Source organism: Macrobrachium rosenbergii, chromosome 57, assembly GCF_040412425.1.
Source record: "Macrobrachium rosenbergii isolate ZJJX-2024 chromosome 57, ASM4041242v1, whole genome shotgun sequence".
NCBI lineage: Eukaryota > Metazoa > Arthropoda > Malacostraca > Decapoda > Palaemonidae > Macrobrachium > Macrobrachium rosenbergii.
Window position 1 is genome coordinate 10,345,395 of NC_089797.1, and position 72,089 is coordinate 10,417,483.

Genomic DNA, 72,089 nt, shown 5'->3' on the forward strand with positions numbered 1-72,089 from the left:
CTTGTACCTTGGGACTTGGTTACTTTCAGGCTTTGTTTATTATTACATCCTGAAATATTTATGTATTTGAATTGCAGAATAGGAGATATTTTAGAATTTGTCTTATTACTTTTTATTTCAGTTTTAATAGCAAAGGGAGAATTTGCCATAAATGGCTTAATGATAGTAAATTTGTACGAAGCTTACCATGAAAAATAATGCATCTTGTTTACCATTAAACATAAGTTAAAAGTTAACACATTAAGGTACTGTTGCATACTTGATCAAGATCATTATTATCATGGTTTTTCTGCATATTTCAAGACACTGCTGGCATGTAAAAGTTCCAAATTGGATGTGTTATTTTAGGAATAACTTTGTATAATTGATTATAACATTATAGTTAAGTGCTCTATGTAAATCAGATTCAGAGGATTTTTCAATGGAGTTTGGCATTACTGACCATGGTATTCTAACTAAATAATTAGTTATTACTCAAACTGAATGCATTACAGTCGACCCCCACCTATTCGTGGTTCTGGACTCGTGGCTTCACCTATTTATGGATTTTTTGTGGAACGTATATCCACATTCACGGAATATTTGCCTATTCGCGGAATTTTTCATAGAGAAATATTCACTAATTACTGTATTTTCATATTTTCATGACTAAATACATTTTTCATGATAAAACTATTAAAATAGGCAGGTATAAGCATTTTTAGTGGGGGTCTTTGGTGTGTGAACTATCAAAATAGGCAGCTATAAGCATTTTTAGAGGGGTGTCAAGTATTTGTGGATTTTAGCTATTCGCGGGGCGTTTTGGTCCCCATCCCCTGCGAATCCTGGGGGTCGAGTGTACTTTGAGGATAATTTGGTTTTTGGAAAATAATCTTTTAGGTAAATTAATTGATAAGTAAAATCAAATTTAAAGTGTTAGGTGTTGTTAGGAGTTGGTATCTTAGCAAACTCCATTATGAGAAGGGTTTGTTCATCCTAATGCCACATTGCTTAGTGGACTTTCTCGAAGGATTCAGATCATCACGAGAACTACTACTCAGTTTTTTCGCTAGAGAGCACCAGACATTTTCTAGACCTCCGTTTAAAGGGAGTTTCTTGTTAGACTTCATACCAATTAAGACAGTGACTATTTAATGCTATTGTTAAGCAAGGTATCGCTTTCCTTGTAAGGTTTTCACGGAGGGATTAATTTTTCATTAATGATGCAAATTGGGATGAGTTTGGGGTGAAGAAGTTGAACAGCAACATGGGAAGAGATAAAGGGAATGAATTTAAAGTAAAGGAAAGATATTTGATATTCTGGAGGTGTTTGCTGGAGGTATAATTGTCCTAAAAAATGACCGAATGAAGCTATATGAGAAGCCATGTAAAGTGTAGCTCATTTCAGGGTGTCAGCGCAATTTCAAAAGTAAGACTGTATTGAAAGTGTTTTGCCTTTACGCAGTAACAAAGTTTTTGAAGTCAGTGCTTGTAGTTATATTATGTTAAGGACATTATCTAGATGCTTTTGGGTGTAAAAATGTAAATGACGTGATAAACAGATTCACTTTTGTTCTCAAATTTGTTTCATAAATTTTAGAATTCCCACTGCTACAGTGTCTTGACATATGGAGCTTTTACTGGTTAAGGTATAAATCTTACCTTTTTGAGTATTAACATATTTCTTACAATTCCCATTGAATTCCAATAATATAATGAAGTCAAAATTCAGTTAATTGTAGTTGTGAAAAATTTAACTTTAAAATTCAAAAAATGGGAAGAATATTGTACAGTGATACCAAATTTTGTATTGATTATACTATTGTAAAAGGACTTCTGTATTCCAGCTGTTTGCTCATTTCTCACAAAGTCTCTTGACTTAAGTTAGCTTTGAAGTGAACCAGGGGCATTCTTGGTAGGCTCAGGGTAGAACAGAGCAAGAGTAACTTTAATTTCAACTCCAATGGCACCAATAATAATTCCATAGAATTGTAACTTTAGTCACTCCCTGCTTTTGCCACATAACTAATGTAATGTAGGTTTGACAAGCATCCAACCTGAGCACATTGTGCTATACAGATTGTCTCCTTTCGTCAAAGTCTTCAATAATCTAAAGTAATGATAGTTCTTTGCAGCATTGTTTAGCCATAGTAACAAGAGTTGAGAGATTTTTCTTAATTAACCTCAATAGTCTAGAAATTGTTTCTTTAGAACTCCCTCACCCTTCCGTTCTTGCTGGATTTCCTGTCTCTGTGAATCTTAAGACACACTACTTATTTGGTGGCATTTCCTCAGTTACATGTATAAGCTTTAGCTCATAAACACTTAGTATATCTGTATCACAACTTGGAAGATGCAGAGTTGCACATTTTATGCACTGTAGGAGCAGATTCTTACACAACGCAATGTGAAGCATTCTTCATCACATTACAGAAGCATCCCTGAGCTTTGCCGAAGTCGTATGTGCACCTATGAAGCTGTATTTCACACTCCAGACACTGCTAAACCCTTCCTATAAACTGTACATACATGTTTAGAGGCATAAGTACATACCTTACATGGCACACTTTGCTAGAGTACCTACTTTGCTAACCTTCCCACTTTCCCCCATCCACACCACACACTAAGTGCTTTTGTTGTTTGATCCCCAAGTAGGGACTGACTACTTCCTCTCAACATTTTCGCTCTTGATCTTCATATATGTCCAGTTGGTCCATGATCACAGATACTTGATTTTTAATTTGGGGGGATACAAAGTTGTAGAAGTGTAAAGTTATGTGTTTGTACCAAAAATTGAAGTAAATTCCAAAGTTCTTGTCATAAATTTGGAACAGTTAATATTTTTGTGCCATGACTGAAGTTGTGAATTTCATTTTATCTCAGTTTTTGAGAAGGGAGGTTTTTTTTAAAGTACTGAGGACAAAGTGAGAACTTGAGCAGTCTTTAGACATTAAATTTATGAACCTGGGAAGTTTAAAGAAAACTGTAGTAGGTATTGCTCATTATGAAGGGATGTAAGTTGAAGTACAGAAGTCCATTTATACCTTGTGTAGATAGAAAATAGAAAATATTGTAAATAGAAAACCTGGAAAGACACAAAATAAAAGACTCCTTGGAGCCAACATTGCAGTGTCCTGAGGAGGGAGTGTTCACACACAGTAGGAGGTATAACCAGTCAGTTATCAGGTTCAAAGCCGACTCAGAGAGTTGTTTTCTAAGCTTATAGCTGATTGCCAAGATGGGAAAAGATTATATACTTCCCTTGTGCTTTCCCAGATGTATTCCAGTTTACTCTGTAACTGCTTAAGAAAGTAAGAACTTTCATATGTAAAAGGAGACTTATGTACAGGTAGTCCAAGAAGAGTGTGGTAAGCTTACCAGTTGAGATAAGCCTGAGCTTGTGGTTGCTGTTATGACTGCATTAGTACATAAGCAAATTCTTGCTTGACATATAGCATCTTAGGATGTGGTGTAATGACCCCTGTAGATTTTTACAGCCAGAATTTTATACCAAATAGAAGTGTAATGGCCATGAAAAATTTAGTTCACTTTTGTTTGTATAACATGTACAAAAATCTGTGATTGTCACATATTTTGCCATTGTTTTGGTTTTTTGAGATTTCATGCTGGATTTCCTCCCCATCTTGTTACAGAACTTGAGTCTTTTATTCATTCACAGAGAAAATGACAAACATTAGGCAAAAGGTAATTGTTTATGATGTATATATTGTCAAAAGTGTTAGTCTTTGTATAATTTGATTTGTAACTGATGAACATCGTACCTTGGAGCTCTTTCGATAAATTTACTTGTAAATATTTATGGACAGGGTTATTTGATTTGTCACCGGAGATTTTCATATTGAAGACTTGCTTATTTGGATGTAGGAATATTGATGTGAATGGCTTCAATATCTTTGATTATTCATTAAGAAAATTGATCATCTCTGGAAAATTTTTTATTATGAATTGCCAGTTTTGACTTGGGAGATAATTATTAGATGCTGTTGTTCGAAATAATATTTTCTGGCCAAGTTCATGTAAATTTTTTAATGTAATATGGAAAAGTCTTAACTTGGTGAGCATCATTTACTGATATTAGAGAGCATATTTTCTGGGTCATAATTTGTCATTTTTATTGATATTGGATTTGAGCAACTATCACCTGCTGGCATTTTATTACAATAGTTTACAGGAAACTTATATAGTCCACCAGATGTCTTAGAACAAATAAGCATATCGAAACATTTAAAGAGTTAAAAGTTATTCTTTGGGCCAAGTTTATTGCATTACTTTTAATTATGCTTTGGACACATGCAGTCATTTCAGAAGGGGGTACCAGCTTGGGGCTTAAACACCTTCCCATCGATGTTAGGCTGACATTTCATTCGTGTACTTGAAATAAAGAATGGATAAATATCACACTAGCCATGTTTTTAGAGGATGTGAGAGAAACCTTACAAAGTGATAACATTGTCGGTAGTAATTAGACAAAAATGAATATTGGAGGTTTTTGATGGATGTGTTTTGTCGTAGAGTGGACAGAAACTAATGTATTTGTCAGTTTTACCAAGGTAATATGTATTGTGCTATCACCATATATACTATACTAAAAGGCATGTTAGTAGTTTTGTGGTTCTGTGAAGTATTTGGACATTATTGAATGGAAAGACTGATTCTTCAAACTATACTTTTTTCCCTCATGTAATGGAGGTAAGGAAACTCCTCATCTTTAGGTTACCATGCTAATTGAAGGATTAACTGATAAGAACGTAATTCTTATGAAAAGATTGGTCAGCTTTGAATGAAACAGGAGGTATAGATATGGATAAGTTAGTGCACTTGTATTACAGAAGTTATACAGATAGTGAAGGCTAATTTTGGAGTTGTTTGCTTCAGTTTATCATGTTTAATTGATTTCAGGTGTTTGCTAGTTTCCCCTGAAGGTTTGATGGGAGTGAAAGTCATAATAATTAACTGAACTTGGTGCTGGCTTTCAGAATTATAGGTACTGTACATGTCCTTGAGGTCATGTGAATGTGTAATGGTGGTATTGTTTTTGAGGAATTGCATGGCTGGGAGTATGTTCTTGTTGTTGATTTGAGATTTGTTTGTTCAAGTTTTGTAGTGTTTCATATTCAAAACTGGATTAGCCTTTTCATTTTTGCAAAGTTGCCCTGAGTGCCCATGCTGATACTAGCACATGTTAAAATTCAGTGGATTGATGTCGGATTTTACAGGTAATATACAAGATCTTGGATAACTTTATTTCAGGCAAGGATCACCATGAAAGCTATGAATTTCCATGGTTTTGACATTAATATGCAATTTAACCTGCAGCATGTTCGTGGATTTGCATAGAAGTTTTACCCCTCCCCCTTCCTCCTCCCCTTTAATTCCCCAATCCACTACCACCTCTAATACTTCGTTACCCTCATCCCTTTCTTTGCCCAAACCGCTGCATACCTCTAAAGGCCTGTCCACACTAGCGGGCATGCCCATCGGGCAAACACTGTTCCCATAACCTCGTTCCACTTTACTGACCGACCGAGTATGGAGCCAGAACGATGCGATTGTCTGGTAACACTGCTTCAGAAGCGAGAGAAAATATAAACAGCTGGAAGTGACCGACGGGCATGCCCACTTAGTGTGGACAGGCCATAAAGCACCATCATCCACCTCCTCTTCCCCTCTACTTCTACATCCCTATTTTCCCGTCCCTCACTCCCAAAGCTTCCTCCCTTAGCACAACCCCGACACGAAGTAGTAAACGCCAATTTGGAACAACTCCAAAGACCAATAACAAATTCTCCCCTTCCAAGTTTCCCCAGTCACCTCCTGTTTGCCCTCCACCTAAGAAAACCCTTACAGCCAAGTCTCCTTTGGAAAATATGAAGGACATTGAGGATTACAAAAATCAACCCTTTACCACGACCCCAAACCCAACCTCATCCCCCAACTCCTCCCACACCAAAATACGCTACTGTTCATCATACCATTGCTGAGTTCCACAACCCTCCTCCTATCCTTCCCCCCCAACTCTCCTGCCAACTTCCACAGAATCTCCACCTGCCTCACCTTTCCCCTACCTGTCTCCTTTCCCACCCAACCTTCCACTCAGACCTCTGTACAGGGAAAAAGTATCCTTGACCTTGCTCTACCACCAGGTTGTACCTGCGAGTCTCTCTCTTCCTATCCCTCCTCACCTTTAGACTTCCCTTCTACAGATGACTCACCCATTATTCCTGACGCTCACTTGTCCCTACTTCATACTGAAGACAGTCCATCCCCATCTAACAACCCTACCTCAACCATACCGACTATAATATCACATCGTATATCTCATTCCCTTTAATATCTGTACTCCAGTGAAACATTCGAGGATTTCGATCCCACGGATATGATCTCGGATATCTGCCCTCACATTTACCACCTGTGGCAAGCATACTTACAGCAGGACTATATGCCATTTTGTTTGCACTTCTAATATACCCCTCATCATCCTTCATTATTTTCACAAACTCTCTAATTATTATTCAACCAAACTCTGCTAATTCTTTATCCCTCAACCAATCCATTGAATGCGTCCATCCTGTAGTCCGTGAAATTCAGGATTAGCTCTTTATATTTCAATCCGGAAAAAACTAGTCTGCTTCTGCTGGACTCTGAGCCATGTGGGCATCCTAGGCAATGAGCAAGTGGACTCTTTGGCCCACCCTGTGGCATTGTCGGGATGCCCACATTTCAAAACCATCCTTTATTCAGATTACTTCCCATTCTTCTGTAACTACTTACTAAATTGCGGGCAACAAATAAATATTCTTCTAATATAACCTACCAACAAGTAAATATATTCTTCATCTAATATGACCTACCAACCAATAATGCTGGCAACAAATAAATATTCATCGAATATAAACTACCAACAAATAAATATTTTTCATCTAATATAACCTACCAACAAATAAATATTCATCTAATATAAACTTCCAACCAATAATTCTGACCATAATCAGCATAACATAGCACCATATGATCTCCAAGGCCTGGTGCTTGATTGATGTTAATTCATTTCAGTTCATGAAACCTATTAGTTTATGAAACTTTGACCTTTCAGGAAGTTTATGACAATTTGCATTCAGAAAGTTGATATTGAGAAGTTTGTTATTGTGTGACTCTTGTGCTTTTAGAAAATCTGTTAAACTGTGTGACTGAGTCTGTAGAAGTTTGTGTCTTCGCGATGTTTACCCTTCTAAACGTCTTTTCTTTTTATATGAATTATGTTGGTTTGTGAAAGGTTTATGGGTACAACGTCCTGGTTTGTGGTATAACCCCTAAATAAAGGTTGTTTCAATATATGTTCATTGATAGTGATTGCCTGATTGTTTCTTTCCTTTAAGAAGTCTGTTGGTATGTTAAAATTTTCCCACCAGAATGGTAACTTGATGCTTTTATATTCAAGATATCTGAATTTGTTAACTTTTGCCTAAAAATTGTTAAAAATCTTTTTTGGCTAGAGAGTTTGTTAATACCAAGCTAGTTTTTTTTTGGTCTAGAAAGTCTGTCTTTTGTTTTTCTAGAAAGTATGTTCTGGAATTTTTGAAAGTCCATTGTTGTAATAATGGCTTAGGGTGTCTTGTAGCGTATGAGTTATGTGTTAAAAAAATATGTTGGTTCATGAGTTTTTCGCCTTGAAAGTCTGCAGATTTGTAATGGCTTATGTAGGATGTATCTTGGTTTGGGTGATGGCTTTTTTTTTCAAGAAAGTGTGTTTATTCAAGAGTTTTCTTGCCCAGAAAGTGTACTGGAGTTATTTTTCTGGAGAGTGTTACTTTAGGAAAACTTTGTTCATTGGGGGTTAGGTATTTTTATTGAGCATTATTTCCTAGAAAGGCTGTTAGTTTGGGAGAGGTGTTTGTATAGAAGCCAGTTAATTCACAAGAGCTTACTGACCATGGAAATTCTGGATGGAAAGGCTGTTGGTTTTCCACCTTAAAAGTGTTTCCTTTAACATAGGATTATCTGTGAGTGTTTGCTTTAGAATTTTGTTAGTCTAAGAGAGTATTTTGCCCAGAAAGTAAAAAGGTTTCTTGCTTAGAAAATTTCAGATGGGAGCATATTTTAAATCAAAAAAGAGTGTTTCAGTTTGGGAGAGTTTTGTACTAAGAAAAAAAAGTGTCGGGAGAGTTTTATAGCCAGAAAGTGAGCCAGTTGGGAAAATTTTGTACAGAAAGTTTGGAATAGATGCATCCATAATACTGTATTGGTATGTTTGAGTTTTGTAACCTACAAAATTTGTCAGTTTGTAAGTGGGTCAGCTTTTTATCCAAAAGTTGAATAAGTGTGGGGAGTTTTGTACCTAAAAAAGTGTGTTGTTTGGAGAGTTTTGTACTCCAAAAATGGCTCAGTTTGGGAGAGTTTTGTACTCAAAAAGTGAATAATTTTGAGAGAGTTTTGTTAATGAAAATTAGTTTGGGAGATCTTGATGCCTGGAGTGCCACCTAATTAGAAAGTGTTCATAATTTAGTTATTGTTCTTGGAAATGAGGCAAAAGTCAAGGATACGTCTTAAATTATGATAAAAACAAATTCTTAGTAATGGGAAGCATGAGACTTGTCAGCAGTTTGGTATCATCTTTTATCTTTTGAAAGGCAAGTCTTGAGGTATAATGTTTTAATTTAAACTAGCAAGCTTTCCATGAAGTTCTTTATAACCAGTACCCTACTCCTTGGTCATAACTGAAATTGGTAGTCCTGACGCAGTGGTCAATATGAAAAGGCAGTGTCCATTATTCTATAGCCCTGTCTAATAACATATTCAAAGCCACAGTTTTTAGTGGCTTTTAGCCCTGCTGTAGTGAGTATGCGACAGTCATTTTGGTTTGTAGGCCTGGACTTGTGGGGAAATTGTAATTTTCATAGATTTGTTGCCCTGTTCATCAAAACCATGATTCTTATAATTCTCTGGCCTTATCTGGTAAGCCAAACGGAAATATTAACAGTCTTATATTTGGTGAGGGATAGGAAGAAATGTTAATGGTCTTGTATTTAGTGAGTGATAAGAAAAAGAAAATTCTAAAGTCTTTTTGCCCTGTTCTGGTGATCCATTCAAAATTTATCATAGTTTTGCAAAAGCTGGAAGTTAAGAGTTGAGAAAGTATCCTACCTCCAAAACACCCGAAGGAATGTTGCAGTCAGATGCTGGACATTCCTGTCTAATTACCTGGCAATGGGGTTATTTTGTAAGGCGATATCCCACAGAACCTAAACTGGCTTGGTGATCCACGTGCACAGTGAAGGTTGACGTTAGTCCGACCTGCTGTCCTGTCTGGGGGAGGAAGAATGGGGCAGGAGGATCTAGCTGTGCACGTCTCTGACCATTTACCTGACTCAATCACTTACATTGAATGGTGTTGGGCCATAAGACGATTTATTAGGCATTTGAGTCACTTGTCTGCTTTTGGGGAGATTGTATGTGTCTTGGTGTAATTAATTGCTTTTGTTGTGACACAGCCTGAAGGGTAACTTGAAGTTTTAAATAAAGTAAAGTTTATTGAATTTTGTATTTAGTTTGTGTTTCCTGTGAATTCATGTTCATAAGACATCTGAGAAGAACGTAGATGAACGTCCATACTTTGTAATTAAATTATACAGATGATAAAAGTCTTGTGAATTGCTATTAATAAAGGTAGCACAAAATTAAGTCATTTTGAAAAGGAATAAGCGAATTTTTCGTAAAGTTTAATAATAATTGGTTAAAAGTTCATATGCCCAAAATGGCAAGTTTTTAACTACACATCATCTAAATTCGGTAAATTTTTTGTCCAATGTATTTCAAGTAAAGTCATTTTAAAAATTAAACCAGCTAAGACAGGTATATGCTCACAACATTACTTCAGATTAATATAAGTAAATAATACACTTGGTCAAGTAAGTCAAACTGTAATCCGGTGAGTGATGTTTTACAAGTTATAAATAGTGCATTGACAAATCCACAAGGGTAGGGTAAAGTCAGACAGAAAATAGTTACCAGAGTAAAGTTTGTTTAAACTATCAGTAAAGTTTTTCATGTAAATTTATGAGAAAATAAGGTTAAATACCCTAGTTTATTAACATTTATAAGAGTTAATTCTTAGAGCTCTAAAGTTACGGAATCTCAGCTAAAATGTCAATATCCAAATGGCTAAGACTCGAGAATATATTTATCATAGTTAGTGTCTTCTGCATCATGTTTTCTAGTTTTCTATGAGGGTACTTAAGAGACCCGTTTTCTGTAACAAGATGTGGACGATATTCCTTGGTCTCGAAATCAAAGAAAGTGGAAGACGTATGATTACATCCCATAGATTTTTAAAACGTGTTATGCATAGAAGTGCAATATGATTTTCCTGGCCATTATGCGTTCCTTTCGAGTGAAATTCTGGCCTTAAAAATCAACGGTTGTTTCACGGCATGTTTCACAACTATATGTCTGGCAAGTATATGCTTTCAAGTACGAAATCACGGCCATAAGAATGACGTGGTCAAAGGCTTGTCTCAAGTTTTGTAAGTCACCCTTACACCCTCTATTTGACTTCCTATACACAAGTCTTCTTTGACATTTGGAAAGGTCTGACATTCTTAAGCCGTGAGAGAAAATGGGAATCCATGTGGGAAAGCACAAGGGAAGAGATGTAAGCTTTTCCCCCATTTTGGTAATCATCTGTTAGCTTAGAAAACAGCTTTTTAGTCGACTTTGAAGCTGGTAACTGGCTGATTGTACCTACTGGTGAGAGCACTCTCTCTTTGGGGCACTGCAATGCTGGCTCCAAGGAAAAAAAATCAAAATTCTTGTCATAATCAACCACCAATAATTTTCAATTTGTACTTTTTGGATTAAATTAAAGACTGTTCGTTGTTCCATGGTTTTTATTTCTTTTGTACAGTCGTCATTCATACAATACTAAATTTTAATGCACAGCTTTATAACGCGTCACAACCTACGTAAGGTAGTTACTTTGCTGTTACACTTACAAATTATTGTGCTTAGCAATTAGTAAATTTGTTTTGAATGCTTTTGCTGATGGTAACCAATATATTTACTTACCAGAAGAATATATGAGTTTCACTTCAATGACAGTAGTCATAGGTACGGACCTTCACACGGTATAACGGTTCTTTTTATTCTTTAGACATTTCTCCACTTTTTTTTTTTTTTTTTTTTTTTTTTTTTACGGTTTGTAGCATGCCATTTGTGACATGGTATGGCTTTTGGATGTTATTTTGGGTTCTGGTTTAAAGTCTAAATAATTTTCCCTCTTTTAGCCTTTCAGTATTCTACTACAATACTGGCTCTTACCACAGTGCAATAATTTAGCTCATATTGGTTTCCATCAGCCGAGCAGTGACGTCAGTGCATTTCATGCGGTGTACTGTAAGCATTACTCAAGGTTCATTGCAACGTCTCTTCAGCCAGTAGCTGCAACCCACTTCATTCACTTTACTGTACCTCCATTCATATTTTTCTTCCATTTCGTTGGCCACCATCTCTCTCAAATTTCATAGTGCAACTGTGAGGTTTTCCTCCTGTTACACATTTCAGACCTACCTAATCTTAAATTCCTTTCCAGTGCTGAATGACCTAATGGGTTCCAGTGGTTGGTCACTGGCCTAAACTCTATCAGCTAAAGACTCCTGGTTGAGAATGTTAGGTGTGTTACACTTAATGACATTTGGAAGGCAGTAATTGATTTGCTTTGTTGCCAAGGCTGGCAAAAAAGGAGATTGTGGAGAGGATAGGTATGCAAATTTTAATATTTGCATAACTACCAGCTCTACAAACTTTTTCTGTCATCTTTACAGCACTGCAAATCAATCATTGCTTTCCAAACAGTCACAAACAACTCAACAATGAGCACTAACTCTTGCAACACAAGACTGCTTTCTTTAACTAGTCAGAGGAAGACAAGGTGTATTCTTTCTTCCTTAAATCTTCAGCTGAAAACCCTTATAGCCAGTCAACTGACTAGAAACCCAAGAGGGCAACAATGGGAAACCACCCTGCAGAGGCAAGTAAAAGGAAAAAGGTGATAAATAAATATGAGGGAATAGAAAATAAAACCGATAAAACCAGAATTTAAGAGAAGCCTGCAGAAAGCAGGAATGAATTTGCCCCTTGCCTAAATTACTGGAAATCAGATTCTACAACCGCAGTAGAGCACACTACTTCACCTTCTAGTTGTACACATGATAAAACTACCAGTGTAGTGTTTTTCATCGAATCGAAATACCAGAGGTTTGGATACTGGAAAATGTGGTACTGCAAAAAATTAATCAAAAGTGAAGTTTCATACGCAATAGGCTAGGTTTACCAAGGTAGAATGAATTTGGGAAGCTTTAACAAAATTTGTCAACAAAGGTAATACCTCAACATTATAGTTGGATCAGTTATTCATGTACTGTACAGTAATCCTCTTCTGAGATACTGATCTGAGAAATCAATGGCATTACACCAAATCACAAAAGAATTCATTACAGCACTAAAGTCAGCAGGACCAAGGGAGAGAAAAAAAAAAAAAAAAAAAAACTGTCATAAAAGATGAGGTACCTGTCTTGAATGCATCATGCGGCAGGCTAAAAGGCCAAGAACCAGAACTAGAACTAGTGTACTATGATAAAAATTTAGTGGGTGGTGCCTGCTGATCAAAATACCTAAGAAAGGTCTGGCTTGTAATTTATGAAAAATTGGCTATAAAGGCAGGCACTGGGGCACTTTCAGCCATTTATTGCTTTAAGACGGGAAGAGGAAGGTGGAAGAAAGGAAGTGGAATTGAGGTAAAGTATGACTAAAAAGTTGGTACAGCTAGGAATCAGAGGCCCTCTTGATGGGCCATAGGAACAACTTGGGGGATTCAAACTAGAGCAAAGCATTCCAACACAGATCTTAACTCAACAAAATCTCTGTTAATGAGTTTTATCTTAAGAGTTTAATATGTTTAAGAGAAGGATTACCAAAGAGGTGGGGCTGAAATGTAGCCCTTGACATGAAAGACTTCCCTTCAACAACAGCACTCACAGATGATGGGCCACTGCTGGTAAAAACAACCCCTACACCCTACAGCCTAAGTACATAGCAATGCCTGCTATCCCACAAAACAGCAGGCTACTAAACAGAGAGAGAGGGGGAGAGAGATATTAACACCCCAATGTATTACTTATCAATAAAACACAAGACATTTTATTTAAAAAAAAAATGATAGAACATTCATTATTACTGACACAACAATTGTCATCCACAACCTTAAAAACAGGAAAAAATATAATTAACTGTCACTTTTGTCACATGATCTTAATATTATACATGTCAACTTTACATCCTATCTACAAAAGAGCATCCATTGTTCTTACTGCATGAGTCAGGGTTCTTATACTATATACATAATGAGTAGGCAGGCATTCATTATCACAGTCATTAGTCCGCAAGTGATTTTAACTACAATATTTCTTTGAGATGTGAGAGAGAGATGGAGAGGGAATTATAATTACAATTATCATAATTCAGCTTAATGGAACTACAGACTTACAAAATTCTATTTCCCCCTAATAGAGCTCACCTGAAGTTTGTAGCAAATAGAATGAAGGGACTACCAAATGAGGGGAAAAATACTAATGGTTGCAAAAATAACTCAGCATAGAGAGAGAAAGAGGTCCTTTATAAGGGCCAAATTCTAAGGATTAACTAAGTATTTCACCCAAGTCTAAACAATTGTGAAAATGTTCTTTTAAAAACAAAATTACTCTTCCTACACTAAACCAATACTTTTACTTGTCCAACTCAGGTGTAGCACAAAGTTCCAGACATCATACTCCACTGTAGATGAAAAAGAAACAGCTGGGTCCAGTAGGTTGGTATATGAAAGCAAAGGACTTTTGGGTTACTGATGGTTATCTTATTATTAAACAGTTTTAACCATGCAAACGAGTTAACATTCTCAACTGTCATAGAGCTGGCCTGAAGGATTTGCTCTTGATGAACTACAATATATTGCAGCTTCTAAAAAACTTAACTGGATTAACTGTCAAGGTCAACAATCCTGACAATTTCTTCCAAAGATTAGTTTCCTTTCTTTGTTGGGTGGCTGAAAAATGGACAATCACCAAAGGTGTTTGACTGAAAGTGTTTATCTGGTCAAGGATTTTGGTCATAAGGATTAATCATCAAGAGACCATAGGTCAGATGAGTGTCCAGTTCAAAGACAGAATAATATCTTAATGTGAAATTCCTTCTGGTGTGAAAAATGCTACAATACTGCAGTTCATTTTAATACTGCAACATTGATTATTTGACAATTACACTGATGGGTGACTGATTATTCTTGGCATGTAGGCAGATCCAGTAGCAAGAGAGCCAAGAGATCATGAGTGCAATCTGCTACATGTAATGGGTTTATGTATGAAAACATGACATTTGTTATTCACTAGCTCACAACTTTAACCTAAGTGGAAGGGCATCGAGCTGCTGCAATGTAAACCAGGTTAAAGGCCATTAGAGGCCCAAAGAAAGAATGAGCCATAGACCCTATAGAAACAGATCAAGCTTTATAACTCTAATAAATATTTTAACTATCCCAGTGAGAAAATATATGGCTTACCTGAAGAGTTTGTTCTTAATGCATATATTAAACCTGATATTGCAGTTCCTTAAAAATTCAATGATGGATAAACAGAAATGTTTAGATGCTGAAAAAATTATTTCTGAGGATTTGTTCCTATATTTTGTATACAGTTGGATTATGTTTGAGTGTATGTGCTGTTCTACAATTGGGGATTGAGTCAGGTACGTTATTTACCATGTACACATTACTTAGGATTTTTTTTAATCAATTACTGTCACAATGTCCCAAAACCACATAACAGCAGTTGGCAAAGCAAGAAACTTCTGTTCAATAAATCTTCATGATAACTAATTCACTACTAAGAAGTATTGAACCCATGAAAAGAAGTAGGGCCAACCAGAATCCTGGAATGGAAACAGACAGCTCAGCTGGCACAAAGACCTGACAAAAGGATTTGGGGCACTACCTGGATAAAGTTCCCTGGCAAAGAATGGCAGAAAGGGCATCAACAAGCCCAAGTAGGTCCCTATTGTCATAGCAGGGAAACCAATTCTACCAGAAGATAAAGCAAAGGAAAGAAGCCAAAAAACCCCCAAGTCTAGACCACTTCCAAGGGAGGCTGATCAAGCAGTTCCAAGCTACTGGTCATGGAAAAAAAAAAAAAGATCTTAACTGTTCTTAAAGAAGGAGCAATTGCAAAGTAGACCCTGCTTACCCAGCTCAAAGAACTAGAAACCGTTAAAGGTCATTCATTCCACAGAAAAATGCCTAGCAGACACATTTTCTGATTTCTCTCTTCAATTTATTAATAACCGCTCAACCATAGGCTAGATTCAGTGAGTAAAAAGTGTTACCTTTCTAGACAAAGTGAAGACCAAAGTGTTACCTGTCTAGACAAAGTGAAGACCAGACATAAGAACCCCTGGATTTGTGGTTCTGAAAATTAAAGAATGACAGCAAAGGCGAGGCAGGCAGTATCTACACTCACCAATTCTACAGCATGACCACAATTACTGCTGTAAGCAACCAGTTTTGATAGGTGGAAAGGTCAGAGAAATCAACTTGACAGAAGGGACTGGACTAAAGAGTAAAAGCAGTTTTTTCCCCCCCTGTGGAATGGATAATTACAAAGTTCATTCTAAGATGACTTTGTCATAGTTGGAAGGAGGTTGGATCTACTCTAGTTGAGTGATAAGCCACAACATTTAAAATAAGCTCATGAAGCTGAAATCGTAAGTTAGCCACTAGGAAACCAGGTAACCCTGAGGGACTTTACTCACATGCCAGATACTGAGGCCTGGTGCTTTTCATTCTTCATCTACAATGGTTTATGGTGTACATTAAGTCACACAACATATAATTTGGCTAAGCTGAAGTAATGCCTTTATGAATAAACAGAAGTTGATACAATTTGCTGCTGCTGAAGTTGATACAATTTGCTGCTGCTCAAAAAACTAATTTTAAAACTCTCAAAATTATTGGATTTACCTTGACCCACTCATTACAGTTAACAGATTTTAAAAACCATTATCACCAACACAATACTATCCATGATTATTAATGTCATACATAAATGCAAGAAATGACTCAAAGCTAAACGTACAGTAGATGACAATGTGAAAAGAGCCACATTGAAAAATTACATTAATCATAACTTAAGAAATAACCAACATTACCTTTACCAATTTGTTACTAAAGTGTAGTCACTCAAAAATGTTTTGCAACAAACTTCAAAAATTTTTGGACTGCAGCTTACAATAGTCAACTGGCACTTTTTGGCAACGCCGTCGTAAGTGCATGAAGCCACCACAGACAATACTGGTGCGTCAGAGAAATTACCTCCTGATTCCCTTAAACCAAATTTCATTTCCCTCTATCATTATTATAATTCCTTTATTTAATCACTTATTCTCTCTCTCTCTCACTCTCTGCCACTAAGTACCCACTGGGTGTTACCAGATTTTCTCCCTATACTTTGACATTGGGTTATTTATGCATGAAGAAGAAAGTATCTGAATTTATTCCCATAAGATGACTAATTACAATTTTTTATTTGACTCTTTTACCCTACCATCATGAGCAAAATTTTTCAAAATGTTTCATTATTTTTCATAATATGGAATTTTCCTTCGCCATTCTTTTTTATATATTCTTAATCATATGATTAATAACCAAAATCAAATACAAAAAGGATATTTCCTTGTATATATCAAATGAATAAATTACTGTTAGGTGAGCAAAATCTTCTGGAACATGTTGCAACAAATTTTTGAGTGACTATACAGTACTAAGAATCAAATAAAATAAACTATAAAACATTACTGCAAATTGCTCCTTTAACTAAACAAAATAAAAAAAGGGGGTAACAAAGAAGTGACAACATAACATAATGAAGGATACTGACATACACTATTCCAGCACAAAAATATATAACAAGGAACATTGACAAACTATACAAGTACTGTATTAGTTTACCAAGACCACAAAGTCACACTGATAGACCACAACAGTGCTTGTCTGAAGATGTTGCTTGAATTATTATTCCCAAAACACTTAACTCTTAATGAGCTAGCCTGAAGAATTGTTTTTATTAACAAAAAGAAATTTTACTTTATATATTGCAATCCAAAAAAAATTACAACTGGGAAATTATAATGTTGTGGTTTCTGACACAATCTGTTTTCAAACCTTGACACTTAAAGTTGGCTAAAGTTTGGACATTTGCAAAGTGTTTCACTTATAATGCTGACCTGCATTCTCTGTATACAGAGAATGGGTACTGCGAGTTACTTACTATTCATGGGTCACAAAAAATCTAAAAGTGCTTAACTTCTAGAGCTGACCTGCCTTCTCTGTATACAGGGTACTGGGACTACTTGGAATGGAATGGAATATACAAGTTAAGCCAAAGACCAAGTGTTGGGACCCATGAGGTCATTCAGCACTGAAAGAAAAACAGAGTAAAATGGTTTTAAAGGTTTAACAAGAGGAAAACCTCACAGTTTCACTATGAAACAATTCTTAGGAAAGGGTGGAAAGTAGAAGAAAGGGAATATGAACAGAGGTATACAGCAATGAAAGGGGTCGCAGCTAGGGTCCGAAAGGATGCTGCAAAGAACCTGAAGTAATGGCTACAGACTGACAGCACCATCGCCCTTAACACGTGGGCCATATTTGTTAAATATTCGTGAGTCAAATGAGTGTGACCAGTTCAAAGACATGGTCATGTTACTCCAACATGAGTTTTTCTTTTATGTTCACATGGGCAGGAATCCAGCCTATTTCAACATTTACATTAGCTCAGACACAGTGAGAGAAAGCAGCCTAGTATGGATAAAGACAGCAATACGTAAATAAAATATAAAAGAGAAATAAAGAAAAACAAATGAGATAAAGCAAAATAAATACAGTGTGACAAATATCAAATAAATTATGAAGTGAGACTATGTTAAGCAGTTAAACAAAAGAGTCTTTGCACCAAGTTTAAATTTCTGAAGTTCCAGCTATTATACTGCAGGATTAGGAACATCATTCCACAAATTAGTCAACATGTAGAAAACTTCTAGAAAACTGGATGGTACTGAGCCTCATGGAAGAAAAGGCAAGACTGTTAGAATTTACAGTACTGTATATATATCTACTATTATTTAACAGATGGTATAGTCTAGAAAAAAATTGTTGCAAATGATGATCAGAATTATGAAAAATTTTATAAATTATGCACGAGTTCACTGAATGACAGTGAATGAGATTAATACCAAGATCAGATTAGCAAATTTAACAGAAGTTGTATTTTTGTCCAACAACGGAAGATTAAGTCAGCTACTGAATACAACATTCAGTATGGCCCATTCTTTTTAGTCCAAACCTATAATGACTAGTGAAATTAAAATTTAGTTGGAATTAGTACATGATGAAAATTCAAAACATGAAAAATAATAATTTCCTCTGGATATATGGGGTTTCATAAAAACTTTCTACACCTGCAATTCTAAACAAGTTGTAAGCAGTTAAATTTCATAACTCTGTGTTTGATCCCAATTGTACTTTTTGGGGTTTACTTTCATCCCAAACACCTGCAATTCCAACTAAATTTTAATTTCATTTATCAATATAGGTTTGGACTTGTAATACCGAGTTAAATACTATCAACTGAAAGACAATCATCTGGTTGTTATTTTGGTGATATTGGATCCGTGAAAATTAGTTATCCTATTTACAGATCTGGGTCCCGGCCATTGGGTAAGTTTAGAAGCCTTTTAAATCCCAAGAGAATTAAAGGTCTGGTTAGGGTCACTATTTCATTTTGCATTCATTCTTAATTTCCATTTCTTTTCGTATTCTTACCGTACAATATGTTTTTCTGATAGAGATGGTTTGAATAACAAGAATTTCGTTGATGGCATATTTGTTATTTTCAATCCATTGCAACATTGACTTTTGGACGTCAATTGTGTATTAATACCAACATGCCAAATATTTACAAGTGATCAATCATCTGGTTTAAGTTGCCACCAACTACGTGTGCTGAGAGATGCAACTGTTGCGCTCTGAGTGAAACTATTACTTGCAAAATATTATATCAAGATTGATGATGATGGCACTGACGACTTTGTTTTGAAGTTATCTGATGATGAGGAGAGGGAGGAGGAAGAGAATGAGCATTTTCGAGATGTAATTGCTGTCCCTGACGTAGCTTCTGGAGATATTGAAGCTGCTGGTGCTCATTGTTGCAAAGATCACTAGACAGGGAATTCTTTTACTATGATTTGAGTGTATTCGACAGCATATTTGCAGTTTGAATGAGGGCAACATCCAGTGCTCAAGGAAGAATGCATAAACCACGAAGAGGATTGTCTTTCATCTTATGGCTTGAAAAAGATACACAATATGTTTCGAAATATGTAACAAAACAAACAAAGGGTTTGGTGGCAAGATACATAAAGATTGGAACATGATATCAGCTATGCAGCAAGTTCTTCTATTATGAGAAAAAAATCAACAACAGATGAAAGAGAAGACCAGGAAAAATGCTGCATTCAAGAAAGCAAAGAACATCAAAAGGAGGTTAGTTGTCACAAGAGAAAGTGGCATTCACTGATTATCCCCAAAAATAATTTAAACATCTTTAAGTGATAAGTGTTTTTTGAGATCTCTTAAATGAAGTCCATCTTTCCAATATGCTTCTAAAAGCAAAATAAATGGTTAGCAAAAACTTTAGACCCTTTTCTCATTCAAATTCCAAAAACTTATTTAGAATGGACAAAATCTAAAAGCAATTTGAACAAAGATAGTGAGAGGCAAATTTATTTTTCTTTTTTTCCAAGATTTAATATATAATTTTATGGTATTTTTTATTGCACTTTTAAAATATTTTTTAAAATAGCATACATTACATATTAGATTTTGACCGTTTTATTTGATAGTGAACTAAACTTTCTGCTATTACTTTTGTTTTTAAATTGAATGATAAATAATGAAGGAGATGTACTTTAAAAAAACACAAAAAATGTTATGTTTAAAAGAAAATATTAAAAAAAGTTTTCATCCAATTCACCTGGCATCTTGTCAAAAACCTGTAGAAGTTTGAACACCGTCACTCAAAATTAATCCCTGACCCCGCCGATACCCTTAAGAAAAAGGAGCAACTGCTGAGTCAAAACAAAGTGGAGATTTTAGTTTACCGGAGAGTGATTCTTTTATGACCTGAGTGTATTAATTTTCAGCTGAAAAAATTGTGAACCACAGCTCTTAGCTGAAATGCTGTTTACTAAAACAAGGGTTATGGCAGATACAAGGTTAAGAAATCTGTTAAAATTAACAACTCCAGAAAAAAGCTATATGTTAGTTGTCTCAGGAAAGCAATGAACAAAGTTACCCAGACCAGTAATTATATAGGGCATTACAAACATAAAGGGCATACATCATGACATATGTGGGAGATCCAGAGAATTTGAGATAAATGAAGTCCATCACGGATCAGCACAGACCCCCTCACCGTTAAAATCATAGCTGGACAAAACTAGAGCAATGAAGAATGAAGATGTGCAAGATGACCCACTGTAAATAGCTGAATCAAAGAAAGAGGTCTTGAAAGATTAATGATTAAGGATTGAAAAGCAAAACAAGTAAAACTAACTTTAAGATGATGGGAATTGAAGCTAAGGATAAGACATAGTCTGAATTACAAGGAACTCAGGCAGAAGGTGCATAAATTACATGACAAGGGAGAAAATTCTTTTGAAACCAGACAAAGGTGTGAATAATAGATATGGAAATTATTTCAAAATAACCATTTATAGGATACCCAAACCAAAGACTTTGGCATTAACCTGGAGTAACTCCAAGCTGGAGGTTTAAGCTGGGTCCCACCACAACAGTGATGGTACTAAAGATTCTCTTCAGCATCCCTCTGCTCACACTCTACAGCAGTTCCCTTTGGTCTTTTCTCACTCATCTTCCAATTACTCTATTGTTCCATTTAGAATTTTTACAAAGAACAAATCCCTGAAGGAAGTCTAATACGTCTAGCAGTGTGATGCAGTGGTCTTGTTCAAGTAATTAATTTTAATAATCATATGATTTTATGGGAAACTTGAATCCTGTTTCTATGAAAATGGTACATGTGTGTGTGGATAACATATAAGCAATGTCCCTGTACTCTTCCAAATTGCACAGCCCTTATTTCTACACTGTTCATTGCACTAAGAGCCAGGGTACAAGTTATATATCAACCAGTTTTGTTTCCATGAGTTAATGAGCCACAGAAGGTACACAATGGTTACTGATGACAAACTTGAAGTCACTGATGATAAGGAGGTACATTCCAGTATATATATGGGAATCAACCTGTAATGAAAGAAATGACAACTATAATTTCAATCCTGTAAGTTGGAAACTTTCATGTAACACAATGATGAAATTATCAAAAATACTCCCACTTGAATAACATGCTGACCAAAAATTTTTAATTTTCTGTTAACATCTATCTGAATACAACTACCTTAGCCAAAACTCTTCCTGCATGCAAAATGGTAAAAAGACATCTACAAACCTCTAGTTATACTTCGGCTTAATGTCCAATGGATTTAGGCAATTAAGCAATTCTACCTTACAGCTCCAATGGATGAGAAAATTCAGTAAATTTTTTAAATAAATAAATTATTATAACATCCCCACTGTAAAGGTGCAGCCTCAACCTGCATTCTCATTCTCAGTTTGGTTTAAACTGCCTGTATGGTTTGTAGGTCAAGGGTTTCATAGTATACTGTATTGCTTCATTTCTTCCAGAGGGGGGAATAGCCATGAGTGTCATCACATTTCTAATACTTAAATGAATATATACAAACATTTAAACAACCTTCCCTGATCTCAATTGGATACAGAACCACCCATTTTCCATTTACAGATGAATAGTATGCTTTAGGCAAGGTCTACGGGAAATGAAAATTCAGTGCCTTCAGTACAACGGTAAAAATAATTTCCTTTGCATGAGCATTTCTGGAGGCATCAGCAAAATCCGTCAACAAGTAAATGAATTGCAATGCTTAAAGATGTAGTATGTCACCAATGTTTGGTGATATCAAAGGCTGCTCCTAATTCTCAAATTTTCTACAACGTTGTCAAGGGTAATTTATAGGTTTTTAACTTAACCAAGGTCTCAGGCAACAGTGCTGCTTTGTGTTATGACTTCTTTATAGGTAATGTACTCTTATACTTTAACACATGACGCTTGCATACAGCAGTTATCTACCCAAGTACCTAACTGATATAGTCAAATGAGATATGTTATTTATGGCTCCTGCTCATCATCAAGAGGCATCATTAGTCTCAGGATTGAACATCTTTTGTTATGAATGTATTAGTATTCTGTATAATTTAAAAATTATATCCATTGCAGAGTTTGCATGATAATGGACCACTTCACATCTGACTGGGTATTTTCTATGACGTCATCAGAAAGTATTATAGCTGCTAAATACTGTGCTTCTAAGAATCACTCTTCTGTACAGTAAATTGTGAGTGTGGACTGTGTAAAACGTCAATTTATCCTCAAAAGTTATATTAAAACAACACACCTCAATAATAAATTCATTAAAACACTTGACATAGTATGTAGTTTAACCAGATCACTGAGCTAATTTACCAAACTCTCACTGGGCTGGCCTGAAGGATCTGTCTTTTATCACATTACAGCATAGCTTTTTAAACTTTTATACTGTAACTGGACTAACAAAAATTACATGATACCCATGCATCTGTACAACAATTAAACTTTAATCATAAATTTTTTCAAACTCTGGAAATAATTCAAAGGTAACATTGTTACAATTACTGCAAAACCATTATGTTCCTTGTATGCTAGTGCCAGTTAAGAGAAAACAAACCATAACCTGAAAAACCCTCGAACTAGCAAAGGAAAGGTTAGCAAGGGCCAAACCTCTGACTGCTTCAAGGGATCACCTATCCCACACATTCAGCATTTACTCCTAAACAGTCTGCACATCAAACACAGACCAATCAAAGAGGATGAGATGAGGGTACACTCTAACAATATTAGAAATTTTCGAACTCAAATTAGCCACTCAAATACACCTTTCAACAGTAGTGTCTGAGAGCACCCTCAGTGGGGACTTACATTCAGGGTGGTTTATAACAGTAGACAGGTTACAGCAAAAACCAAGGTTTTAGGGACACCAACCCCTTGAATCTGAAATTTCATAAACAATGTAAGGTCCCTAAAACATTGGGGCGTTCAACCATACAACTAGCATGCAACCAGTAGGTTTCAGTGCAAGTAAACTGAACTTTGAACATCTCTGAGAGTAACAATAATTATCAATTACTTTATACAAAAAAATTCACAACAGTAGCCTCTTCTTTACAGAAAGTATGGTCATAAACTTAAGTCATAAATCCTGTATCTTAGTTTTTTGTGTTGGGAGTATTGAACTGTATATGCTCCTAAGCCTTCACATCTAATACTTTACAAACTCTTACACAGTCGACTTGTCCTATTTCTTTATTACTTACAAACTGTACCTTTGATGCTAACAATGGGGCAATTACTGTATCCTAAACACAGCCATTAAAAGAACAAGAATAAAGACACACCAGCAGAAAACCAATCTTCAAGAAAATTATTGATGACAAAACCTAGAATACTCCTAGGAAGCCAAAAGTACACTTTAAAGTTGAACATTACTAAAGGCACTTTACATCATACTCTCAATGTAAAAGCTGTACATTCTGTTAACAAGCCAGATTCATGGGTATATTTCCTTATATTCTAGAGTTGGATGCATAATGAACAAATAGCTGGATTCCATAAACCTATAATTGTTTACTGGACAATACGCGAACACTGGATATAACTGAAGTTGAAAAATAAACTTGTTTCAAATGCGATGCAAACTGGTGTAATGTCCAATATAAACAGTTTTCCTCAAAACATGGAGCATTCCCAAAACTGTTAATATGACTTTCACCTAATACCAGCAATTCTGCAAAACAGCACCTTTATTTCTAACTCACATGCATCTTCAGTCAGAACTCTGTCTTTTCATATATTAATTCATTTGATTACAGAGTGCATTTATCACTTGCAAAAACTGCACACCATATTGCATCCAGACTATTTCCCTAATAATAGGTGTTCATGAGGATAACGTTGCTCCCACGAGACATGAAAACTATAATTAGCTTCATGTACTGTACTGTACTTGCCTTTTCTTCCCTTCCTAGTTCTCAAAATTCACTTTAAAGGCTTCTTCCCACATAATCTGTACCACAAACATAATTCTAAATATAAATAATTTCAAGGAAGCAAACATGGGTTTAGCAAATATGGTCTAATTCTCTGCAAACAGTACCATATTATAAACTTCGAGGTATGACCTCAGCTAACATCCAAGCCATACCTAACTCATATTTCATGCTTCTCGACTTGCATACAATGTAAAATCCAAATTCAGTTTAATAAACTAACAATGCATCCCTCCATTAACCACCAAGAGTATTACTGGGAAGTGAAGAATACACTTTAAAGCTAAATGTTACTAAAAGCACATTTTAACCATACTCACAATGTAACAGCTGTAGATTTTGTCAACAAGCTACATTCATATGCATATCTCTTTATATTCTAGAGTGGGATGCATCAACGAACAAACAGCTGAACTCCACATGCTATAATCATATAACGGTACACTGCACTGCCACAGGATATACCTGAAATGGAAAAGTAACTTTCAGACCTTCAAATGAAACTTAAGCTGGAATACCTTCCACAATAAACAGGAGAGAATACAATTTTAGTCCCCTTTAAAACTACATCTAAGTAAGCAACTACATATAAATTACTGAAATAGTCTAATGAGACCATAGTCACATTTTGTGACTCAGGGCCAGTCCAAAGAATTTGTCCTGAAATGTGAACTGGAAATAGTAGTAGGGTAATGCTACGGAAGTTGGAAGGCTATTAAGTGGGACGAGACCAAGGGAACAAACAAGTAAAGGCTGACAGTGACACACCTCAGGTATAAGAAGGGACACTGCGAAGAACCTTCAGTATCATTTACAGCATGCCATGCAAGGCACATTTCACGTGGTAACTGCAACCAGAGAGAAATGGAATAAAATTCAATTGATGACACTTGGGACATCTGTCCATCATAAATGCAATTATTCCTTAACACAATGAACAAAAACAATACTGGACTAGCTCCAATAAACAACTATCTACCAGATTCCAAACACCAGCACCAAATCTATTCCCCTGCTCAACCCCTCTTCAAAAGGACAAAATGATCATTATGCATACTGTATTCCTATTGTAATCAAAAGGACAAAATGATCATTATGACTATTGTAAAGTTTATTGTTGTGTATTAAAATTCTAGATAGTAGAGCACCATCTTTCCCGTGCCACACAAGCCTGTAAATTTATCACAAATATTCAAATAAATTTACTAAATTAGTCCATACAATTGCAACCTAGGAGTATATGTTCATCTTTATTATACAGCATATGCAGGTGCAATGTGAAAGCATTCACTATGTTATGAAATCACCTACTGGCCCTATCTCGCACACATTTCTATGTCTTACTGAACCACTCCTCCTGTCATTCTGAATTACTGTGATACACTTATAACATGACTCATGATATTATGTACTACACACATACATAAGAAACATATCAGGATGCAGTTGTTTATTATCCCTTAGCAACAAGACAGCTGTGGATATAGCTTAGTACTGTGATGACAATGATTTAAGGATAAAACAAAAAAATTACCAATAACTTATTGACTGATAAAAACAGATAAATATTCAATTACCATTTACTTTCTGACAACTATTTCAAATTTACTCTGTCTTATAAACCCAGTTATAATCTTGCAATACAGCTGGTATCCTACACTTACATTAATTGAAACCTAAGAATGCACTGTCACAGAACAAAGGTTATCATGATTATTGGTCTTCACCTGTCATAGAGAATTATGGTAATGCACAAGACCCATCTCCTATTATTAGTCAGAGCTATTTAACCAATTACACAAAATATAAGTTATAAAACCCAACCATTTCATCGTTAACTTCAAGTGAATACTCTAAAGAAACTTTAATATTAGACTCTGATGATATGATAGGCAGAGATCATAATATAATGACAATATTCATAAACTTTTTTTTTATTTAACTAGGCTAATTTAAGAGTATTTGTACACTGGTTTAAAAAGAAAAAAATTCAGTATATACTGTATGATGAAAAATGCCATCTATTTCAATACCTGAATGTTGGGAATTATGACTTCACTGTAGTAGGCCTAGTCCATCACACCAGCAATACAGTCTTGTAAACAGCCTAGTTTTTTAACTACTATACATACCAACTGATGCTTAATCCAAAGTCTGATTTTGGGAGGTTTGTTCACAGGCTTCTGAGAATTTTTAGCTTACAGTACTTGAAAATATTTCAAAGCACTTTGGTTTACTTGTAATTTCGTATTTCAAATCAATTCAGTGGCTCCAGCCTACATATTTCACTACTTATACTCTGCAGCAACAGTATTTCACTCAACCTCTTTCATTTTTACATAGGCTTAGGTTACTATTATGGTAAATTTTTACTTAACCCATTATGTGCATGGGTTTTCAAATGACAAATATTTATAGCTTTAGGGTAAACTCAGGGTATCGTCCTCTTACAATCAACATTTCATGCCATACAGTTTGAATGAATTTTACAGAAGAATGAATTTTGCAGAAAAGTGTTTAGATCACTTCCTTGAGCCATAAACGACTCATGACAACTCTTACAGCAACTATAACTAATCAGTACAGCCTGACAGGAGAGAGAGATCAGTTTGCCTCGAGATGTCGGAGGGGGAATGTTATCCACCATTCCCATCCAAGGATGTCTCGTAAATATTTAACAATAAATATACTCAGAATTTGTTACTGATTTTAGTTCTTATCTATTATGATATTATGTGAACCCTTTGCGTGAGCTATTGCCATTTAAGAGACAACAAACCAAACCTGAAAAACACTTTGACAAGATAAGGAAAGGTTTGCAAGGGCCAAACCTCTGACTTTTTCAAGGGGTCCCCTATCCCACACACTCACCATTTACTCCTTACTCCTAAACAGTCTGCACACTAAAGACAGACCAATCAAAGAGGATGAGATGAAGGTACACACTAACAATATTAGAAATTCTTGCACTCAAATTAGCCACTCTAATACACCTTTCAACAGTAGTGTCTGAGAGCAACCTCATGGGGACTTGCATTCAAGGTGGTTTATAACAGTACACAGGTTACAGCAAAGTCCAAGGTTTTAGGGATGCCAATCCCTTGAATTTGGAATTTCATAAATTTCATTTCATTTAAAGGTAAATGTTATTAAAAGCACATTTTAACCATACTCACAATGCAACAAATGTATATTCTGTCAAGCTACATTCATAGGTATATCTTCTTATATTCTAGCACAGGATGCATCAACAAAAATATAATTGGACTTCACATACTATAATCGTATACAGTACTGTACACTGCACTGCCACAGGATATACCTGAAATGAAAAAGTAAGCTTTAAGACTTTCAAACAAAACTCAAACTGGAGTAACTTCCACAATAAACAGAAGAGAATACAATTTAGTCCAGTTTGTGGTCTAAAACTACATCCTAAGTATGCAACTACATAAAAATTACTGAAATAGTCTGAGTCCACAGTCATATTTTGTGACTCATGGCCAGTCCAAAGAATTTGTCCTGAAATGTGAACTGGAAACAGTAGTAGGGTAATGCTACAGAAGTTGGAGGGCTATTAAGTGGGATGAGACCAAAGGGAACAAACAAGTTAAAGACTGACAGTGACACACCTCGGGTCTAAGAGGGGACACTGCGAAGAACCTTCAGTATCATTTACAGCATGAAAAGTGAGGCACATTTTACATGGTAACAGCAACCAGAGAGAAATGGAATGAACATTTTTCAATTAATGACACTTGGGACATTTGTCCATCATAAATGCAATTATTCTTAACACAATTACAGTATTTCATTTTAGACTTTTAAAATATTTTCCTTTGCTTTAATGTATACTGTATATACTTTGAATGTTTCTGACAATCATTTCTTTAGCAAATGACCTAACCTAACCTAGGGTACCAGGTCGTTAACCTAGTGCAAGACACTAGGTTAAAAAATTCCATAAATTTACCCCAATCTGAATGAGACCTATTACTGGGATTAAAGGTTCTTGTATTTCACGCATTTTTGCTTTCCCCCAACCAAAAACAACACTTTCCCACTGTGGTCCCCTTAGGTGTACGACATAAGGGTAGGGCTCACTGCCTTTAAATGTACTCATCTACCAATTCAATATCAAAAAACCTTCAAGGCAATTTAAAACATACCAAAATTATATTTTTACAGTTAATGCAATGATGGTGTCTAATATTTTTTAACTTAATATCATATATTTTTGTTACTGATTCTTGGAAATAATGTCTCGCATCTTAACAAATTAAGAGGAACAGATATTTGCCGATGAATATTGTTCCTTGTTGGTCGCAGGATCGTTTATGCTGCCATGTCAGTTTTTCTGCTGATGCGTTTTTGTTTTTGTCAATGTTTTGGGTAAAAATGCCTAATCGCTCTTTTGTTTTTCGTTATGAAATATTTTCAACTGGTTTTTGCTGAAACCTGATTGGGGTTTTGTTTCAAGAATATCCATCTGCGATTTTTTGTCGGCTTTCACAAAAGTATTATGTTCCCTTCGCCATGGATTTAGTACTGGCGTCTGGGGTGGGTGTTCTCTGTCTTACATTTGAGGCTATTGGTCGTTTCCATGGACATTACAATGGAACTCCGAAACAGGTTGTGAATACTGCTCTGTCTTGTGAACATTTAGTACTACCATCTATTTAAGGTTGAATGGACGAAAAGGGTAAATTACAGGTTAATTTCACCAAAACTGCGCCAAAATTAAAGGTAAAATTTCGTTCCTGTAACCCCTGGCAACCAAAGAACTGTAGAAAACCGCTTGTCAGAACATACGAGCTTGCAACAATCATTTAAAATGTGCATAAGTTCTACCCGGCGTTTTCAATTGAGCGGTACCCAAGCCATGTCATCTCTAAATCTAATCATTTGGGTAGAAATAAAGGTCAGATTCGTTGAAAGTACACTATTTAAGCTATGGGAAAATGTAATTTTATATTGGAAATGTGAATTTGACCGAAACTGTAAATTTACCCCAAAATTATATTTTCCATGACAAAATGCAATGATGGTTCAAAGTAAAATAATACCATTAGCCTATTGCTGATTACTCGGAGTAAAATATCTATATTTACTAATACGGGAAAAAAATACGGTAAAAGTTCACTTCCGGTCCGAACTCCAATTCCACGTTTTCCACAGTTTTCTTGCTGTTTTCGGTAATTCTAAGTATTAGCTCCGCGCCTGTTTTTACCTTTTCAACTGTTTTTTTTCTACACTTCTAGGGGTTCTGATACTGGTTGGTGCATCTGTTTGTTGTCGGCCAAATGTGTTTGGCCGTGTTTAGTACTGGCCCGGGGTTTGCCATACATTAACAAGTTATGGCACTTGCCAGACGGGATATGAAACGTTCGAAACAGATGTACCCGCGCTCTGTCTTGTGAAGATCGCAGATGGAAACCCCTTGTTGGATGGACTTCAGGGGTTAATTACAGGTTAAGTAGACTCGAGTGCCAAAAATTAAAGGTAAATTCATAATTGGCAACTAAAGAACTGTAGAGAAAGTTACGTTAGAAGGCAGTCGCCGCCGCGGAGCTACTATATAGTTCTACCCTGTTCTCAATTGTCCCGTTCAAGTTTTCAACTGATGTAAAGTTTCCAAACCTCAGGTCGCAAGCATGTTTACATGCAAAATGGGCGCCGTGTTTAGTACCAGCCCCGTGGGGATGTATGTAAAACATAAATTTCCGACGGTAAATACCATAAACATAACAGTAAATGCGTAAACGTAAACGTCAATACATTTTACGGATGTTACGGCCTATGCTAAGTGACTTACATACTTGATGGGATGTTCAGACAGGAAACAAACGTTATCCCAAAATACCATCATACCATAGGCCTCAGAGGCAGCCCTCTACTGTGGCCTTAAGTGGGCTAACTCGGCCAAGGTAGAGATGGGTTTCAGACCTGGGCTACACTATAGTTTACAAGACTAGCTCTCATTGGATTGTGTTCACCTTACGTCACCCTAACCGCCATGCCAAAGACCAAATTGGGTTACCTGGAAACTTGATGACCTTGAGGTAATGGCGGCCCCAAATGCCGGCAGCTAGCCTACGTAAAATTAGTTTTTAGGAAATTCTCGATTAAATTTTGGTTTGGTGGTGCCAAACGCTTGCTCCACGAATGATTGAAAAACAAAATCAGTTTCCATGCTGGAAACATTGAAACTTCGAAGAAACATACCTTTGTAATCAATTACAGAAAAGTACAACCACGTCTCTCCTGTCGGCTTTTATTGCTGGAACTTCAACCGGCAGGTTACAACTCCACTCGTGGCTGTCTTCCAAATGGTTTGAAAGCAGTCTAAATAATTAGTCGTTACTAAATGTTCACGATGAAAAATAAATACCCTGGTCCATCTGGAGAATAAAAATTGACTTTGAACGTTGCAACACAGCCGAAGGCAGCAAAGGAAAAATGGTTTCAAGACTCAGCCAATGTTGCCACGTCATAAAGAGCGTTTTCCCCTACACCAGTGGCAATTTTCCCTACTTTCCCCTAACCACAAAACAAGGAGGCATCATCAAATGTAACAATGGGATAAATGAAGTATTACATTTCATTTTCAATTCATATTGAAAATGAACATTCCAGATTTTAGGTACAAAAAAAATAACGCTTAAAGAAAATATGTATGAAAATTGAATGCATTTATAGCAAATGTAAACAAATAGTAAATTTTCTTATTACGACAACATTGATTCAACACTGTTAGTCACAGAACTTTGTTTACTTTAAAGAGGAAAAATTAGATTTTATAAGGAAAATTACAAACATATACTGATTTTATAATAAATATAAATAGATTTTAGATTGTTTTACTGCAAAACTCATGGATGTAACAACATTATGAGAAAGGATTGTAAGGACTGGGGTATGAGTGATATACTGGCTGGGTGTTTACTGGTTTATTGGTAGTTCCTTACTGAGATTAATGTACACTCGGCAAGAAAAGTGAAGATACAATTTTCATTAGATTTCGTTCATCGAATTTCAATTTTTCTCTTACAGAAAACACATAATCTCAGTAAATTTACTCTAGAATATGAAAATACTATGCAAATTATATCATATATTAAATCTACAAAACAAAACGTTCAGATACTTAAAAACACCATGCATGTACGAAGTAATCAGAATTTCTCAGATGACTTCGTTATAGAGATCTAAAAAAGATAGTATGTGGATATCTCGGTTAGTACTATTCATCAGAACGGCAATATTTACTCGTTTTCCGTTATGAACAGGCTTATTATTGCATCATCATACGAGGTAATGATAATTTCTTTAATTTCTACACATTCATGTTTGTATTTCACGGTGTTAAAAGTCAGCTGGAATTAATGGCAGTAAATGTTGTGACACCTAGGGTAGGTTGACCAAATGTATTTAAATCCGCAAGGGCGTTCTCTATGATGTGAAGGGCAGCGCAGGAGCTTCGGGGGAAAGACAAGTAACTGGATGTTTCTTGACGTTGCCATAGGCCATTACTAAAACATACTATACCAATATAGTGTAGCTCAATCTCTAAAAGAGAAAAACAATGAAATGAGTAGCTCTACCGATAGGCCTAGGCTTACACAACAGCAACTCTCTCTCTCTCTCTCTCTCTCTCTCTCTCCATTGCTAAAACATACTTTACAAATATAGTATCGCTCATTCTCTAAAAGAAAAAAAAAATAATGAAATTAGCTCTACAGTACACATAGGCCTAGGCTTACACAACAGCAGACTCTCTCTCTCTCTCTCTCTCTCTCTCTCTCTCTCTCTCTCTCTCTCTTTCTCTCTCTCTCTCTCTCTCTCATCATAACAATGCATTCGTTCCTTTTCGTTGGACATTGCTCAAATTTAACTCTTGATTTCATTATGGAAGATCGCGTTTCCGATTATGCAAGCATTCCGTTCAATGTGGTGTCATAAATTCATTTGTGTAAGGTTGCTTGGTAAGTTACGTCGAAAAATGTTTATTTTGCTCAGAACTGTCGTTGCAAATTACAACTTGAACGAATACTGTGAAACTTACTAATGCATTTAAGTATCAATGATTTCATTATCGTAGACTATGATTGAAAGTTATAAGAGGTCAAGCAAAAAACAAACACAATAAGACGGAAGCTCCTCCCCTTTCTAAAGTTGCCAGATGTCGCATTATTGAGCAACATATGTCCGAAGATTTAAAAAAACTGTATCCTCACTTTCCTTGCCGAGTGTACATGTTGTTGTTTTAGATTTAGCTGGCCTTGTGCCAGCACGGGCTCTTGCTTCTAGAGCAGCCTGTAACTATATGTTGATGATGAGTCTGTGAGATGGGTAGGTTAATGAAAACTCTATTATGATACATGGAAGTGATTTTGGTGGGGGTGAAATTTTGAAATGAAAAGGTTTAACAGGCAAGGTTGCAACCTCTTTGAACCCTAAGGTACCCATCAGATGAGGATAAAAGTACGATAGCAGTGAGTGTTGGCTAGTGAGAGAGGCCAACAGATGGAAAAAAGAAGAATTGAGTAGTAGGCACAGGTAGCTAGTATGCTAGTTCGTGGTGATACAAAAGCCATATTCTTCGAAGATGTTATTGACGCGTGCGAGCGGTAAAGTAGCGTCTACACACAGACAGGTAAAACAGAGACAAAAGGTTCAACAAACAGATGGCGATATTGACACACATAATAAACGTACGGTGTTAAAACATACGTCAATGGAAAGGACAGGAAATTCTACATAGGGCTAATTGCATGAGATTCGAGACAGATTAATGAATACAATGCAGTAGCATAACATATGTGGAATGGAGAGACGTTTGGCGTCTTCACAAACAGAAACATACATACAGTTTGATACATAAGATTCGTTGGAACATTATGAGTACATGATTAGAATGCTTGCATGGCAATGCAAGTAGTGGTGATTGTACATAAATCAAGATAACAATGGTTAGGGAGAAACAGACGGAAATATTGTATGGTTGAAATCGCGTTCTGCCAGAGAAAGAAAGCGAGACGCTTGCTTTGTCCTGTCCACTCCGATGGATGACGATTGACGAACACACGAACACACACGTGTTTGGAAGAGACAGCGTCGGGCTCTTACAGGATAAAGGAACTCTACTCAAGTAACCTATGAAAATACATTTCTAAGAGAAACATTAAAGCATTTATAGTAAACGTAAATAAATCGCAGATTATTCTATTACAGCAAGCATTGATGTAACATAAAAAAAAAATCCTTCAATCACTGAGAATTTAATTAATTTCACTGCATATTTTCGAAGTACCTTTACTTTGAAAGATTTTTTCTAACTACCATTGCAACAGCATTCAGTTCTGCAATAATCCTACAGTCACCCTTTAGTTCAACAAACATAGTCATTAGATGATTTGCAGTCACTCCTTTAGCAAAACGCATATGGGAATCGGATTTCGTATGACAGATGAGCTCCGATTTTCCAGCTACAATTTCTGTATCCCATATTTTGCAATGAGTCTTTCCGTCTGTCGTGCTTTCCACCGGATAACATCCTCAAGTCCAGCTCTCCTCTTTCCATTCCTTCCTATATCTGTAGGCACAATATCCTTTTTCAGTTACTTTATGCATAATTACAGAAATCCGAAAACAACGCCTATGTGATTAATAATAAAGCTCCTCTCACAACCCTTATTAGGAACTGGCTAGACTGAAGCTAAGCTGAGATTCAAAACCACAAGTCTGAACCTGAAAAATACGATGTCCCTTAGAATGAGCAAATACCGAGTTTTTATTACTATCATTGTTATCTTGGGGTGTTTAATATTTTTCACCGATACTATTTATATTAATAATATTTCTATTTGTTTTATTTAGAATATTAAAAAAGCATATTTATAAGGGAACTAAGTGAAATTCCCCTACACCCCCCAACACAACGGTAATTTTCCCCGTAGGTTTCCCCTACCCCCTACGGACACCAGATTTCCCCTACCGTTGGGGAATACCTCTAAGTGTGGCAACACTGCGGGTTACACCTGAAGAGCCATGAATTACAACTGAACTGAAACCGGTTAGCTGGCTTCTTTTCTTATACGAAAAAAAACTCCGCAGGACGCCATGTTTAGCACCAAAGCCTCGGGATTAACGTTGTAAAAACATAAACAAAAGACGGCCAATTAATCATATTATATCGGTAAATTTTTCAAGGTACCTCATATACACAATTTTCAACAATTTTTGGCCAAAAAAGTTATTAATAAACGACATCTTCGTGCGGTTGTCTCCTCCACATTTACCCTGGTTCATTCAAGTAAAGCATGGTTCTGAATTCCAAAGTTCCGCGTAATTAGTGCAACTTAGAACAAAAGAACCAACATGAATTCAGCATTGTCCCCATTTTCACAATTCCAGATGAAAACAACAAAAGACGTTGAAAATATGCTAGCCACTCAAACACACCGGGGCAACAAATAATGAATGACGAAACAAGAACAAAAAACTTCGAAAAAGTTCGAGTTGGTAACAGCATTAATCGGTCTATAGCACGGTAACACGTATATTTGGAATAGATTTTAGTATGCTTTTCTTATTAACAATATTAAGGAGAGTGAAAACAGAGCAAAATTAAATACAGTGCAGAGAAGTGGTTGTAAAGTAACAAAAATATCTGATAAATTATTGGAATTAGTCTCTGGTTTTCAGAGATATTTATTTATGAAAATAATAATGTAAACAGCGAAGTAAATAAACAAGTGATGTACATTTAGCATATGTGTGAGGTATGCAACGAAGAGCAGAACTTCAAGAGGTATAACAGCGAGGAGCAGAGCTTCAACAGCTAATATATCTTTGGTCTACTCTAACAATGGCGTCATAAAGCACATCGTAACAGTCTACCCTGACTCAATGGCCAAATGGTTAAGAGACAGGAATATTTCTTATTTTCTGTAATTCAATTCACAGGTAACCACCCACCATAAACATTTCAGGATAAGATACAGAGAATAACACATGAATATCGATGCTACAGAGTCCAAAAGAGGTGTGTCATCAGCAAAGATGCTGCCCAGTGGAGATCACAATAACAGTTGAAACTTATGCAGCTAGTAATGATTTTGATTACAAATAGCTTTCCTCTTTCGAAATGATGGACTCCCTTGGGACTTTGTGCTATTGATTTTAATGTATTATTCTTCGTACTTAGGCCTGAAATTGTCATGGGGGATATAACAAATGGCATATCCATAACAACTTTACAAATATTCTTGCCTATGTTATATTTGGCCAATGAAAGCCAAGGTAACCTCAGGCAGGGTTTGGTACTTTGGTTGGCTACGGTCCAATGCACCCCTATTGGGTGATTTGGGTTCGAAAGTCCACACCAGGTCTCTATACATATATATATATATATATATATATATATATATATATATATATATATATATATATATATATATATATATATATATATATATTTATATATATATATATATTTATGTGTGTGTATACCCTAACGTTATCTCTGACATCGATTGCATATATATTTGTGTTGTTCTGAAATTAATTTTCACTGGTCTAGAACTAAAAACGAGATTTATAAATTTCCTAGATTTATAAGTACTAACGGATGTTAACTGAGAAAAAAAAAATATTAGCCTACGTGATTCTGTAATCACGCAAATGAGGTTGAGACGGAAAAGAATTCTATGGCAAAGTTATTATAGGATTTTCTAGGCACGCAAATGATGCTTATGCAGAAAAATCTATGGCAGAACTAGCAATGTGAAACCAACTGCATTTTGAAAATTATTCTTTCGTACAGTACGGAGTATTATGATATTGCAACCCTGTCATTATAAATGTCTGTCATCACATTTTTTTTTTATTTTCCAGTTAGGATAAGCAAAAATAACACCAGCAAGCTGTTTAGTTTTCTCTTCTTTCGACAATTGTGTCCTGTACATAGAGTTTGTTCTTATCTACCCTTCCACAACAACTATTAATTTACATAACTTATGAGGTATCCCCTAACAGTAATACAAGATTTTCTCTCTCATAATTAAATAAAAAGTAATAAAGTATCTTATCTTTTTGAATTTATAACCACTGGATACTGTACTATGGTGCAGTTTCTGTAGAGGATTGTACTAATTAAAGGTCTCGGGGTAGAGGTAATTTAACTTAGTCTCTGCTGAATATATTTTCTTTGTCAAATTTACCAAAGAAAACTAATGAGTATTTTTAAGCGGTAACTTATAAAGTCTTATACGTGTCTGTATCATAAGCACACTCTAATTTCTACGTAGGAATCTCTGCCTTTGAAATGTGTGGAAAGTATCTTTATTAATTTGAAGACAATTGAAGCCTTGTAAAAATTACTTACTATAATACCTGGGTCTCTAGAACCGCTGAAATAATAAGTTTATCAGAGCTTTGATGGGATTTTCACTAATTTAACATTTATTTCCGTCGAGAATGCTTAGTTAAGGCAGCAAATTCATGTTAAGACGTCAATGTTAAAGCGTTAGGACGGACGGGAATAAAATTTTAAATGGGAATAAATTTGAATATAAGAAGAAATACTGTTTCGGTTGTTAATCGGCAAAGATTTCGATATCGATTTCTTTTTTTATTTGATAGAACACATTAAATTTTGTTATACTGTCGTGCAAAAACTCGTTGTTTAACTCGACAAATATATAGCTATATAGTAATGTTCATGTTTATTAAATTTTTTGGAACTGAAATATTATCGAAAACATCTTTTGTAATCAAATGTAACCTAAATTCATGGGAAAACTGAGAGAAAATTTCATAATTAAAACCAAACTAGAAAAACCAAGAGTAACACTAATCAACAAAACAAGTAACAAAAAAGGAAATCAAGAATAAACAAAATTTAAACAGGCAAAATAAGCAGAGTAAATAAGCAGAGCATTCCCAGGAATGTTACTCAGAGAGAAGATACAGAGAATTAATTACGAAAGAGAGAAACAAATGAAGGAAGCAAAGTATGGACACGTAAGGAGAGCAGGAACCAGTGTAACTGTAAACACGACAAAAAACCGTCTCATCATTGAAATTCAACTAATTCTTCCTTCTGGACCGTTCGTAACGCTAGCTCAGTTTCATCCTTTTTCTCCTCATGCATTTTCATAATTACTTCAACTAGACATTACACGGCAACTTTGACAAAAATTACACCAATAAACTTGCCTTTCCATCTACTCAGGACTGACACGAAATCTAAGGAACTTTTTCTCTGCTATCGTCTCTTTCCCAAGTAGGCCTACACCTGTGAAATTCCTATTTGGAATTAGTATTTTTAAAGTCAAGGCCCTTTCTGACCATCACAACACAAGACTTACTCAGTTCTCATTACTCTACAAGAATACCATACACACCTCTGTCAAGTACCTTTCCATTGAAAGCACCCAGTTCATTCCCCTTTCACATTCGACAAATTCAGCAAGATAGTTTCCAACTTTCCCTGAAACTCTCTCTCTTCCACTGTCATTCTTTCCCATTGTTGGGACATTCACAGTGAATATCATACTGAATGTCTCTTACCTCATTAAATTTTACCCTAGTGTGTGAACATTTTCTAGAGCTTCATAGCCTCTACACCCTGATTTTGAAGATACTACAGTCAGCAACCTCTCCTTTAACTCCTCCGCATTTCTCAGAAGCAATCACTATTTTATTCTTTCCGAGGCTTGAAGGTAAAGTATATATGCAGACAGATTCATCTGAAACAATAACGTAATTAGTAATCTACCCCCCGCTACGGTCGCTCGAAAATATCACGTTCATGAGATAATTTGCTAAAATGGTGATCATGATTATATCTTAATCCTTCAAGACAATAGTAGTATTTGCATGAGAGAACTGTGTATACGTCTGTATCAGCCACACAGGAGAGTTGCTTACTTACCGCTGATAAGCTGAATAAGGACAGGTCACGATTCCTAATATGCAAGTGTCCACATTCCACGGTGCCTTAGTAAGTGTGTTTAAGTGACAGTTTAGAACAAAATCATGAATAAATCATTTTTCTTGATTAGAATACGAGTTATTTTTGCTTCTGAGGAAGCATTCAAGGCAAAATAAGCTATTATTAATCGGGATACGGTTAGGGAAATATTTTTAAAATTTTTTTCATTGAATGCAGGCAAATAGGTACCAGATTGGAAAATCTGGTGGTATACAACATTACTGATATTAATGGTGGGTTTCCTTTAAGATATATATATATATATATATATATATATATATATATATATATATATATATATATATATATATATATATATGTGTGTGTGTGTGTGTGTGTGTGTGTCTGTCTGTTTTACAAAGATTTATATTTTGTAAACTCATAATTATCACAACTTTGCAGTGACTCATGTGCAAAGCTTTAATTGATTATTTCAAAATGTCATTCTTGAAATCAACATCGTCCCTTATAAATCTGATAAGAACGAACGTATCACTTGTACAGTTATTTTTCAGATTATTGGTTATCATAATGAGAGGTTCAAGTTTTTCAGATTACTGACCAACATAATGACAGGTCGAAGTTTTTTTTTTTTTTTAGATTATTGGCAAACATAATGACAGGTTGGAGTTTTTCAGATTACTGGCTAACATGATGACAGGTCGAAGTTTTTTTTTCAGATTACTGGCAAACATAATGACAAGTTGGAATATTTTTCAGATTATTGGCTAACATCAATCACAGGTTGAAGTGTTTTTTACAGATTGTTGGTTAATATAATGACAGGTTGAAGTTTTTTTCAGATTATTGGCTAACATAATGGGAGGAAGTTTTTTTTACAGTTTGGTTAACATAATGACAGGGTGAAGTTTTTTCAGATTACGGGCTAAAATAATGAGAGGTTGGAGTTTTTTTAGATTACTGGCTAACATAATGACAGGTTGAAGTTTTTCAGATTACTGGCTAACATAATGACAGGTTGAAGTTTTTCAGATTACTGGCTAACATAATGACAGGTTGAAGTTTTTTTTTTACAGATTATTGGTTAACATAATGACAGGTCGAATTTTTTTTTACATTATTGGCTGACATAATGACAGGTTAAAGTTTGTCAGATTACTGATTAACATAATGACAGGCTGAAGTTTTTCAGATTACTGGCTGACACAATGACAGGATGAATTTTTTTTAGATTACTAGCTAGCATAATGAGAGGCTGAAGTTTTTCAGATTACTGGTTATAATGACAGGCTGAAGTTTTTCAGATTACTGACAAACATAATAACAGGTCGAATTTTATTTTAAATTATTGGCAAACATAATGACAGGTTGAAGTTTTTCAGATTCTTGGTTAACATAATGACAAGTTGAAGTTTTGTTTAGATTACTGGCTAACGTAATGACAGGCTGGAGTTTTTTTAAGATTACTGGCTAGCATAATGAGAGGCTGAAGTTTTATACAGTCAAATTTATCGCCCCAAATGCTATGACCGGGACCAGTTAACCGAAATGGATTTACTGGGGACTCAACCCTTGATCTTGCAATTCAAGAATGAATAGGTCAAGAGTGAATGTACTGTAGAAGTGATTGCTGTGTTGTTTATCGGAGGCGCCCTTTTTCGATAGTCAACTGTACGCTAATTAAGTAATGTTTGTGTATCAGTGCATGTGAGCATGAATATACGCTCATCAATACATACAAAAGCAAGAATGAACAGTAAATTCAAGGCTGACATATGAGAGAACGGGCAGTCAGCAGTATAATACAACTATTCTACCAGGTTAAAGACAGTAATAGGTCCTTCTAAAGCACTTCAAAAATACCCACCCCACTCCCGGCACCCACCTAGGAATAATATATAATAGCAATAATAAGATGTTACCAGTAACCACACTTAACCTCTTTCACTAATGCTCCCTATATATGTCTGAAAATGAAGGTACCTTGATTTTCAAATTCGAAATGTATTGTCTCGACCCCGTCTTATACTAATGCCATTTTGGAAAGTATGGATCCATTGCTAATAATTACAATAATACAATAACATTCTTGCCAGCAGGGCACGGATACTTCCAGAAATATGGTGACTTGGAATCTAGTGGCTAAGCGTATCTTGCAGCTTCTATGAAAGGCCACATGGCCAGAGTTTCTTTGGGGCTGGACTGTAGAAATCAGGCCAGACTTTCACTGTTCGCCAGGCGAAGCAATAAAAGGATACTTTTATCTTTTATTTTACATCTTGTGGGCACCATGCCACTTCAGGGATAATCTTTTCTGTTATTTCACATCTTTAGGGCACCATGACACTTCAAGGATAATTTTCTCTGTTATTTTACATATTGTGGGCACCATGACACTTTGCGGATAATTTTTTCTGTTATTTTACATTTCATGGGCACCATGCCACTTCAAAGACAATTTTTATAATTTTACATCTTATGGGTACCCTACTACTTCAGTGATATTTTTCTGTTATTTTAAATCTTGTGGGCACCATGCCACTTTCAAAGAGAATTTTCTCTGTTACTTCACATCTTTTTTGCATCATGCCACTTCATGCACGAACTTTGTAATGTATCACATTCACAAAAAAACGCAAATAAATTTGAGAAAGTTGATGCAAGTGAGTCACTCAATGCTGAAGTCTCATCTCGATAAAAGTCAGCAAAATCATTCTTTTACCTCGACTTCGTGGCCTTTAATGAGCGCAGGTTTAGTAAGCAACACGTCTTGTGTCTCCCAGCAGAAAATTACACACGATCTCTCTGTTTACACCAGCACGCGAGTGCCTATTTGTCTAGAACTTTTGACTGAATAATGTAATAATTCAGTCAAAGGGGAACACGTCGGGAGAGACATGCAGTCATTTGAAAACAGTTTTGATGATCTCTCAGGGAAAGCAGACAACACCGCTAATTGGATTGGAGCATTTTGACGTTTGTTGTACATTCTGGCTGTGTTATGCCACTCGTCACTCACACTTCTCTCTTTTCATTTCGCAGACGAATCTCCACGGAGCAGACAATCAATATCGACGTCACGTGAAAATGCTATGTAACTTTCGTATTCAGCAGCAAGACTTTTACTGTTTTACTTATAAGTATTAGAAATTTTAGAAATTCTAAGAGATCTACAATACATCGTACGTTAAGACTGAGACGCTAGAATAAACAGCCGTGAAATTTTAAATGATTTTTTTTTTTCAGAGCTGGATAGTGTAGTACCAGTAATTTTTCGATTTTTCTAACTGAAGCTTCAAGTATTACGCAGTTATCGTGTGAACAAAGAAGCGGTGTATATATTTGAAGAAATATTACATTTAAAAATATTTTACCGTGGGTGAAGCATTCTGCATTCGTGAGTTAACATGATGTTTATTAGACGAAATTAAAAACTCTCCAATTTATATTTTTAACAAGTATGATTAAAGGAATGAAGCCGTTTCAGCCTTCTGTGTATCTAATGTGGATTTTTTTTAGCTTTTTGTGATTTACTGTAACCAGAAATAAACAAGTACAAAATGCGCCGAGGTGTCTTCGGCGCGATCGAGTTTTCTTTACAACCGCTACAGCGAATAATCAAGGCCACCGAAAATGGATCTACCTTTCGGTGGTCTCGGTATAATGCTGTATGAGCCGAGGCCCATAAAACTTTAACCACGGCCCGGTGGTGGCCTATCCTATATCGTTGCTAGAAGCACGATTATAGCTAACTTTAACTTTAAATAAAATAAAAACTAATGAGGCTAGAGTTTTAAGATCTGAGGTCGGACAGAAAAAGTGCGGACTGACAGACAAAGCCGGCACAATAGTTTTCTTTTACAGAAAACTAAAAATGGATATATGCTTAGTGAGCAACTGAAAGAAACTTATTACTCCTTAAGGGGATGGTACCTTCAGTGCACCTCATGTGGTGTACTGTAGGCATTACTGCAAGGTGTTTGCAGCTCCCCTGCGGTCCCTAGTTGAGACCAATATTCCAGCCTTTTACTTTACTTAGCTCAACACTTTTTTCCTTCAGTTTTGCTGTCCATCCTCTCAGACTATTACTTCTTGGTGCAACTGCGAGGTTTTCTCCCAGCTCCACCTTTAGATCCTTGTATTTATACTGCTGTCCAACCTCTCCAACTCCCCCACTTTGCTATTTCAAGTACTGTTTGGTCCAAAGTACCCGAGTGCTGGCTTGACAGCCTAAATTTGATCAAATTAAAGAAACTTATTGAATGATAATGTAGATTCATTACTTCGTTGGAGAGAGCCTTGCCTCTGTATTTTAAATTGATGTGGTCGTAAAGATTCATGAATTTATTCTTTATTGTTACTTGGCTGATGAGCGGAATCTTCATACGCACACACACTCATGTATATACATACATACATACATACATACATACATACATACATACATACATACATACATACATACATACATACATACATGCATGTATATATATATATATATATATATATATATATATATATATATATATATATATATATATATATATATATATATATATATATGGGTTACGTATGTTATGATGTATCTTGGAGCACTTCATCCTTAGTTCTCTCAGCCGGGTATGTGCAGACGCCACAATCAACCTTTTTTCCTAGAGAGGGTTGTTCTAGAAGGTGTAACCCATCTGTTTCTAAGCAATCATATATCTGGATGATGTTACTAGCGCAAAACCCCGTTATTATGCAATAATAACAACGTTACTGGCGCCAAACCCCGTTATCATGCATTGATAACAACGTTACTAGCTCCAAACCCCGCTATCATGCAATAATAACAATATTGCTAGCACTAAACCCCGTTATCAAGCAATTATAACAACGTTACTAGCACCAAACCCTGTTATTATTCAATAATAACAACATAAAGTAACATTACTGACACAGTGAAAAAGAGAAAAAAATAAGCCTATTCTGGTAACAATTTCTGGCTGGTTCTGCAATACGCATTTTGAAGACCAAGAGGGCACTGAAGTTGCATGACCCTGCACTAAAAAGATAATAGTTTGCAGTGCACTGCTGATTAGGTTAGAATATTTAACGCATTATCATCAAATGATTAAATGCATAGCCTGAATGACCAGTATTCAAACCATCAGTGCATCTTACGTGATGCACCGTAGGCGCTACTAAAGGATTTTTGCAAGCGTCCCTTGAGCCCCTAGCTGCAGTCGCTTTTCAGCATTTTACTTTACCTCCTTTCCACTTCCTCTCTTCAATTTTCCTGCCCAACCACTCCAACTACTTTTCACCGTCTAAAACATTGAATGGCTGATAGTGCCCCATTGCTTGGTTTTATGCCAAACTTCTAAAAATCAAGAAATCATTCAGAATTAAATGAATTAGTTACTGAACTGAATAAATGATTTAGACGCCTTCTACTTTCCAACCAAAACAGGACATTGTCCCTGTAACAGAATCGGTGGTGCCACAGAGAAATAAAAAATAAAAGAGTACAGTTATTCACGTAGGGCTCCGTTCAAGTTCCATAGACAGCTGGCAGAAGAGGGGCCGATCTAAAGGTTCTATAGTAAGGAGAGCCTTAAGGAGATTAAATACAGGAAGAAGTCTTTCTCGGAAATAGGCATGAATGAAGGGTCAAGTGTATTGACTACTTGGTTCTGTCGGTCTGAAATTCAGGTAGGGTGATTAATGAGGGCTTTTCTTTTGAAAACGCTCTCTCTCTCTCTCTCTCTCTCTCTCTCTCTCTCTCTCTCTCTCTCTCTCTCTCTCTCTATATATATATATATATATATATATATATATATATAAAGAGAGAGAGAGAAGAGAGAGAGAGAGAGAGAGAGAGAGAGAGCTGCCTCCATTAACACCTTATATGTACGTTTTATATATATATATATATATATATATATATATATATATATATATACATATATATATATATATATATATATATATATATATATATATATATTTATATATATACATACGTTTATATATATATACATATATATATATTTATATATACATGTCTATATATATATATATATATATATATATATATATATATATATATATATATATATATATATATATATATATATATATAGATATAAGTGACAGATACTAGAATTTGTTTAATTTGCATTATATAATAATTTTCTTAGATATCTTAGTCATGTTTCTTTTGGCTTTATATATATATATATATATATATATATATATATATATATATATATATATATATACATACATATATATATATATATAGTGACAGAGACTAGAATTTGTTTAATTTGCATTATATAATAATTTTTCTTAGATATCTTAGTCATGTTTCTTTTGGCTTTATATATATATATATATATATATATATATATATATATATATATATATATATATATATATATATATATATATATATATATATATAAAGCCAAAAGAAACATGACTAAGATATCTAAGAAAAAATTATTACATAATGCAAATTAAGCAAATTCTAGTCTCTGTCACTTACCCTGGCCAATGTTAAAATTCTGCAAGACCTAACTGCATTCAGGAACTGTGAAGCCTCTGAAGAATCGTCCACATTTGTTGAAATTATTTCAAAGTTAATTCTGTAAACCCGAAACAGATGATTTTAGATTCCAACGATCTTTAACTGGACTTATTTACCATCTAGATGGATGTGATTAAAACTAACTCTAATAATAGCCATTACTTTCATTTTGGTAATGATAAAACTTCGGTAACCTCAAGCGTAACAACATCAAAGAGTTGTCCAGTGTCTTTATAAAACTGAGTTATTTTTTATTGAGTTGTTTAATTTTGATTAAAAAAGATAAAAACTTCTTTAAAACTCACAATCTGGTTATAAGACTCAATAACTTTTTAATGAGATACAAGATTTCAATTTAAAAAGATAAAAACTTTTTTAAAACTCACATTCTGGTTATAAGACTTAATTATTTTTGAAAGAGATGCATGATTTTAATTAACAAAGATAAAAACTACTTTAAAACTCACATTCCGGTTATAAGACTTGATAATTTTATAAGGAGATACATGATTTTAATTAAAAAAAGATAAAAACTTTTAAAACTCACACTCTGGTTATAGGACTTAATAATTTTATAATGACATAATGACTAATTAAAAAAAGATAAAAACTCACACTCTGCTTATAAGACTTAGTAATGTTATAAGGAGATGCATGATTTTAATTAAAAAAAAGATAAAACTTTTAAAACTCACACTCTGGTTATAGGACTTATTAATTTTATAATGACATAATGACTTTAATTAAAAAAAGATAAAAACTCACACTCTGCTTATAAGACTTAATAACTGTATAATGAGATACATGATTTTAATTAAAAAAAGATAAAAACTTTTAAAACTCACACTCTGGTTATAAGACTTAATAATTTTATGATGAGATACATGATTTTAATTTAAAAAAGATAAAAACTACTTTAAAACTCAAACTGGTTATAAAACATAATTATTTTTAATGAGCTGTTTGATTTTAATTAAAAGAGATAAAATCTACTTTAAAACCCACATTCTGGTTATAGGACTTAATTATTTTTTTCCAATGAGATGTTTGATTTTAATTAATAAAGATAAAATCTACTTTAAAACTCACACTCTGGTTATAAGACTTAAAAATCTTTTTAATGAGACACATGAATTTAATTAAAAAACATAAAATGTACTTTAAAACTCACATTCTGGCTATAAGATTTAATCTTTTCAATGAGATGCAAGATTTTAATTCAGAAAGATAAAAACTATTTTGAAACTCCATGTAATATAGAGTTTGTATGCACACTCGCCGATATCATTGATCATTTCTTCAAAGAGACATGCTGTTTGTATTTGAGTGTGTTTGTTTGTATAAACTGAAGAAAGAAAGACTCTAAAATGTTTGTATATGATAAACCAACACCCCTTTAAAAGTGTTTATGATAGGTAATTATAAAGAAGTTGTTTGCAAAAACGTTTGAATATTGTTCTGAGTTTAATTGTAAAGAGAGAGAGAGAGAGAGAGAGAGAGAGAAGAGAGATAAATATAATTTTTAGATACAAAGAGGGAGATAAATATAATTTTTATATAAAAAGAGGGAGAAAGATATATATATATATATATATATATATATATATATATATATATATAGAGAGAGAGAGAGAGAGAGAGAGAGAGAGATATTATATATGTATAAAAGAGAGAAAGATATATATACATGTATATACACATATATATATATATATATATAATATATATATATATATATATATATATATATATATATATATATATATATATATAAATATATATATATATATATATATATATATATATATATATATATATATATATATATATATATATATATATATAGAGAGAGAGAGAGAGAGAGAGAGAGAGAGAGAGAGAGAGAGAGAGAGATATTATATATGTATAAAGAGAGAGAAAGATATATATACATGTATATACACACACACATATATATATACATATATATATATATATATATATATATATATACATATATATATATATATATATATATATATATATATATATATATATATATATATATATATATATATATATATATATATATATATATATATATATATATATATATATAGAGAGAGAGAGAGAGAGAGAGAGAGAGAGAGAGAGAGATGCGATCATATGTATAATTATATAAATCATCGAATCACAAAAGAAAAAAAACATTAAGAGAGAGAGAGAGAGAGAGAGAGAGAGAGAGAGAGAAAATAAAAGCATCCCGTTCTAGTCCTGTATCATGAAATCCTCTTACGGTTTTTAAAGAGGTCCCAAAAAGATTCTCGAAGGGAAGTCAAAGCGTGAAGTCGACGAAAGGTCAACTTCTGCACTAATCGTATTCCTCGACACGAGTCGCAGATCGCTGGTGTCTGCGGTAGCGACACGCTTGATGAAGACGAAAACATCTCCTGGGTTCCCGAGTCTCATGAAAGTTAAGATGGTGTACAGATATAAGGAGTGTATGTATGTATGTATGTACTGTATGTATATATAATATATATATGTATGTATGTACGTATGTATATATATATATATATATATATATATATATATATATAATATATATATATATATATATATATATATATATATAAAAACCAGTCCTTTACCTAGCACTCTCAAAAACACACTCTCTCTCTCTCTCTCTCTCTCTCTCTCTCTCTCTCTCTCTCTACCAAAAAGAGCATTCTGAAGACCACTCACGGGACATGCAATTACAATAATTACATATAAAATTGTTCAAAAGCGTGTCATCACTCCTGTGGTGGTTATTATTATTATTATTATTATTATTATTATTATTATTATTATTATTATTATTATTATTATTATTATACCTGACGGCTGCAAAGATGGTAACTGTGGCTGGGCGCCACATCTACCTGTCTGGGTGGGTGGGTGGGTGGGTGGGTGGGGTAGTGTCCTGCGGGCGTGGGCGTCTGGGGTACATTTGGCAAACTACGATTGCTGTAGGCAGACACCGAAATAGTTGCTGGCCAAGATGGCGACCAATCTTGCAAGAAAAACAATTACTATCATTCATTAAACCCTTCCTAACTTAAGTTAACCGAACCACTAAACCCTGCCTAACCTAACCGAACCCAACTTGACCTAACTTAACCTAACCTAACCATCTACCTACTAAACCCTTCCTCTTACCTTCTCTAACTTTCAGTTTAAAATTATCAATGCATATTAAAAATAAAAAATTATATCAATAAACTGTAACATTTGTAAAAGATAAAAACACAGGCTTTCGAAGTCCGTTTTTATCTTTTATAAATAATACAATTTATTGATATAATTTTGGACTTATAATTTGCAATTATTTACTCATGATATTGTGGATTTCTAAGAAATTATTATTATTATTATTATTATTATTATTATTATTATTATTATTATTATTATTATTATTGAACATGCATATGAAAAAAGGGCAAAGCCTCTTATTCAAAGCGCGAATGAAGCTTTCACAAAACTGAATTCCATTATTATTATTATTATTATTATTATTATTATTATTATTATTATTATTATTATTATTATTCAAAACGAGAGAACATGCATGTAAACAAGGCTGAAAGCCTAGTATTTAAACCGTAAATGAAGCTTCCACAAAATAGAATTATTATTATTATTATTATTATTATTATTATTATTATTACTGAACACGCACACGAAAAAATGGCTAACAGGCCATTACTTAAAACGAAAATGAAGCTTTCACAAAATACAATAAAGTGGAGAATAAACAAATGAAGAGTGACAGACATGTTATTATTATTATTATTATTATTATTATTATTATTATTATTATTATTATTATTATTATTATTATTCAGAAGATGAACTCTATTCGTATGGAACAAGCTTCCAAAGAATACGGTGTTCATTAGTTAGAAGTAAGAGGAGGTTAAGAGATATATATAGAAGTGATATCACTCGTTAGAGACGAAAAATAAATTAATTAACAAATATATAAAAATGTATTAAAATGCAAGGAGAGTAGTATTGGGGTAGTAATGCATTGCATCTTCGCTTGAATTTTTGAAGTTCTAATTGCACGACATCGTCAGGGAGACTGTTACAACAATGTGAGGAATAAAGGACCTCTGGAACTGAGAAATTCTACAGCGAGGCACATTTACTGCATACTTGTGCTGCTGTTCAGCAAATCTGGGTACTCTCGGCAAGGAAAGGGGATAAGGGATCAATGGTGAATGTTAAAGATCTTTGTTAAAATACAACTAGCGAAAAATTGACAAACGAGTGACCAGCCGTCGATGGTCAAAGTCATAACTGTTAATATTACGAACAGAAACTACAACCACGAACCACTCTATCTAAAAGAGATAAACTTCGGATTCCACAATAAGCTGTAGGTCCCGTTGCTAAGTAACCAACTGGTTCTTAGCCACGTAAAATAAGTCTAATCCTTCGGGCCAGCCCTAGGAGAGCTGTTAATCAGCTCAGTCGTCTGGTAAAACTAAAGAACACTTTTTTTTTTTCTGGCAGAAGCAGACATCCACACCGGAGAAAAGTATTCTAATAAAGGAAGCACAAATTACCTAAAACAAGTTGTTATTAATATATGAGACATTTCGTACAATACCTAACTTCGTGCGGCATTTGCTGACACTTTCATTAGATGTTTCTCAAAAGTAAGATGTGAGTCAGAAGTTACACCTAGAATAGTTGAAGCTTCAGTCTCTTTCAGCAGAGTTCCATCCACCTGGAGGGGAGGATGGGGTGGGAAATCTGCACGAGATCTGCTAACCAAGTGTTTTCGTTTTACTGGAGTTCAACTTCATACCCCACCGACTACACCATTCACTAATCCGCTCCATGTCACGACTGAGACTAAGGGCAGCTTCATTTCTTATAAGCGAAGCCTTTACTACACCCACAAGTGTTGCATCATCGGCATAACGAACAATTTTGTTTTCCAGGCTAACAACCATATCATTTGTATACACTAAAAATAACAGTGGACCAAGAATACTACCCTGTGGAACTCCAGACACAATAGGTCTTGGCTCGCTAAAGATCCTATCAACAGCAACTCGTTACTGCCTACCTGTAAGGAAATCTCGACGTAAACCTAAAACTTATCCACCCACTCCAAGATTCTGAAGTTTACAAATAAGTGCCTTGTTATTTATTAAATCGAAAGCAGCACTAAAATCAACAAACAAACAAGAGATGCATACGCAAACAACTAAGCGAGTCATGAGGAAGGAAGAGAACTCGAGTAATCGCTTCCAAAAGATTTAGATCTCGGGAGGCTGCAGAATGCAGGCCGGGGAACCATCTTTCAAAAATGGTGGAACACAGAATGCAAAGAAAGTGGGATTAAAACCCACAACCTGAAGATGTACAGGAAGATCACGAACAGTACTGACTTTTAAGGCAGCTTTATAGTGTAATTACATTTGGCTGTAAAAGATAAGAGAGCTTTTCTCGTAAGTTTGCAATTACTTTTTAACGCCTTATCTCCCGGAGCGTGTGGCTTATTCAAAACACATTACTTTCGAGTACATTCACAGAGGCTCTGTAATGTCTCACTTTGTGCTGGTAGCATGATTATAGCGCCTAATCACCACAAGATGTTTGGAGAGAATAAATTTATGCAATATATGCCACACGTAAAAGTCATAATTCTGAGATCATCTTTAAAATACCTCAGTTAGTTTGCTTTCGAGGTTTCCAGAAGACAGATTTTAAATGGATGGGATTAAGAAAAGGATAAGACGCACTCTTTAGAGAACTCAGATAACAAATGGCAATATTTAAACAAAAACCAGAAAGAGGTCCTCGTATAAAAATTACCGAGTGAAAAATTTGGAATGGAATGGAATATAAAATTTAGACCAAAGGCCAAGCGCTGGGACCTATTGGGTCATTCAGGGCTAAAAGGGAAATTGACAGTAAAAAGGTTTGCAAGGTGTAACAGGCGGAAAACCTCGCAGTCGCACTATGAAACAATGGTTAGGAGAAGGTGGAAAGTATGACGGAAAAACGGTAATATGAATGGAGGTATAGTAAAAGGAAAGAAAGGGGTTGCAGCTTGGTGCCGAAGGGACACTGCAAAGAACCTTAAGTAATGCCAACAGTGCACCGTATGAGGTGCAATGATGGCGGTAGCCCCCTGTGGTATGAGTGAAAAAGTTAAAATAAAAACATGCAAATGCAGCTTTAAGCAATCATGTATCCTAAATTTCTCAGTATTAACAATTGAGAATTGAAAAGACAATAGTGATGATGAACAAAGACAGACACACACACATTAACCAGGGTGATATCTGAATGTCAATTCATTTAAAAGCACTTACACTTTTGTCATCGCGTCCTTTGAGGAGGAAGCATGTTCCCCTTCTAATTGGGAAGGAAGATTTCCATAAAAATGCCGCTTCTGTATCGGACGTTTTCAACAACTCTTCGGAAACATCGCCGCGTCTTAACGAGGAGTGTCACGGACGAGAGAAGAAGAACGGCCGAGGAATCAAAACATTAGGAGATGACCGTCGTCGAGCGCGTCGTCAGACCTTTCCAGCCGAAAACAAAAGAGAAGAAGAAGAAAAAAACGGATTCTATCTTTCGGACGCCCCTGTGATTCAAGGCCCCGGGGAGAAGAAGGTGTTTAAAAGCGTGTGTACGAGTTCTCCCTCCACCAGACGGCCGCCAGCGTCCGAAGGATCAAGAGATAGAGAGATGTCTTTTTTAAGGAGAGTGATTCTAGCGATTCTTATCACTTCGGCTGTTCCCTGTGTCCAGAATGCCAATGCGCAGATAACTCCGAAGGCGCCTCCTAAAATTGGTGAGTGGGAAACGAAAATTGTATTCCTGTTGCTTGCTAATGTGGGGAATGTTATGAAGTCTTTTCATCCTTTCTCTAATTGGCCTGAACTAGTTATTATTCCATATTATTAGATATCGATAACTGATATAATGAATTCTACTTCCTTTTTCCAAAAAGTCACGAAATAATAAGTCTACAGCATCCTATGTAAAGAAGCTTTGCAGGCACCTCTCCGGATATGACAATTCGTTCTCTATTCAAAACCCAGTGAATAAATGTCTAGCAAGATTCTTGATCAGATGCTGAAATTCATTGGTAGGTGTCATTTCTATAAAATGTGAAGATCCGCCCATGGACGTATTACAGGTCGTTTTGTCTGGACTTGGTTTGATTAAGAAGCGCCATTGCTGCTAAGCGATTCTGCATTTAACTCAGATTAATTTGCACCAACACACATATATATGTATATATATATGTATATATATGAATATATGTATATACATATGCACACATACACATATATATATATATGTATATATACAGTATATATATACATACATACACATATATATATACATATATGTAGCTGTATATATGAATATATATATATATATATATATATATATATATATATATATATATATATACATATATATATATATATATATATATATATATATATATATATATATATATATATACACACATATATATATATATATATATATATATATATATATATATATATATATATATATATATATATATATATATATATCAACCCCTGCAACGGCGTGTAACGCAAAAGCAGTTCGAATCAGAGCCCAATTTACTATCAGCAATCATGACAACAGTCTGTGTTGAAACAAAAGCACTTGACGATTAACGCAAATTATTTCAGTCTGAAATGACATAGCTAATCTTGATTTTGGGGAGTCATATTGATCATCATTCAGACCCATTTTATTATGTCCTTTATCAAAATACATTTTGTTACTTATGAATCAGTGAACGCTAAAATTGTTTCTGAAAATGTGTCTAAAAATCTAAATGGGAAGCGCAGTGTACAAAGCAGAGTTTTCATTACTGATTTTAATTATCTAACAATAAAAATTTTACTTTTGAATTGTTCATTTTTTTCAGTGTTTTGAATCAGAACTTACGGAACTTGCCGAGAAATCTGTTTTCCTTAAAAAGCAATAAAAGAAAATATAGGCATCCCAGAAACTGACATTATAAACATTGCATTAACTTTCCTCCCGAATTACAGATATGAAGTTCTTGTGAAAGTTCGAGCCTTAACTTGCATTGAATAGAATACAGAATTTAGGCCAAAGGCCAAGCACTGGGACCTATGAGGTCATTCAGCGCTGAAACGGAAATTGGCAGTAAAAGGTTTGAAAGTCGTAACAGGAGGAAAACCTATGAATCAACTGTTAGGAGAGGGTGGAAAGGAAGATGGAAGAAAGAGAATATGAAAGAAGGTACAGTAAAAGGAACGAAAGGGGTTGCAGCTGGGGGGCGAAGGCACGCTGCAAAGAACCTTAAGCAATGCCCACAGTGCACCGCATGGCCTTAACTTGTAGACGTCAATTTATCAAAGATACTAAATGATAAGAAGATTAGTTATATAGCAGATATTTAGCAATTAAAAATGAGACTCTCAGTGACTAACACAGCTGTGAATCTCATATTTGGGTGTTTGTGCAAATGCTGTTGTGGAGGAAATTTTCATTAGATTGAAAGGCATTTTTAAAAATTTTATTTTCACGTCTGATTTTAGCTGCATTTATTCAGTGCCTGAAAGGAGAGACAAAGGTTTATTGGAATGGAATGGAATATAGTTTAGGCCGAAGGCCAACAACTGGGACCTAAGAGGTCCTTCAGCGCTGGAAAGGAGATGGACAGTAGGTAGGTTTGAAAGGTGTAACAGGAGGAGAACCTCGCAGTTGCACTATGAAATAATTGTTAGGAGAGGGTGGATAGCAAGATGGAAGAAAGATAATATGAATGGAGGTACAGTAAAAGGAATGAAAGGGGTTGCAGCTAGGGGCCGAAGGGACGCTGCAAAGAACCTTTAGTAATGCCTACACTGCAACACGGGGCCAAAGGATTATTGAACAGTAACAGAGTTTTAATAAATATTTCTTTCATAAAGAAAGGTTACTCTTTAGAGTTTTGTACCAGCTTATTTACCGCTGGTAATGCTGTAACAAATGGAAATGGAATATGAAATTTAGGCCAAAGGCCAAGCGCTGGGACCTACGAGGTTATTCAGCGCTGAAAGGGAAACTGGGAGTAAGAAGGTTCTATAGGTGTAACAGGAGGAAAACCTCGCAGTTTCACTATGAAACATTGTCAGTGTCATAAAAGGGTGGAAAGTAAGACGGAAGAAAGAGACTATGAACGGAGGTACAGTCAAAGGAATGAAAGGGGTTGCAGCTAGGGACTGAAGGGGCGCTGCAAATAACCTTAAGCAATGCCTACAGTGCACCTCAGATAGTTATAGCACATGCAAAACACAAACAGAGGAAGATTTCAATCCGAATTTCACAATTCTGAAACCAGTCATGATTCCTGAGCTGTTTCAGTTCTTCACAAACTTCGATGATTTCAAAGACTGATTCAGTCTGGTAACCGTTTCAAGTAAGTGCCTGATTCAGGAAAGGTAGAGCAAAATTTAATAAAGCTACAATTAACTATGCATTTAGGACGTACTGGATTACGGATTAATTATTGTTACAAATTTAACAACTAGAAAAATAATGGCTCAAGATAAAACTGGAGTATGATGTTTCGTCCCTAACTATTTTCCTTTTAGTTTTCTGTAAAAGAAAACTAGTGTACCGGCTTTGTCTGTCCGTCCGCACTTTTTCTGTCCGCCCTCAGATCTTAAAAACCACTGAGGCTAAAGGGCTGCAAATTGGTATGTTGATCATCCACCCTCCAATCATCAAGCATAACAAATAGCATCCTTCTAATCTCAGCAGTTTTGATTTTATTTAAGGTTAAAGTAAGCCATAATCATGCTTCCGGACAGGTCACCACCGGGTCGTGGTTAAAGTTTCATGGACCGCGGCTCATACAGCATTATACCGAGACCACCGAAAGATAGACCCATTTTCGATGGCCTTGATTATACGCTGTAGCGGCTGTACAGAAAACTCGACTGCTGTACAGAAACTTCGGCACCTTTTTTACTTTATTTTTTAAAATTTTTTTTTGTGAATTTCAAACGGGCTCTTGTGGCACTATTGCCGTCACTATTGTTTTTTATTGTTGATTTTGATTAGGCTGGTGTTATGCCAGCACGGGCTCTTGCTCATAGAGCTTATTTTGCCGTTGCTAAATGTATACATTTATCAACTGTTGACTAGGTTTTATTTGTTAGGTTAGATGTTTCAGTAATAATAATAATAATAATAATAATAATAATAATAATAATAATAATAATAATAATAATAATAATAATAATAATAATAATAATAATAATAATAATGATTCAGAGACCAGTTGGAGATCTTCCTATAAGTTAGCACTGCATGCGAGAAAATAGTCACACTTAATATTTATAACTGAATAATTATAATAATATTCAGATCTGAATAATTATAACAATATTCATATCTGAATCATTATAATAATATTCATATCTGAATAATTACAATAATATTCATATATGAATAATTATAATAATATTAATTCTGAATATTTATAATATTCATATCTGAATAATTCTGATAATATCCGTATCTGAATAACTACAATAACATTCATATCTGAATAATTGTAATATTCATATCTGAATAATTATAATATCCCTATCTGAATAATTATAATAATATTCATACCTGAATAATTATAATGATATTCATGCCTGAATAATTATAATAATATTCATATCTGAATCATTATGATAATATTCATATCTGAATAATTATGATAATATCTATATCTGAATACTTACAGTAACATTCATATCTGAACAATTATAATATTCATACCTGAATAATCATAATAATATTCGTATCTGAATCTAATTATAACAATATTCATATCTGAATATTTATAACAATATTATATCTGAATAACTCGACGATCGTAGTAGGTACGGAGGCAACAGATAAGCAGTATCCTTGATAATAAAAAAATATATATATTACAAAAAAAGTATGGCTGATATTAAAGAAACTGAATACAGCATTTTGTAACTGAAGAAAAAAAATAAAGCCTTTGCTATAACTTGCAGCTATGCCACTCTTAGTTATTTGAAGGTTAATTATTATTATTATTTTTAAAAATTTACTGCATTTAATTCAACAAAGTCAAAATTCTCTCTCTCTCTCTCTCTCTCTCTCTCTCTCTCTCTCTCTCTCTCTCTCTCTCTCTATCATTATCATTTATTTGTTGTGGCATTTCCTTTAAAGCAGCATTTCTTAATGTGACCTTTTGTGTATTATTCCCATATTTTAATCTTCGCATTCCTATTCCCATTCCCATTCCCACAGTAACAAACATCTGATGGATAAAAGCCGAAGGATAACCATTATTGTTTTTAAGAATTTTACTGCACGTAACAAATTCGAAATTCTCTCTCTCTCTCTCTCTCTCTCATCATCATCACATCTACAGTGGCCATCTTTTACTGCATATCTCAGTGTCATCTTTTGTGCATTATTCCCATATTTCAATCTTCGCATTCCTATTCCCATTCCCACAGTAACAACTGATGGGTAAAAGTAGTGTCATCATATTTGAGAAATATTTAATGTAATTCTGTATCATTAGGTTATTTGTTTTTGTAATTTCGCAAAAGGTTAGCTAATCTCTGTTGTTCTATGATAAGGTGACGTTTAAAGGTCATTTTGGTTTGTACTGTTATTATCATTAATATTATTATCATTATTATCGCCATCATGATTAGTGGTAGTCGAAACGGAAGTGATATTATTATTATTATTATTATTATTATTATTATTATTATTATTATTATTATTATTATCGTCACCATCATTAGTGGTAGTTGAGACAGAAGTGATAATAATAATAATATTATTATTATTATTATTATTATTATTATTATTATTATTATTATTATTGTTGTTGTTGTTGTTGTTGTTGTTGTTGTGTTGTTGCTTTGTTATTTTCGCTTCAGATGAGTTCCTCGTTGGTAGATTCTAAGTTATTGCTATATGCATAATACATGCATACCATAGTGGCTTCAAGTTTTCTAGTGTATAAGTAACTAACTCAATTATTTCTTTGATTACATAACTGCATGAATGCTCTTTAGGCATCTAATCATTTGATCTCCCTTCACTTAGATCTATTCCAAGGATGAATAAAGCTTTTCATTCAATTTTTTCCTCCATGGCTTCCACCAGGGAGGCCTTTCATCTTTTCAGAGTGCCCGCCCATCGACTGCAACTTCCCGTGTCGAGTTGAATCGGGGAAAGGCGGATGTGACGTCTGCAACTGCCCGCCGCCATGTCCGGTTCTAAACTGCAAACCCCCTTGCTATTTCGTCGACAATCCAGGGCAGTGCCTCGCCTGCGAGTGTCCCAAGTGTCCGAACATCACGTCCTGCTCGTGGCCTTGCAAAATCCTCAAAGACGTCAACGGATGCGACTCTTGCCAATGTCCGAAATGTCCTCCAGTCTCCTGCGATCCTCGATGCCGCGTTGAAATAGGCCCAAGTGGATGTAAGGAATGTGTGTGCCCAAGATGCCCAGATGTAGGGTGGTGTAAAGCCCCTTGCAGGCTTGCACTTGGGAAAAATGGGTGCCCCATATGCCAGTGTCCTACTGCCCCACCATGCCCAAAGATTAATTGCGATGCTCACTGCAAGCGTGCGCCTGGGGCCAATGGATGCCTAGAGTGCGTCTGCCCAAAGTGCCCTCCTGTTAATGTCAATAATTGTACATTCCCTTGCAAATTGGTGACTGGACCGAATGGCTGCAAGTCATGTGAGTGTCCAGTTTGTCCTCCAGCGACTGAGTGCCCTGACACTTGCATGACTATGTTAGATGACAATAACTGTGAAGTCTGCAACTGTCCTCTGTGTGAAGAATTCGACAGTTGTCCCGCCTCCTGTTGCGTTACTCAGAATCAACAGGGATGCAGTCTTTGTGAGTGTCCAGAATGTAAGCCCATAGAATACTGTCCTTCTTCTTGTCTAGTGAAGAAAGATGACAAAGGATGTGATGTGTGTGAGTGCCCATCTTGTAAACCCCTGACCGACTGCCCTCCTTCTTGTCCACTTAAAAAGGACTGCTACGGTTGTGGCGTATGCGACTGCCCAGCCTGCCCGCCTGCTGAAAAATGTTCCCCTGGCTGTTGTGTCACAAGGGATGAATATGGCTGTGAGCGCTGTGACTGCCCATTAGAGAAATTACAGGCATGTGGAAATATAACTGACTGTAAGGCTCCGTGTAAGTTGTCACAGGGCGATGATGGCTGTGATGTGTGCGAGTGTGTTGAGTGTAAGGACATAACAAAATGTCCTGCCGGCTGTCACATAGATGTGGATGAAAATGGCTGCAAACAGTGTCACTGTCCCAAATGCAAAGATGATGTGTCGTGTCCTGCCGGATGTGGCAGAAGGCTGAAAGGCGGTTGTTTGGTGTGTGACTGCAACAACTGTCCAGCAGTGACAGACTGCCCACCTTTCTGCGGTTTGGGCATAGGGGCCAATCGCTGTGAAGTGTGTGACTGCCAGCTTTGTCCTGAAGTACAGGAATGTCCAGAGGAGTGTGTAGAGGCAGAGGGTGAAAACGGCTGCCAGTACTGTGACTGCAACGTCTGCCCAGATGTCAGTGAATGCCCACAAGAATGCAAGATAGTGATGGGAAATGACAGCTGCCCAGCGTGCGACTGTAATGTTTGTCCTAGGCTGCACGACTGCCCTCCTTACTGTGAAGTACAGCTGGGACCTGACCAATGTTTTCACTGTAAGTGCAGGGCCTGTCCACCAGTGAGAGTTTGTCCCCCCGGATGTAAAATTAGGAAAAATAAGCATGGGTGTGATGCGTGCATCTGTGATCATGGCTACCTGTCAATCCCTTTCCTCTCTTATGGCTAATGAGGCCTTCTTCCAAGCAATTTCCCCGAAAACAAGCAAGGCTTATGATGATAACAACAAACCCAAATGAATGAAAGTATATGTTTTTTATATATATATATATATAAATATATATATACAATATATATATATATATATATATATATATATATATATATATATATATATATATATATTACAAATTTCTGATTTTCCTTCATATGATTCATGTTACCAAGTTCGTGGGTGAGTGTTCTAAAAATCGGGAGGCAAGTTGCATGCATGCTGGTGGCAAAACCAAATTATGAATTAGGGTTCTTATCATGCTAATATTTTTGTTCTCATGGAATCTGGTTTCAAAATACAATTGTGAACTTATGGAAGAATCGAACAAGTTCTGTATTCATTGCCATGAACAATCAAAACTCAATAAATTGTGACTAGAATTATAACTTATTAGACCCCTGATCTCTCTCCTAATTATTAAAGTGATTAAGAAGACAACTGGTTGTTTTTCTGTAAGGCTGCTTTTAAAGAGAAGTGAAAAGTAGCAATGAAAGAGTATGGTGACCGTTGAGATTACTCATGCAAATCTCTCTCTCTCTCTCTCTCTCTCTCTCTCTCTCTCTCTCTCTCTCTCTCTCTCTCTCTCTCTCTCTCAGACTACAATTTACGAACTTAGGACATGACTTAATGCTTCATAATAACAGTCACCCCTCTCTAAAAAATTAACTAAGCTATTCATATTTCTCTCTCTCTCTCTCTCTCTCTCTCTCTCTCTCTCTCTCTCTCTCTCTCTCTCTCTCTCTCTCTTATCCTACAAAATTATGAATTTAAGACATGACTTAATGCTATATAACAACAGTACCCCTACTCTAATCAGTTAACTAAGCTATCTCTCTCTGTCTCTCATCCTACAACATGTGAATTTAAACATGGCTTAATGCTATATAACCTCTTCTCTAAACAGTTACCCGAACTCTCTCTCTCTCTCTCTCTCTCTCTCTCTCTCTCTCTCTCTCTCTCTCTCTCTCTCTCTCTCTCTCTCTCTCTCTCTCTTCAACAAAAGTTAAGTTTGTTCAAAGTAGCTGCGCCGACTTATGACATAGACCAGGCTTCACAAAGCAAATATAGAAAAAAATTAGGACATGCAAACAAAAGCCCTTGTAAGACGAAGCATAAAAAAGAAATAAAAACGATACAAGGAAATCACTGGGCCTCTTCAGGAACTAAAAAAAAAAAAATAGAGAGAAAACTGGAATCTCACTTATAAGATTCATCCAATAACTGGGTAATCACTGGCTCGGTGACTTTTAATTCAAAACTCAATTCGATTTCTAATATTTTTTTTATTATTCCAGAATGGAATATAAACTTTAGGCCAAAAGCAGGGCTCTGGGTCCTATGAGGTCATTCAGTGCTGAAAGGGAAATTGAGAGCAAAAAGGTTCAGAAGGTGTAATATGAGGAAAACCTCAAAGCAGTTGCACTATGAAACAAGTTGTTAGGAGAAGGTGGAAAGTAAGATGGAAGAAAATCAATATGAACAGAGGTACAGTAAAAGGAATGAAAGGAGTTGCAGCTAGGGGCTGAAGGGATGCTGCGAAGAACAGTAAGCAATGCCTACAGTGCCCCGCGTGGGATGCAATGACGACACTAACCGCCTACGGGGTAGATGGAGGTGAGAGGTAAGAGCAGATTTTGGGGATCTGAGTTACAAGTTAAGATACCAGTGCAACAAGAAAACAGTGAAACTGTAGCTACAGAAGCAGTGCCAATCATCTACAGAGACAGTGCCAATCTGAACTGGATGAGCTCTTTGAAACAGCAACTCTTATCTCGTTTGAAAGTAACTCCTTTCAAATGAACATCACATTCTTTGAAAGCTTGAATTTCAGATCAGTGACCCCTGTAAACTTCTTCCATATGAATCGGGGTTTATCTACTGAATAATAATAATAATAATAATAATAATAATAATAATAATAATAATAATAATAATAATAATAATAATAATAATAATAATAATTACGTATTCGAGAAGTTCATATGAAGTTCATCATCACTACAGTTCTTTTGCATATTTGCAACTACTCTGCGTAATCCGATATTTTTATACATCTAATTATTTTCATACATCTGTCTCACCTACCAAGAGCATCAAAAATATTACATAAATATTAATCTTCTTGTTTCCATGCTTTGCAACTCTATTAGTTGCTTCTGGCCTTAACTCTTCATTTCTCGCTAGAGCTTCGTCCAATTGCTTGATATCTAGATTCGCGTCAGAACTCTACGAAACACCTGTAGTATTCATTTGTATACAAAAGCTTCTACAGAATTTTCATTTTGCTTTACTGAAATCGGGTCATGCCTTCATGAACTGAAATATACGATCCTTCGTCTGTTAAACCTTTCTCATCAGATAAACCTAGTTTTAAGTATGCCTATTAAACCTATTTCATCCTCATTTGCTCCTTAGGAAATCGTGTGAGGGGATCACATGCATCAGTCGTTTCAATCCTTTCTTTCCATCACTGATCATCCTTGCTTTAAATCAACTATGAGTGTCTTTTCTTTTGCTAAATAGTAAAATATCAACATACTGATCTTACGGCATTCTGTGTATAATGTAAACATTTTCCTCTTTTACCAAAAATATTTTTTTTAAAGTTCTTCAAAAGGCAATGTTCCTCTGCTCTTCTGTCCTCAAGAATCTATTTGCTACAATCTATGCGAAAAGGCTTTGCCCTCTAGTTATCTCCGGACTACTTCTAACAGTGGTCCTAACATTCATAATACCACAGCCCTCTCCCTTTTTAACCCTGGTCTCTCCTCGCATTATCTGCCTGGGACGCATTTTCCCGAGGTGCAACCGAGTATCGCGACCTTTCCCTGAAAAAAGTGGGACGCCATATCTTAAAAACTAACCATAGAATTTTCTTGAAAATAATCTCATTATGTTTCCCACGCCCAAATTAACAAAAACAAAACACATCTAGCCTAACTTAATCTATCCTAACCTAACCTAGGGGCATGGCAAAAAAACCGGGGCTGGTGCTAGAATACATCTCGAGAATTTGCGCTCGGGAGGCCTACACGCTGCCCGTACCCTCAGGACAATACAAGTAAACAAAACATTCCAGTCTGAGTTTTTCTGTATTTTACCTTGAAATTTCACAGAACCCCTAGTATTATTATTATCATTATTATTATTATTTTAATTTGATAACCCAGAAACATGACCCGGTTCAGCAAGTTGCAAAGGGACCAGTCCAGCTTTTCATTCAACAAGATACGCCACTACTTCAAACTTTTTTATCTACTGTTGCTAAAGCCTTCAGACCTTCAGACAGTCGTTTATTCTAATCATCAGTATTGTTTCTCCAAGACAAATAGTTACTGACAATCTCTTCCTTAATCAGTATTGTTTCTCCAAGACAAATATTTATTGACAATCTCTTTCTTATCTGGATGCCTGTAAATATTGTATCAAATAACTATCAACGTGTTCTAGATAAGAAGACACCTGGTTCTTTCTCCATTTTCTGAGTCATTCCTCGTGGTCTTGTGATTTACTCTTTTTTTTTTTCTTCCTCTATGGAAATGGCCTTCCTCGTGTCTTTAACTTATGATTCCGCTATTCACACTTCCTGTAATTTTACCTCCAGACCATCTTTGTCGTTCACCTTCAGTCTCAAACCCATCTTCCTTCATCTTCAGGTATAATTCTGCTTTTTCCTCTTTCGGTAGGTGGAGGCATCACTTCCTGGAGAGAGAAACACCACTCTTTTATTCTGACACTTCTTCTCTTGTTGTTCTAAGCTTTGGTCTACTGCGAAATTAGGTTTTTAATCCTTTCAGCGCTCACATATAAAAGTTTAACTTTGTGTTTTTAGATCTCGTGTGTTTTCCTCTTTCGGCAGGGAGAAGCATCACTTCCCGAAGAGAGACACATTACTCTTGATTCTGACATTTCTTCACTTATTGTTCTAAGCTTTGGTCTACTGCGAAATTAGGTTTTCCAGTCCTTTCAACGCTCACCATAAAAGTTTAACTCCTTTTTTTACATCTCGTGCCTTTTCCTTTTTCGGCAGGAGGAAGCATCACTTCCTGGAGAGAGAAACACCACTCTCTTAGTCTGACACTTCTTCTCTTATTGTTCTAAGCTTTGGTCTACTGCGAAATTAGATTTTGCATAACTCTTTCGACAGGAGAAACATTACTCTTTATTCTGACATTTCTCTTATTGTTGTAAGTTTGGTTTACTACAAAATCAGGCCTAAGTTTTCAATCCTTTCATCGCTCACACATAAAAGCCTCTTGTCAAATTCGAGTTAGAATCTGGATCATTACCAATTCAGTTGTTAACTTTTCACACATTGTCATTAAAATTCATAACTGGGGGTGATGACCAACTTGAGTCTACGTCAGGATCTGAATTCAGATCTCAGGCCAAAACACATTTGTTGTGCACGTGGTTAAAAAAGACAGTGTCACATTAAACTGAACCATGAACTCGTTACCTCTGCCTTGATAATTAACCCTTGTTGAGTATCGGTCAAATCTGAATGACTTTTCAGGTGGACCAATTCCATATTTTGGTCCACCTGAAGCTTATCATCTCAAATGAGTCCCCGTATGGGGGGGGGAATAGTGCACCTCACGTGGTGCACTGTGGGCATTAGGCCTACTTAAGGTTTTTTGCAGCGTGCCTTCGGCCCCTACCTGCAACCCCTTTCATTCCTTTTACTGTACCTCCTTTCATATTCTCTTTCTTCCATCTTACTTTCCACCCTCGCCTAACAATTGATTCATGGTACAACTGCGAGGTTTTCATCCTGTTACACCGTTTAACCCTTTTACTGTCAATTTCCGTTTCAGCGCAGAATGACCTCATAGGTCCCAGTGCTTGGCCTTTAAGCATAATTCTATATTCAATTCAATCTTAAATGAGTCAGCAAATGAATGATTCCACGAAGTTACCTGAATGAAAGTCATCTGCTCTCGGATATGCATGTTGTGGTCTTAGGGGTTCGTATTGGCGGAGGTTTGCATTTCTGGATGAAGGCACCTCGCCCCCCTCCAAAACACCCACCTAAAACACACACACACACACACACACACAAAACGATTAATTTTCGGGTATAGATAAACCTTCTCTGTTGGGATTTTAACCGCTGACCTCTGATTTACTAACCCACCCAGCCCGGAGAGAGCAGGAAATAAGTAGAGCCAGATTCCACTTCTTTTGTGACTCCTGTGGCTGACTGGATACAACGTTTACTGTTGATTCACAGATCAACGGTTCAGATCCCGAAGAAAAGGTCTATTTATCATCTACATCAATGCGAGATTGCTTGCTTATATTTTGTCCACTTTATTGTCAGGATGTGCATCTAACAAAACGACAAATTCCATTTGTTCGTAAATGTCAATGTCTGAGTGATCATCCAGATCGCGTGCTTGTACTTGTGTAAATAAACGTAAAAGATGCAGAGTATTTGGGTAATTATTGCAATCGTCTTGGTGGAGTTTTGCAATTTCAAATTGCCTATTTTAATTACCTATGTATCATCAGTTTTCTTCCTCCTCTCCTTATAAATTTGTAGTTTTCACTCCTTAAAAGAAATTTTCAGTTATCTTTTCAGCACATTCAATTATAAGACCATGTTCTTAAGTCTCATGGGTTCTTTTCTAGTTTTCGCTTCAAAAGTTACTTTGCGCCAAATTCTCTCTAAAATTGCCTTTTAGGTATTATGTTTTGCTAAGAGGAAAAAATCTTTGTTAATACATATATATTATATATATATACATATATAAATATATATATAATATATATATATATATATATATATATATATATATATTGGTTACATATATATATATATATATATATATATATATATATATATATATATATATATATATATTTATTTATTTTAACAGGACCGCATTTAAACAAGATGGTATCTAACAAAAACTTTTTATTCAAAAGAGTTACAAACTTTCAAGGACTGTCTGTCCTCATCGGGTATCAGATGATGAGAAGAGACAGTCTTTGAAAGCTTGTGACTTTTCTGAATAAAATCTCTGTTAGATACCATCCAGTATAAACGAGGTCCTGTTATTAACTGCATTACTGCGCAGAACAATTGTGCAAGTGATCAAGTTTTTATATATATATATATATATATATATATATATATATATATATATATATATATATATATATATATTTATATTAGATGAAGTCATCAAAGAACTAGCACAGGCTCTTACTTCTAAAGCAACCTGAAAAAAGTAAAGTGGTTAGGACGTTTATATCACTAACTAGGGGTCCCGAGTTCAGTTCCCGAGTAAGCTAAAAGACGCCTTAGGCTCATTCACACCACACTGGAGAAGGTTAGGGGGCTCGCAATCTCACCAAACAAGGCTTGCTGAGGCTAATTAACTTCTGGAGTCACAGGCAACTTCTGGCTCATGAAAGTCTTGTAATAAATTGCTTGCAAAAGTCAAAGCTGTGAGTAAACTAACATGATATCCTGCAAGTTTTACAAGAAGAAGAAAGAAGAACAACAAGCGAAAGCTGGCGAAGTACAACAACAATTCCTAGAGTGTTACTAAGCGCAGTCGCATGCAAAGCATATCTCGCAGATACCAAATGCCAAACACGATTTTACTTTCATATCGCTTACGAATATGCCCACGTACCCCGATTAACAGCGCCCGGATTTCGTAATGGCATAGACCTAACTACATTTACTGATAGCAAATATTACTCACCGGACTTTGGGTATTCATCGGGGTATCGCTGGGTGGAAATCACCGGCGAGAGGTCACCCCTCTTATCAGGAGGGATTTGAATCATCCTTATGCGGTAGCTGGGATACAGAAAGATATCCTAAGTAAGAAATCACGTCAAGTTTTGGTGCGACTTTTGTGCTGCACGTAGAAATCCTAGTAGTAGTAGTAGTAGTAGCAGTGGTAAGGTCATGCAACGGCCCATCAACTATGGGCTTCATATCAAGTTTTGCCGAGACTGTTTTATTGCACGTGGAAATCGTAGTAGTAGTAGTAGTAGTAAGGATGCGCTCTTGCAACGGCTCGTCAATTTTGTGCGTCTCTCCTCACCTTTACGGCCTGGGCGGGTCGTCGTGTCCAAATTTTTGGCCTTACTCTTCTGTTTTACGCCCTGAGCGACAAATGGACGGTTTTGGATAGCTCGCGCCCGCCACATGACTGCAACGGATTTAGAAAAAAAAAAAAAAAAAGTAGAAAATGTAAAAGTGAAAAAATCACATCTTTCTAACTTGCATTGTATATATACTCAACTTTTGTTTGTCTTTATTATTATTATTATTATTATTATTATTATTATTATTATTATTATTATTATTATTATTGTTGTTGTATAAGGTACACAATAATATATCAGTAGAATGTGAGACAATAATATATTTATTGATATATTATTGTGGACCTTATGCAAAATTACTCCTGTTCTCGGCACAGAGTTCTACACATTATTATTATTATTATTATTATTATTATTATTATTATTATTATTATTATTATCGTTTGGAAGTTGATTTTAACAATCAGCTGTATTAAATTTTTAAAAATATCATTATAATATAATAAAAAGCTTCAAAGATATTCACGCAAACATGCTTGCGTTTTCATAATCCAGCGGATTCCACAAATGACACTTTGCAGCAAGAGGTCTATACACCAACTGTATTTCACTTTTGGCTCATTTCATTGTCCATTCCTGCTCGTTTTTAAGGTCCTCTCTCTCTCTCTCTCTCTCTCTCTCTCTCTCTCTCTCTCTCTCGAAGTGAAGTGAATCTGCTTCGTTCGTTCGAAAGTGAGATCACTTTTCAGTTTTCTGTAAAAGAAAACTGTTGTGCCGGCTTTGTCTGTCCGTCCGCACTTTTGTCAGTCCGCCCTCAAATCTTAAAAACTACTGAGGCTAGAGGGCTGCAAATTGGTATGTTGATCATCCACTCTCCAATCATCAAACATACCAAATTGCAGTCCTCTAGCTTCAGTAGTTTTTATTTTATTTAAGGTTAGAGTTAGCCATAATCGTGCTTCTGGCGACGATATATGATAGGCCACCACCGGGCCGTGGTTAAAGTTTAATGGGCCGCGGCTCATACAGCACTATACTGAGACCACCGAAAGATAGACCTGTTTTCAGTGTCCTTGATTATACGCTGTAGTGGTTGTACAGAAAACTCGATTGCACCGAAGAAACGTCAGCGCATTTCTTACTTTTTTTTTTTTAGTTTCTCTATACCGTAACCTTCTTTCTCATTAGTGTTTAAAACCTTTCAGAAGGCCTAGATTAAAAAAAAATTTGAAAGTATAACAAACCTTTCAATGTGAATTTTCACGAACCGAGACTCCTGATATAGATCAAATGAATTTCTTGCTTCTCACTTAGTGGTGAGAACTTTTCAGAAACCCTAGATTTTATTAAAACTCGAAGTTTCACCAACCGAGAATCCTCGTATAAACCAAATGAACATTACTCAGAAACCACACGATGAATGATGGATCCCTGGTGGCGAAAAATGCGCAAGTGGCTGACTCACGGCAGATGTATATTCATAGATTCACAGCAAAAGAGATATATTTATAAGATAGGCTACAAAGAGCATTAATACGGAAGGTGAGAGGATTTGTGGTTTGAATACAGTATTTAGGCCAAATGCCAAGCACTGGGACCTATTAGGTCATTCGGCGCTGAAACGGAAATTGACAGTAAAAGGTTTGAAGGGCGTAACGGGAGGAAAACCCCGCAGTTGCACTATGAGAGGGTGGGAAGTCAGATGGAAGAAAGAGGATATGAAAGGAGGAACAGTAAAAGGAAAGAAAGGGGTTGATGCTAGGGGCCGAAGGCACGTTGCAAAGAACCTTAAGTAATGCCTACTTTGCATGCATAAGGTGCACTGACGGCACTAACCCCCTACGGGGTGCATTTGTGGAGCATGGGGAACAAGAATGGTAGCTGGAATTATTCAGTAATTGTGGAATTAATGAGGATTTTAGGGAGGTAGGAGCAACGGAATAAAAAATATATGAGAGTTTGTCGAAATTTGTCCTCTTCAAGGAAGGGAACAGCTGGAAGTAAGACACCGTAGGTATAAAATGACGGTAACATGGTAACCAGATCAGTCTGGCTGAGGTAGTAGCAGAAATACACAAGGTCAGGTCGGTGAAATCGATTTGTTGGCAAGGAAGTACCACAGAGAGAGAGAGAGAGAGAGAGAGAGAGAGATAGTTTAGTTAACTGTTTCAAGATGAGGTGCAGTTGTTACACAGTATTTAGTCATTTTGACTTCGTAAGTTCTACGATATGAGAGAGAGAGAGAGAGAGCAGTATAACCGTTTGGAGAGGAGGTACTGTTGTTATATAGCATTAAGTCATATCTTCAGTTAACAATAGGAGAGAGAGAGAGAGAGAGAGAGAGAGAGAGAGAGAGAGAGAGAGAGAGAGAGAGAGAGAGAGCTTAGTTAACTGTTTCAAGATGAGCAGTTATACAGCATTAAGTTGTTAAACACAGCATTTAGTCATGTTTGACTTATAGCATTAAGTTTTCCTAATTCACATTTGTGATATGAGAGAGATGAGAGAGAGAGAGAGAGAGAGAGAGAGAGAGAGAGAGAGAGAGAGAGAGAGAGAGAGCAGTATAACTGTTTAAAGAGGGGTACAGTTGTTATATAGCATTAAGTCATTTTCTAAACATTTGTAGGATCTAAGAGATGTGAGAGAGAGAGAGAGAGAGAGAGAGAGAGAGAGAGAGAGAGAGAGAGCAGTTAACTGTTAAAGATGATGAGTTATGTACTGTTGTTATAAGGCAATAAATCATGTCTTAAATTCATAAGTTGTGGGATGAATATTGTAAAGAGAGAGAGAGAGAAGAGAGAGAGAGAGTAATCATTAACTATTTAGGAGGTGCTGCTGTTATATAGCAATAAATCATATCTTAAATTCATAAGTTGTATGATGAATATTGTAAAGAGTATACCTTTATATATAATTTAATATTATATATATATATATATATATATATATATATATATATATATATATATATATATATATATATATATATGTATATATATAGAAATATATATATATATATATATATATATATACACAATTATATACAAACACAAACACACATATATTCCACCTAATATCGGACTCCCTACACCTTGGGAATAACTTGCACCCAAGGGTAATTATAATTGGTAAGTGCATCTGTCCAGGCCAAGATTCGAACGCCACGTGTCACAAAGTTAGTACTAAGCTATCATGTTGGAGATGGGATTATTTTCGTTTCAAGTACAGAACCTGATTAGACGGGAGTGTGCTCAGTATGGTCGAAATCTACTTTAATCGCTGTTGACAGCAAAGTGCATTGAGTCACTGTCGTGCTCCGTTCTAGCTCATAAGGCACAGGTTCAAATCCTGGTCAGGAAAGGAGAACCTTGTGTCATATATAATTCTCTTTGAGTATAGATTATTTAATATTTTAATGTGTGAAAATGTCATGCATAAAATTTGCGACTGAGATATTGTATATTTTATTTCATCATATTCCTTTTTTTGAGATTTGGTCAGTAGGCGTAAGCCTTTCTTCGCCCTATTTGCGACTAACCATAGTCGTCTACCTACCAGGGAATTATTTAACGTCTGAAGCACCCAGTCCTTCATTGAGCCTGGATCTTCTCTCTCTCTCTCTCTCTCTCTCTCTCTCTATATATATATATATATATATATATATATATATATATATATATATATATATATATATATATATATATATATATATATATATATATATATATATATATATATATATATATATATATATATATATATATATATATATATATATATATATATATATATATATATATATATTTACCCAGGTCCGTGTCAAAAACCAAACGAGTAGAAAATGCGCCAGTTTCTTCGGCGCAATCGAGTTTTCTGTACAGCCGCTACAGCGTATAATCAAGGCCACCGAAATTAGATCTATCTTTCGGTGGTCTCGGTATTATGCTGTATGAGCCGCGGCCCATGAAATTTTAACCACGGCCCTGTGGTGGCCTATCCTATATCGTTGCCGGAAGCAAGATCATGACTAACTTTTCACTTAAATAAAATAAAAACTACTGAGGCTAGAGGGCTATAATTTGGTATGTTTGATGATTGGAGGGTGGATGATCAACAGGCCAATTTGCAGCCTTCTAGCCTCAGTAATTTTTAAGATCTGAGGGCGGACAGAAAAAGTGCCGACAGAATAAAGTGCGGACGGACAGATAAAGTCAGCACAACAGTTTTCTTTTACAGAAAACTAAAACTGGGTAAACCACATAATATTATTTCAGCTCTTAACGTCGTCTTACACATTCACAACTTTAGAATGAAAAGGTATTTGCATTACCATATCTAAATACCGTTTTTTTATTATTATTATTATTATTATTATTATTATTATTATTATTATTATTATTATTAAATAGTTTAACCAGACCACTGAGCTGACTATCAGCTCTCATAGGGCTGGCCCGAAGGATTAGAACGAACTGAATTGAATTGAATATAGAATTTAGGCCAAAGGCCAAGCACTGGGACTTATGAGGTCATTCAGCGCTGAAACGGAAATTGACAGTAAAAGGTTTGAACGGTGTACCAGGAGGAAAACCTCGCAGTTGCACTTTGATTCAACTGTCTGGAGAGGTTGGAAAGGAGGATGGAAGAAAGAGAATATGAAAGGAGGTACAGCAAAAGGAAAGGGGTGCAGAAGGGGCCAAGGGGTTGCAAAGAAACCAAGTAATGCCTACAGCGCACCACATGAGGTGCACTGACAGCAATACCCCCCTACGGTAAATACTGGTTTTAGATTGCTGACAACCTATAACCAGTATTCAGACAATGCATTTCAAATCACAAAGATTATCTTCTTCTTCTTCTTCTTCGTTTAACGTGATTTTTTCCCATTTTTTATATGGGGTAAGCACGATGCCTTCTTTTGAAGGACTTTGATTTGGCGTTGGGGTAGACCGTAGCCTCGATCGGCTGCCCTGCTTGACATCGCTTAGACCCCGGTAGCGCATGTGTACATGTATCGTACCAAATCCCCAGCTCCCTTTCTCCCAGCAGCGAGAGTTGAGAGACAGTTCGAGACGTGTGAGGTGCCTGTTATGTTTTTAGAAGATGTTGGAGTGGCTTTGCTTGTGAGTGTATTAGTCTGTAACACCCATTTGCTTTCAGCAAACCTATCCGTTGATTACATACATAATCCCGGGGTGTCTACACGGATAGCAAAGTGTCCGCGAGAACTTTATTCGCTGATCTTGTGATTTGATTTGACAATCATTAGAAGTCACTCAGCGCATAGTGGTTGGAGGTTGGCCAGCTGCGATAAACCTTGAACTTATTCTGTCGCTAACAACTCCTTTGGGAATGGCTCCAGACAGCACAGGCTGCTGTTGCATTCAAGTTCCAAGCTGATGAGGGTCATTACAGTCTGCGTTTAGCTTTCATTCGGCATGGGATCAGTTTGCAAATGTCCTTTCATAATCGCCCAGAGTCATGTTACCTAATGCACTTTCATGTGCTCCCCGTTCCTTCTTTCTCTTGCATTGTTCAAGCTTATATTAAGAGTAGAAATACTAAACAATAACAAGTATAATATGTACATGTATGTATGTATGTATGTCTGTCTGTCTGTATGTAAGTATATATATATATATATATATATATATATATATATATATATATATATATATATATATATATATTATATATATATTATACTTGTTTTTCTTTAGTCATCTTGTTTTTCTTTCTCTCTCTCTCTCTCTCTCTCTCTCTCTCTCTCTCTCTCTCTCTCTCTCTCTCTCTCTCTCTCTCCCTCAAGTAATTTTTATGCATGGGATTTATATACTTTCAAATATTAATGTACAGGATTTTCTGTTAGAATAAGTTTAAGGATTATCTCATCTGCTGGCCTTCCTCCAACCAGTACATGCTAACTGCTAATGAAGCTTAAGTCTAATTTCATCTTGACCTCCCTCCATTACAGGATCAGCAAGTAAATTGGTCCAACACATAAATATCAAATTCACTATATCTGAAAGGCATCTTCCTAACCTGGCGAGGATTCGATGCCATGCTTCGTTTAGATTAGACCAGTGCCTTAATCCACTTATTTCGAGAGAGAGAGAGAGAGAGAGAGAGAGAGAGAGAGAGAGAGAGAGAATCACAATCCTATAGGAACCCTCGTGACTGTCGGGCAAAGGATTTCAA

General features: G+C 35.6%; 1 protein-coding gene and 1 long non-coding RNA gene across 3 annotated transcripts; one reads left to right on the forward strand and one right to left on the reverse strand.

The window, feature by feature from the left end:
- Nucleotides 1-10,865: 10,865 nt before the first annotated feature.
- On the reverse strand, nucleotides 10,866-38,558 carry LOC136837087 (uncharacterized). Its single transcript, XR_010852580.1, has 8 exons — nucleotides 38,274-38,558; nucleotides 37,910-38,088; nucleotides 33,718-33,929; nucleotides 30,560-30,735; nucleotides 27,511-27,656; nucleotides 24,655-24,799; nucleotides 20,199-21,418; nucleotides 10,866-18,736 (listed from the first exon to the last, which is right to left on the reverse strand). It is a non-coding gene; the product is annotated as an uncharacterized lncRNA (long non-coding RNA).
- An 11,731-nt stretch (nucleotides 38,559-50,289) lies between these two features.
- Nucleotides 50,290-59,200, forward strand: LOC136837084 (cysteine-rich motor neuron 1 protein-like). 2 transcript variants are annotated; one of them, XM_067101692.1, is made up of 2 exons: nucleotides 50,290-51,712; nucleotides 57,079-59,200. In XM_067101692.1, exons 1-2 carry the CDS (start codon nucleotides 51,202-51,204, stop codon nucleotides 58,773-58,775), a joined length of 2,208 nt encoding a protein of 735 aa, XP_066957793.1. In that variant the 5' UTR covers nucleotides 50,290-51,201; the 3' UTR covers nucleotides 58,776-59,200. The 2 variants fall into 2 exon arrangements, with proteins under 2 accessions (XP_066957793.1, XP_066957794.1); XM_067101693.1 differs by having other exon boundaries at nucleotides 57,100-59,200.
- Nucleotides 59,201-72,089: the final 12,889 nt, after the last annotated feature.

What these genes read in the sequence shown, in the direction of transcription:
- LOC136837084 (XM_067101692.1), top strand. Translation starts at nt 51,202, where the DNA reads ATGTCAATTCATTTAAAAGCACTTACACTTTTGTCATCGCGTCCTTTG. An exon ending in GAAGGCGCCTCCTAAAATTG is followed by an intron (nt 51,713 to 57,078) that starts GTGAGTGGGAAA and finishes GGCTTCCACCAG; the next exon opens with GGAGGCCTTTCATCTTTTCA.